Source organism: Podarcis raffonei, chromosome 11, assembly GCF_027172205.1.
Source record: "Podarcis raffonei isolate rPodRaf1 chromosome 11, rPodRaf1.pri, whole genome shotgun sequence".
NCBI classification, from domain to species: Eukaryota; Metazoa; Chordata; class Lepidosauria; order Squamata; family Lacertidae; genus Podarcis; species Podarcis raffonei.
The window spans coordinates 40,813,547-40,885,635 of NC_070612.1; positions in this window are offsets into that span (position 1 = coordinate 40,813,547).

A 72,089-nucleotide genomic window follows, 5' to 3' on the forward strand; every position below is an offset into this window, starting at 1 on the left:
TAAAGTTGTGGCCAAAATTATGCCAAAAACCTTAAACAAAAATTAAGTGTGCGTTGTGAGTTATTTGGGGGGTGGCTTGGGGACCTCGACACGCAAATGGCTTTTAAGCAGTTTACAACTAAAAAATCAATACATAATTAAAATACAGAGTACCTTGGGTTAATTCGTTCTGGAGGTCCATTCTTAACCTGAAACTGTTCTTAACCTGAGGTACTACTTTAGCTAATGGGGCCTCCCGCCGCTGCTGCACGATTTCTGTTCTCATCCTGAAGCAAAGTTCTTAACCCGAGGTACTATTTCTGGGTTAGAGGAGTCTGTAACCTGAAGCGTATGTAACCTGAAGCGTATGTAACCCGAGGTACCATTGTATATTATATGATTATATTGTAATTATCACAATTTTAAATAGTTTAATAATAACAATTTAAACGGTTGAATAACAGTCAAAACTATGAAATCTGAAGTTCAGGACAGGGAAATGCTTGCCACAGCAGATGTCCCTTCAGGAGCCCGCAGAATGCCAACACTGATGGGGCTTTTCAAATTTCAGCAGAAAGAGCATTCCACTACACTGGTGCTTCCAGTGAAAATACTCTTACCTCTATGCCTTACCACAAGCCAATAATTCTTGGGCCATGGCAAACTAACCAGGTTTAATTAACTGAATGCCTTGCCCTTACCAGGCAGTGAAAAGGAAGAGTTTTTTCAGGTAACCTGGCCCAGAGTTATCTCAGGCTTTGCATTGGCTCAGTGACAAATAGATAGCCAGTATAGATCCCTCAGCATTGGTGTGTTATGTGCCTGATAAGGAGCACTATTCCCCTGTGATGATCTGCACCAGGTACAGCCTCTGAACAAGCTGCAAGGGAAGTCCTACACAGATTGCATCCACATGTGAGGTTACTAAAGTATGTGTCACAGTGGGCAAGTTATCCCTGTCCAGGAAAGGGTACAATTGATGCACTAGCCAAAGCTGGTGATAGACACTCTTCACCACAGAGACCATTTGGGCCTCCATGGACAAAAATGGCTAAACGGGCCAAAATGTATAAGACAAGAACTAATGAGTGCTGCAAGTGTAAAGAAAAGGAAGGTATTTTTTACCACATGTGGTGACCTGTAAAGAGGTAAAAGCTTTCTGGGAAATGATATATAATGCGTTAAAGAAAATGTTGAAAAATACTTTTGTTATAAAAAAAAACCAAAGCCTTTTTACTGGGTATAGTGGGTGAAGTGATACCAAGAGAGGATAAAAGACTGTTTATGTATGCAACAACTGTGGCAAGAATTATTTTAGCCCCAAAATGGAAACAGCAAGAAATACCAACAAAAACAGAGTGGCAGATGAAGATTGACTTTGCAGAACTTTTGAGTCATTTTGTAATGTGTGTAATTAGAATTGGAAAACGTACAAAATGCAAGGTTAATTTTGAAAACCATGAAGCAAGAGGGAAGGAAGTTGATAGGCTCTAAAGAGCCAGGGACGTAAAGTGGAGTGTTATGATGTGAACATATATTATAAAATGGAAAATAATTATATATATCCAAGAGCCCTGTTAAATTGTGTGCCTGCTCTTTCAGTGGGAATGTGACCCTATCTATAACAGGCAGAACCCCAAGTTCTGGAACTTGATATCCACTTACCCACAATATATCTGGGCAGGATTCAGCTTCAATCTAGGCCACTTCTGATGTTGACTGTCAGGTTTTAGCTCTTATTTCTCATTACAATGGTTATGTTATGCCCATCTACCCTGTTTTACATTGTGATGACCTACAGCATAAGCAATAAGTTTGAAGTGACTTGAATATCTTTCCTATACTTTCAGCTTGATGAAATTTAGCAATAGTTTTTTTAAGAATATAAAAATGATGTTACCTGGTCTTTCTTCCCCCCAGCATCAGGAGGCTCAAATATTTTGCATCCTCTGCTGTACGATGGCCTAGATAAAGTATACAAATAATAACTCCTCAAAAACTGGCTCTGCCCTCCCATTTCAACTGTGGATGAATTATGGATATCTTGTATGCATAAATAAACCCTTATTCTACAAAGGAGCATTTTGTACATTTAAATTACTTGCAATTCATCATAAACCACCCTTTGGAAACTGAGCTTGCATGGAGTTAAGTAACAGGTCAAGAAGCCTGAACTTAATTGCTGACATGTATTTTAAAGTTACTTAATAAAGACATAAAATCAATGAACATGCACAGCATTATACAGTGGGCCTCAATCACCTATTTTTAATCCATAAATTCTATTCTGTCACTGTCTTCTGGGACCATTCATGCTGTATACATACATTCTTAGACAGACATATTTGGCTCTACTGAAAACCCGCAAATGAGGTATGCTCTAGCTTAACTTACACCCCAGTACTCTGAAGCCATCATATTTGTACATAAGCCAATCTGTATTGTACATAAGCCCCTCTGAAGTCAACAACATAGCTGATCTCAAATTCAGCAAAGTGATCAGGGAAACGACAGTAGGTTTAATTCAGCTTAATTCCAAGAATTGCAGTTTAATCAGATTGCTCATTAGTGCATTTGATTCCTCCATTCAGTTGCCTTCTCATGCTTTTCAATGTGGTACCTTAAATCTGCACAATGCATTTATTTTCAGATCCTTATAAACTAGAAACTGCAGAAATGTCAGCTTTTGGACTCAATAATGAAAAACTCATATTTGCTGTGTGTTAGATACATAGTCATAGAATTGTAGAGTTGTGAGGGACCCTGAAGAGTGTCTAGTTCAACCCCTGCAATGCAGGAAATATGCAGCTGTCCCGTACGGGGATCAAACCTGCAACCTTGGCATTATCAGCACCATACTCTAACCAACAGAGTTATCCGGGCTATTATCAAATTCTATTGCCCATGTTGCAGGGGCTAATGGAAGCTGGAGTCCAACACCTCGAGGGCTATGTGATTCCCACTCCTCAAAGTACTGATAGCTTATACTAGACATTTCACTGAAATGATAAATGACAGAATTTCACATGAATCCATGGAGAGGAGCAAGATCTCTTTCCCCACACCAAGCCTCTGTATGTTCAGTACAATATGTGAACAAAGCTGTATGAACATACGATTGTATGCTCTGTTCAGATCTTTTGCTGAATGCAGAGTTCTGGGAGTCAATGCAATTGTATCCTAGGAGAAAACCTACCCAACTTTTCCTGAGACACTCCACAACTTGGTGCTATGCCGAACGAAGGGAAACCCTTTCTCCTGTTTGCTGTGGAGTTCAGAGATGCATATTTTGGCATAGTGAGAACTGAAAATGAGAGAGCAGAACAAAATAATCTGGAAGCCATTTATTCTAATATAGCACAAGGGAAAAATATATGGATGGGCTCTGGTTGCTTTACTCCTTGTTAGTACTGGTTCTTATCTCTCCTCTACTCTCTAGAGTTTTCATTAAGGTGGTTCTCGCTCTGTCTTCCTTGAAAAGTCTCTGAATCTTGTTTGAAACAACTAAGCTAGAAGGCATTTCTTTTTCCCACTAATGGGAATCATTTGCAGGCCACCGGGATGGGAGCACCCCACACAATTAATCATATTTTGTGTATTCCCATGTTCTTTGGCAAAATCGGTCTTTCCCTGCACACAGGAAATTTGTTTGAGTGTATCTGTCACTGCAGATTTTACTCCCACCTGAAGTCATTAGCCTTGGATTGTGAAATAATGTTTTCTACAGCAAACAACCTTTATGTCACAAGGAGGACTATGTCTCCAGGACGGATCAGGTGGAATTAATGAATCCTGGGGAACCAGCTGTCCACTAAGGATTACATTTTTTTCTATTAAGGAATATAATACAAAATGCACACATTGCCGCATGCTGTTCTTGCATGACTAACAAGAGCATGTCCCATAATCATAAAACCATACTTAGTAGGTTTTTAATTGATTAACGGCTTGATCCCAATACTTGCTGTGACCAGCATATTATTATCCATCATTCCTATAGCTTTTAGAAGCTTCACTCATTTATCCAGGCTCTGTTCTGGAAGTTGGAGAGTCCAGGAACCTAACCTGCCAGTAACAGACAGCTTCTGGATCTCAATTTACAAAGTCTCATAAACCTGGTGTGGTAAACCTAGCAGCCGAGTAGACCATTCTACTGAATTAAAATGGCAGAAGAGGACAACAGGTGTCGATTGTCCCCAGTAACTTCCAACTCTAGCATACAGGATTTGGATCACTGTCATTCTGTTACGCCTGTAAACATGCTCTAGATCAAAAACAGGCTTGTCTGTTTTAGTAAGGAGGGAAGATGGGCATCAGGAAGTAGTACAAAATAATGCATTCCAGTTGGACTGTCACTAAGACCTTGGAAATATGCTTAGGTTGCCTAGATGTTGATGTCAATTGTGCATTTATCCGCACTACAGCTCTGTGAGTTAGATTAGCCTGAAATAAGGTGACCTTTCCAGTTGAGGAGGGATTTGAATCTGGAGTCTCCCTCATCCACACAGTACTCTATGCACAGTATCAGATCTGCATCCCCTCCCCCCAGCATATAATAGCTCAGGCATCCTAAAAGTTGCATCAATTTAACATCATAAGAACAAAATTATCTGAGCATCACCTTAGCATTTAATACTGGCTATTGCCCATGTTGCTAGATTCAAGGAGGGTTAACGGGTACTGCTAGGTTTAGTGCCTGAACCACTATGGAATTGGTCTGATTTGTTGTGCCCTAATTTCTTAAAGAAGAAACAGCTTTCTCTCTTATGTTGCCTCTACTTAACCATTCAGGCTTGTATGTTAGCTGTTAGCCCATCTGAAGTTAGGGATAGTCAGATATCAAACAAAGAACAGCATCCTGCTTAATCTCAATGAAGTCAATGCATAGTCCAAGGATTGTTGGAGTGGCCCACATGAAGTAGTGTTTCTCTTATCCATGTGACTGTGGACTCAAAAGAAAATAATCTGAAGAGGCCTTATGTGAGATTTACATGATACAATCATAGCTAGAGATGTGTGAAACATGCTTAGCTTTCACTCATCAAATTGAAGATTTTGTGGTTTCCCTCAGAATTCCTCAAATGCTTAGCGTGGAGAGGAACTTCCACATTTGCTTTGAATTCCATGTGAATTAGATGTCTGTGGATGTTCAGAACTCCCCAGATGAATTTATGCTAATATTACCGAAACTCTTTTTGGCTTCCCTCAAAATTCTCCAGATGTTTTCGTGAGTGGAATAACAGCTCTGCACCCCTCAAAAAAAAAAATCACTTTAGGAGAAACTTTTCCGGCAAAGCAAGTCACAAGGGCAGGGGCATCACACAGAAGTAACTGTGCAGACTACACCAGAGACTACACACCGTTGTCGTGCTCCCCTAATGCTTACACATTCAACACACATCAGAAGGAGTTCCATGCTTGAAGCAATGGGTGCGTAGTGCTCCTCTAAAGGAGGAGGGATGCTGGCCCAATAGGGCCCATCCTCTTGTGGAGAAGTTCTACATGAGGAGAAACCAGGGCCTTTCTTTCAGCCAGAATTTGCAGGAACTAAGTTCTGGCACCTCTCATGTAGGCACCATTGCCATTATAAGAGAAAAAGGGAGGCCTTCATGGTGAGTTCCAGGACCTCTTTTCCTAGAAAAATAGCACTGGATAAACATTACATTGCTGGCCCAAACTAGTTCACTGCCTGGCAGCAGCTCTCCAAAGTTTCAGAAAAGGAATCTTTCCTAGTCTTGCCTGGTGATGGCAGAGATTGAAGCAGATGTTTTAACATTGAGCTACAACACTTTCCCATCAACATGTACCTAGAACTCACAGATATCAGGGGAAAGTCACTACTGGTACAACAGCAGGGTACATGGCTTGATTGCAGAGCTCCCAAACCTAGTCTTCTTCTTATTATTATTAATTTATTTAGAAATAATCTCAATAAATAATAATAATAATATTTTATTTAGACATCGCCCTCCCTGGCCAGAGCTGGGCTCAGGGTGGCTAGCACCAGTAAAATTACAATAAAAACATAATAGGAAAAAAACAACCCAGTTTAAAATACAGGTTAAAATACAATTTAAAATGCAGCCTCATTTTAAAAGTAGCCCATATATCAAAACCATAAGGGGAGGGAAACATATGGGTCAGACTAAGTTGCATAAACCCTCTTATTCATTTCCATCAAGAAGGAGGTGGTTTGAAAAAAGTAAACTACAATCATGGACAAGGCTTTTCGCTGCTGTGAACCCCAAACCACAGGTTGGATGGTATAATGTAAAGAAGTGAATTTGGCCACACATAGTTAATAAGCCTGTTGTTCACAGACAGTATCAGTTCTAAGAAAGAAACAAATGAGAAGTAGAAGAGAGGGTGCAGCAGAAGTGGAGAAGAAACAACTCCATGGAAAAAGGGGTGGAAGTCGACAAAAATAAAAGTTGATATTTTTTTCTGTGTATGTTAAAAATGTTGAAACTGAATAAAATATAATTAGGGGGGAAAGAATGGCCACTTACCGTACCTCCTCAGTGAGCTGTGGTTGCGGCCCGACGCAGCACCTCCCTCGATGCTTTGACACGCTGCACCATTTTGAGCACAACATGTCCCCCTCAGCCGTCATGGAGGCTCATGTGTTCCCACCAAACCCACTGATTCAAAATAACGTAATTGTGGTGGCCTTAGGGGGTGGTGGTTTGATGAACGGACCTGAGTGGGGCAGGCTTCACTCTCCGCTCAGCCACTATAATTCCCAGCTTACCCTGCCCTAGAAGAAGCAGCAGCATTTTGGTATTTGTATGACTGAAACTTTATCAAAAATTCCTCTTAGTGACGCTCTACAAGGGAACTGTCACTAGCTTAGCATAACCTCTCTCTGGGAGAAGAAACTTGCCTTTTATCTTCTCCTGCCTGTGTATTAGCATTATTGCCCAGGAAAACTGTCCACTCAGCTATCAAAAGATTTCTCCCAAATAACATCAACGTGTATGCTCAATAATCCTTACTCCTGAGCATGTGCAGAGGGCTACTTGCTCTAAATCCATACACTGACTGAGCTGCAACTTGGGGGGAGGGTGTCAACATCTCCCTCACCCCCTTTTTCTTTCTGAATATGGAGATTCAGCGAACAGTAATCTCAACATTGACTGAGGATTAAGTAGATGGTGAGAAAATGGAGAGCCCCTTGTACCCAGCAGTCCTTATAACTGCTAATTTACTGCATGATGCTAATTAAATGAAGCTGGCTTCATAATAGGAGTGTATGGTGTCTTGAGTAGGAAAGCTGTTAACATAATTATATCTGTTACACAGGGGGTGTAGCAGATTGCAATTATTAGAGAGCTGTGTGCATTTTGGCTACTTCACTTATTGTTGTTACATTTGGGGCTTGCTTTTAAAAGCTCGCCATTCCCAGATATCATATAAACTCTGCATTGAAAGCTTTTCATTCTTTTCTTTCTAATTGCCCCATGTAAACCTTTTTTCTTTAAAAAAAGAACAAAAAAAACCCTTTCCCTCTCCTGCTCAGCTTCCAACTGCAAGTCATTTTTAACCATTAAATTGAAAGAGGTGATTGTGGGCAACTTGTCAAGTTGAGCTTACCACAGCTTTTACCTTGGAAACTACGAAATATTTAAGTCACATGTTGGACTCTGCATTAAATGTTTGGGCTGTGGAAACAAAATCAGGTGCTCAAAAATCCACAGTGGGCTGCCACTTGATCACCCGAAGGTTCAGTTAACTTTATTAGCACTCTACTTTTCCCAGAATCGTCATTTTCATAGGCTGTAAAACGTTCCAGAACCTATCCGTCCTTCTGAACACGGGACTTCAAATGCAATTTCAACACAGCAAAGCTCAATGACAAAAACAGGCAGATCTGGGTTTCAAATCTCATCCTACACTTCACAGAAAGAAAATAATAATTATGGGATAATGTTCACGGTGGAAGAGTGTACAAGGCAGTAAACAGCTCATGCAGTGATTACAAACACTGAAGTGGTACTAAAGTGTTTAAGAGGCTTGCTGAGAGTTTTGGCTGTGGATCTCAGATCTTAAAGGTAAAGGTACCCCTGCCCGTACGGGCCAGTCTTGACAGACTCTAGGGTTGTGCGCCCATCTCACTCTAAAGGCCGGGGGCCAGCGCTGTCTGAAGACACTTCCGGGTCACGTGGCCAGCGTGACAAGCTGCATCTGGCAAGCCAGCACAGCACACGGAACGCCGTTTACCTTCCCGCTATAAAGCGGTACCTATTTATCTACTTGCACCCGGGGGTGCTTTTGAACTGCTAGGTTGGCAGGCGCTGGGACCGAGCAGCGGGAGCGCACCCCGCCGCGGGGATTCGAACCGCCGACCTTTCAATCGGCAAGCCCTAGGCGCTGAGGCTTTTACCCACAGCGCCACCCGCGTCCCTCTCAGATCTTAGACACACACAAAAAACCCCTTACAAAACTGTTGAATGGGTAGTATACAAAACATACTTTTTCTTAACCTTTGCAGTGAAGAAGACACACCTTTTCATACAAATTTGCAACTCTTCTCTCCCCATTCCATCCCATTTACTGTCATTTCATCCTGTTTCCTTGGTATTGTAGAGTTTGAAGGGACCTTGAAGGTCAGCTGGTCCAAATTTCTGCAACACAGGCATCTCAACTAAATCATCCATGATCAATGGCCATCCAACCTCTGCTTCCAAGCTTCCAAGGAAGCCCCCTACCATCCGAAGGAGTCTGTTCCACTGTCAAACAGCTCTTATTGTTAGAAAGTTCTTCCTGTTTAGTTGGAGTCTCCTGCTTAGTTAGAGTCTCATTTTTTGTAACTTGAAGCCACTGGTTTGAATCCTACCCTCCAGGAGAAAACAAGCTTGCTACATCTTCCATGGTTTCACCTTTTCTAGGATGATTTTTTTTAAAATAAATGTTTATTAAAGTTTTACAAAACAAAGAATTCATCATTTCACATAGATCGTTCCATTAATTAAAACCCACAGAAAAATCAAAAAACCAAAATATATAACAAAAAAAGAAAAATAGAAAAAAGAAAAATCCACTTTAAACAGTTACTAAATTCCTTATCCCTCTGTCCTGACCTCCTCACATCTCCCTTTTTTGTGTTCCTCTTTATTCCAATCTGATTCAGCAAATTCAAACCCGACTTCAAACCATGCTTACAAATTATGTTTTTCTAATTATTATGTCCCAAATTTTCATTATCTTAGCCATTTCTCATCTTATATACTAAGACATAATTTTATTCTGTTCATAGCCCCTTTCTCCTTTTTGAAAATTTACTTTTCATTCACATTTAACCAAATCCCACATGCCCTGTTACCTTCACCTTTTCTAGGATTTAAAAACCTTTTCTCCTTTACTTTCCTCCCACATTTTCTCTTGTCCAGCTCTTCTTTTATTACTTACTTACGTCAGTATTTAATCTGCCCTGTCCTGAAGGCTGTGGCAGGAAAAGGCTTAAACCAACAAGATCAAAACACCCATTAAATATGAAATATGCTATGTTATTAATTAATTAAATTTTCCTCTGCTGGCTTAACCCATTAAAACTCAGCAGAAAGGAGGCTTTTTATGTCTAGGATCAGGGTCAAAATATATGAGGCAAGCAATTCCACAATTCTTCCTCCTAGGTTGTTTTTTTTAAAAAAAAAATAAATTAATAGCAGCCATGCAGGACTTAAAACTGGAGTCAGATAACTACAGTAGCTGTGTAGTGGCTACTGAATCCCTCCCTTTCCTGCCATTTGTTCACTCAAAATCCTCTACTCCCATACTGACATGCTTCACATCCACAGGTGAAGAAGGATAAAAATGGGAATCACTTATGACGTGGTTATAGCACTGGGGAGAAGCAGATGGATGTGATTTTGAGTGGATAAACAAATGAAAAAGTGAGTGATGAGGGACTCTGTGGCAGCCATCAGGGCTTGGTTGGCTTTACCTATGTTGCTCCATCCTCTTCCCCTAAGAACTTTAATAAGGCAGTTGTTTCCAGTGGAAGAACTGTGAGGGGAGAGTAGCTGGGGCAACTCAACCAGATGAGTGTGATGGTATTATTATTATTATTATGGACTTCCATAAAGGAGCTGCTTATAGACTTGACCTATTGGTATGCTCCATACTTAGGTAAGTGCTTGTGTCTGTTAAATTAACTCTTAATAGCTGATTTTTTTTAATGTAAAAGTGATATTGTATGCCACATTATATAATTGTATTACAGTACTTAGACTCTCATGTTTGTGTGAACAGCTCTGAGCACAGATTTGTTTGTGGGAAATGTGCAATATAAATAAAATTATGGTAGTAACAAGGTCAGTTAATCTGACCATTCAAACACAAACACAAACACACACATCACACTGGCCATTCAACCCAAATTTTAGCCTCGCTCAGCTTCTTCTTTGTTAAAAAACAAAACAAAGTTCCAGGTGAAATAATCACTGAATTGCTTGTCCCACCGATTTTAGCCATCAGAATAATGAATTGGGAAAAGATGCATTTAGGTTTATAAATCAAAATCGGCATCTCTAAGGCATAGAACACAATGTTGGAAGACATTCCTGTCATGAGACAAAGGTCCTTGAGAGCAGAAGACGCAGTAAGGCCTACAAGGCCTACACAATCATTCAAGCCCAAGCCTGTTAACTGTTAACAGCAAACTGTTAAGTCACTGTGTCTCGTGACTCATCTTGGGTGATGACTCATTCTCCCTATATAAAAGTAGCCAGACTCTCTATGTGCCTCACTCAGTGCTTGTGTGTCTCAGCCAGTGTGTGTATCTGTACTGTTGTTGCTATGTAAAGCTAAAGCAGACAGGGTGGCTCCAGGACTCTAGTTAATCAGTAACTAAGACTACACCTCTGTGAAGAGTTAGATAGCTGCTATGAGCACTCTGTGTATGCTCTTTAACTAGGCTGTTTCTGAACAAGTTTATTTTCTTCAGTAAAGTTTTATACTGTTTATGAAGAAGACTCTGCTTTGATTAATTTACCGCTGTGCGACAATGCCAGTACTAAGGCACTGGTGTCATGTGCTTTTTGTAAACCTTGCCCACTAGGAAGCTGCATTCTGCACCAGCTGAGGCTTTCCAATAGTCATCAAGGTTGCTTCACGCAGAGCACATTATAGTCCTGCCATTATCTTGTGTTCACTCCATTAACTTTAGATCTACTGTCTTTATCAAGTGAGGTTTCACTTGATCACATGGATTCTTCTTAGGGGGTTTTCAAACTAAGCCCATCTCTCGCTTCCCTCATGTGCAGAATTATCGCTCATAGAAGTGGAGAAATTACTGTCAGTCCTTGGAAGACGGAGTCAAATGTGAAAGCTGTGGTTTCCCTGCCATCTTTGGCTCCCAATGGAATTGAATTTAAAAGACAGTGATAGACAGCAATGGGTGCGCACTTGGAGGTGGGGGCTTACTAGTCTAATGGCACAGGGAATGGACAAAGCAGGAGGCCATGGGAGGAGAAGCAAGAGTATGTAGTTCTCTAGCAAAGTGGGTGGAATACTGGAGTGGTGGACTAGAAGGATTTATTTAAGGGCTTCAGTTCACTTGCAACCCTGGTTAGGTTAGGATGTCTACTGGGAGCTCTCCCTGGTGCTGAAACAACTGACCTGCCTTGCTCTACCCCAAGGGTTCCTCCTCAGGGTACAGTTCTAGTCTCACACTTTATTTATTATTTTGAATTCTTATGGTCAAGTCTTCAACAATGCAAGCCATGTATTACCATGAAATTGCAAGGTGACATTGTATTTAAAACATTTTTTGATATTTTCAGTAAAAAGTAAGCAGGAAAATCATTTACTCTGTATAAACAATTATTCAGCAGCATCACATTATACTGGCTCTAACATAATGGCACAGTTAATAATAATAATAATAATAATAATAATAATCCAACTTCTGAATATATAGAGGACCACGTTTTCTTCTTTTCCACTTCATGTGGTATGACCATATTTGTTCCTGAATGTGCGCCTTTATGGTTTTAACTATTAGAATTCACCCCATGCTGGTAGCTAATATAATAATGTAATCTAATCCATCAAATATAATTTTTCCTATCCTCAGTCATACTAATGGTGCCTCCCAATTTAGTGTCATCAGCAAAGTTCATTGGCACATACCTACTTCCATCTCCAAGGTTTTTTAATAAAAATATATGGCTAGAAGAGTTCCCAAGGGTGATTCTTTAAGCACTCTCTCCAACTCAAGAGTGTGCCCTTCAGCATAACCCTCTCTCATCTGTCTTTTAACCAGCTTCTTATTCATTCTGCTATACGTTTAGTAACCCCACCCCATCTTTTTTTTATTTTGAGTAGCTATTAAAATTTGTCAGTTTCTTGTCGGAAATCCCATCAGACTAAATTGACTGCACTTTCTGTGCCTAAGCGGGGGGGGGGGGAGAGAGAATTATTTTCTTTTTAAAAGAAAAGATTTCCAATTACCTTGGCATGATCAACCTTTTGTGAAACCATACTTTGTTACATCCTGTGATAAATCATATCGTACCATGTTTTCAGTAATACTTCCATGTAATTTTTGATGCCTCGCATTATATTTCATTGAAGATGCATTAACAAATGTGTGATTTTACCTGAATTAGTTCTATTCCTTTTTCTGGGTCAAGGTGCCACAAGCACTTCATTCCAACCTTGGACCTGAAGATGGCTTGTTGCATCCCATGTTTTAAGCTCTCACAAATAATTCCATGTTCTATCCCCAGGTTGATTTCTGGATTCCTTCATTTGCGCCAAAGAGCTTACAATGGCTTAACTATGGTTTCCTTCCAGAAAATTCAGGAGCAAATGCGCTTAGCTGTATCAGTAGAACCATATCATGTGTCCTCAGATCATTCTGTGGTTCATCCTTTGAACAGCAAAAAGGCACACAGATACTGCTCCCATACAAGCAGCTTTTAAAACTCACCTTGAGTTTCAGAAGCAGTTGAAAGAAATTAAGCTGCTCTTCAAGAAAGTTTCAAAGCTAATTCGATGAATCATGGTGCCCTCTGAAAATACTTTTGCTTGCGCGTGGAGATGTAGATATGAATAATGAAAGTAATCTAGTATCTGAAAACTGTATTAGGAATATGACAGCTTTGGGTGGGTGGGGGGAGCTGTGAAAAGTAAGCCGAAGGCCCCTTCTATAATTGCATACCCATGCAGCTCTACATTTGAGGATCAGGACAGCTGTTCTTTGATCCCATTAGTCCAGACATGCAAAAAACAAAAACAAAAAACCCTTTAGATTTCTAAGCTGAAAATGTACAGGAGACTCTGCTTGCAGGAATTGCAGACCCTCCAAGTGTCCCTATTTTCCTGGGACAGTCCTGGATTTATAGAAGCCGTCCCAGTTTCTGATTTGATCCCACAATGTCCTGTTTTTCCTTAGGACCTCCCTATTTCCACTGAAGAAATGTTGGAGGGTATGGTAGGACATCCCTATTTTCATCGGAGGTTATAGAATTATGCAACCCCCGAGCCATGGAGATAAGTAACTAAACAACCTTTAGAAGACATTTGAGGGCTACCCTATATAGAGAAGGTTTTTAGTGTTTAATATTTTATTATATATTTATGTTGGAAGCCACCAAGCTAGATGGGGGTGGGGAATAACAACAACAACAACAACAACAACAACAACAACAACAACAACAACAACAACAACAACTAGACATCCCTATTTTATTAGAGAAATGTTGGAGGGTATGCAGTTGGTCTAAAAGCCAAAATCATATTGTAACCCGTTGAGCAATTCTGTAACATATACCAGACTTTCTAATATAGATTTGAGAGCTTTCTGTATAATAATAATAATAATAATAATAATAATAATAATAATTATTTATTATTTATTATTTATACCCCGCTCATCTGGCTGGGTTTCCCCAGCCACTCTGGGCGGCTTCCAACAAAATATTAAAATAAAATATTCTATTAAACATTAGAACAGGGGTTGCCAAGCTCTTTGGGCCAGTAGGCTCATTTGGATTTTGGGAAAGTGCCTTAGGTGCCAGTCACAAAATGGCTGCTGTGGGGTGTAGCATAGAACAAATGGCTGTCACATTTAAAAGAGAAAGAGAGACAGAGGACCAAAAATTATGCAAACATGCCCCCCCATCAGTGGAGGGAAACGCATCTACATCAGCCACGAACATGCTCACTCACAGAGAGAAGCTTTTAACATTCCTTCTCTAAAGCAATGGTGAGTGTTCAATCCTGGTATCCAATGAAATGTGGGCACATTTAATGGGATGTGTTCAATGCAGGAAGACCTAAGCGACTGCAAAGAAGGTGTGCAAACAGAAAAGGCATTAAATGATCAAGCACATCAGACAAAGCTTTCCTATCTTCTCGCATCATTTCAAACAGAATGCTTTTCAAAAGAGGCAATTCACATGTGCGCTGTGAGTCATGTACCATCAAGAGATACATGCACGTGTGAATCCGCCTTAAGCCTTTAAGAATACGAGAGTAGTGTTGCTTGACAAAGACTATTTCAGCAATTGTTAACAGTCAAGAAAGGGTGAAATTGAATTAGTAAAACATTACTTCAAATTTCTTGGGGAGGGGTAATAATAAAGTATGCTTCTTTCTGTAACGTAGGGAAAGATGATGTTAACCTATTACACTTTCTGGACAAAATAATTTGTAGTCAGCTCTGCTACTTGTAAGTGCCTAATTTATTTAAATATACTGTATTGCCAGTGTCTCATTCAGCTTAGATGAGCGTAAGCATTTATCCTTAGATTGATTGTGCTTAGTTCAACGTCCAAGGTTGAACTAAAGCTCACCAATGCATCTGAATTCCAATTCTTAAGCCAGTTTTGGACTACTACTGTAATTCCAGTATAATGAAGTGATAAAGAAGATTAATGAGACTTACTTTGCAGCCAAGAAAGACAAAGCAAGGAAGGGAGGTGGGGATGGGGTCATTGATTGACCAAGAACTAAGAAGACTGAAGTGTGAAGGTTGCTGGAAGACACGTTGCAACACAAAGCAGTCTCTCGGATGGTAATGCTTGTTAATAATCATAATGATCTGGTTAACAAATGGAGAATTACCCATGTCTAATTATTGTTGTAGAAGGTGAGTATTAACAAATGGAGAGGTACCCATTTTTAATGACTGTTGTAGAAGTATTGGCACCAGAGACAGAGTGACTACCTAAGTAGGGCTATGAACACATTAGCAGCTTAAAGCACGGCCAGGTTTTTCTTCGTCCCTGCTGTGTTTCAAGTGATCTTTATACACTGCTGATGGACATTATCTGATTTGTTTCCCCATCCGTACAACCACCCTGAACTCTAGTTCAATGAAGCTGTCATCTGCGCATGTGCAACAGCTGTCTTAAGTATGCACACTTTAGCTTAAACACAGCTTACGTTTTCAAAACATATGGAAGCAGGCTGAGGGGGGCTGGGAATGCTCAAATCGGAGTATTTCTCAAGAAACTTCAAGATACATATGGGTTGCAGCTTACGTCATGCTGTACTTGGTGTTACATAGACCAGATGCAAGCACTCTTGGAGAAAACTGATTTTCTAGGTTCATTTCAATTGGGGTATACGTCTGGTTTTGGCACAGAAACTGCTTTGGTCCAGTCCTACTTTGGTCCAGTCCTACTTAGATGGTTGCTCCCAGAGGGTGATGCTTGGGGAGTGTCTTCAGCCCCATGGAACCTTCAATGTGGGGCCCCTCAGAGTTTGATTTTATCCCCCATGCTGTTTAACAGCTACATGAAACCACTGAGTGGGGCCATCCAGTGTTTTTGAATATGTTGTCAACAATATGCTGATGACGCACAGCTCTACGTCTCCTTTACATCTGCAGGTGTGGCAGTGGATGTGTAGGATCATTGTCTTGCCTCGGTAAGGGACTGGATGAGAGCCAACAAACTCGATCCATTTAAGGAGCTTCCACTATCTCCTTCCCTCTCTTCTCTCTCACAGACTTCATTTCTTGTTTCAAACCACATGCATTTTTGCCTCGAGAGCACCTCTGTCTCTGGCCAGCTCACTAGCATCAGAATAGTATTTACTAGCCTGATAAGTAACTCTGGGGATTCTATGTTCTGAATAGGTATTTCAAAGGGACGGGTGGGAGCGCTGGATTAATAACACTACCATGTGAGTAATGAAAGAGACCTTTGAAGCTCACCCAATCGTGCCCCCATATAGAAATCTCAAGTGTTGTCCATGCCTTACTTGAACACAAAGTTCACAACTCCATGAGTGTAGTGTAAGCTCACGTAACTTTTCTGCAGTACAGTGTGTAAACAAGAAGAACAAAAAGAAAGATCCGGCACAAGTGAATATGGAGATCCTATTAATTAATTTACCCAAAGTTGCATTACTGTAGCGACAGCCTATAGACAGCTAAGGAACTCTGTTGCACAATCCCAGTGGAGTGGAATTTTATTCAGAACTCACTGTAGAAGTGGCTGGCGAAACTGTCCCAGATTAGCAAGTTTGTAAAGCCATCAGTCTAAAATGTCTATTTATAGATTAGGGATTGGTGGTGCTGGGGAATTTACAGTTCTTGATATCAGAAGTTTCTGGACCTACACTGTGCCAAATCACCATTTTATTGCTATTTGAATACCTTTGTGGTTTTCTTAAGAAGGATATTATTATTTTTATACCCTAAAATGTAACATATCTCAACGTTGTGTTTTGTTAGCTGCCAAATTTCAGCCTCAAAACAGGGAGGGACCCTGCCATCTGTTTACCTGTTCAGCATTAGATATTCACCCATAAGTCTATAGGTTAATGGAGGATTCGACTTCCCTCCTACTGAGAATTCCACATTTTCGAGCAGGTGATTTAGATTCATTTAAAGTCCACCGACTTGATCCCGTTTCAGCACAGTTTATTAGTTTATGAAGCTGAACAAATAAGCCTTGTAGAACAAAGACAAAGAGCAAGGATTTTCTTGCAAAAGCAGTGGATCAAGAGTTTAGCGATTGCTCCGGCTACTGGCAACAAAATAAGAAACACTTCAGAGGACCTCGCGAATAACAGGTTGACTGAAAATGACTGCTCTGCTCCAAGGCTGTAGCAGATGTTTGGAAAGGGGAAGCATTCCCCCTCTCTGAAAGAGCAGAAAAATATATTTTCATTTAGAAGTTTGTTAATTCTCTCCAGTTTTGAGGACACACCATAAGTGATCATAGAGTTGGAAGGGACCCAAGGGTCATCAAGTCCAACCCCCTGAAATGCAGGAATCTCAGCTAAAGCATCCATGACATATGGCCACCAAAGAAGGAGAGTCCATAACCTCCTGAGGGGGACTGTCCCACTGTCGAACAGCTCCTACTGACAGAAAGTTTTCCCGCGTGTTTAGTCGGAATCTCCTTTCTTGTAACTTGGTTTGGGTCCTACACTCCACAGCAGAAGAAAAACAAGCTTGTTCCCTCTTCCATGTGACAGCCCTTAAGATATTGAGATGCTAAAGGCAGGTCACCAAAATACACATGTATGAATAGATGAATGAAATATATGTACAAAATTGCTATGGACTGAGCAAATTTAGTCCATCAGGTAAACTAAATAGCCCTTGATATGCCTCTGCTTTGTAGTATTTTGACTACTGAAATTCTAGCTTATGCCATGCAATGGGCTCAAAGTGCAATAACTAAAAAAAAATAAAAATCTGCATAAACCCAAGTAAATAAAACATGCCCTACCAAAGTCTCATCACCAATTAAAAGCTCAGTTTGAAATATTGGCCCTTCATCTTCTTGCAAAGCATTCTACTGTTACCAATTAGCAGGTTCAGCTACCACCCAGATTGCTATATTTCTATACAGGATGTCACACACATCTTCGAATGTACCAATACAATGATCTATCCTAGTCTCCAGTTTAATGGCAATGCTGATTCAATTGAGTGTGACTTTGAATTTAGTCATCTTGCTCTACCGCACAGACAGCACACAGACAAGTTTCCCTCAGCTCTGCAGAAATTAACCACACACTTCCCTTCTTTTATAGATCCCAGATATACAATGCTCATTAAAAAGTTTGCCTTACATTTTTGAAGCAGTGCACTTTTCAGAGTTGCCAACTTCTCTACTGCAACCCTGTGCTTTTAACCATAGCTTTGTCCTGAATACATTATCATGTTATGCTGTGATTGCATAAAGCCCTAAATAACTTGGGAGCAGGATATCTAAGAGAACGTCTTATCCGCTAGGTGTTTGCCCTTTCACAGCAATCATCTATGGGGTTCTCCATATGTGCCAGAGCTTTGTTTCATGAAGACATGGACTGGGTCCTTCAGTGCTGTGGATATGTTGACTGAGAGCCAGTGTGGCATTATGGTTAGAGTGTTGGACTAGGACTTGGGAGAGCAGGGTTTGAATCCCCACTCAGCCATGAAGCTCACTGTGTGACCTTGGGCCAGTCACCATCTCTTAGCTTAACTTACCTCACAGGGTTGTTGTGGGATGAAATGGGAAGGAGGAGAACCATGCACACCACTTTGAGATCCTTCAAAGAGAGAGGTAGTATATAAACGTAACAAAGAAGAACGAAAGGCAGCTTCAGAATTCTCCTCGGAGAAATGCTTTTATTTGCTTTATTTTTACTGTTGCCATACACTGCTGTGGTATATGCTAATGTTTAAAGGTAAAGGGACCTCTGACAGTTAAGTCCAGTTGCGAACGACTCTGGGTTTGCAGCACTCATCTCGCTTTACAGGCCAAGGGAGTCGGCATTTGTCCGCAGACAGTTTTTCCGGGTCATGTCACCAGCATGACTAAGCCGCTTCTGGAGCAATGGAACACCAACACCAGAGCAGCGCATGGAAACGTCGTTTGCCTTCCCACCAGAGTGGTACCTATTTATCTACTTGCATTTTTTGGCGTGCTTTCGAACTGCTAGGTTGGCAGGAGCTGGGATAGAGCAACAGGAGCTCACCCCATCACAGGGATTCGAACCGCTGACCTTCTGATCAGCAAGCCCAAGGCTCAGTGGTTTAGGCCACAGCACCACCCACGTCCCTACTAATGTTTAGGGGCCTATAAATATTCCAATAAATAAATGATGTGCAGCTCCTGTCAGGAGCTAAGCCTACACTCGAGAAGGACCCTGGCAGAGACATATGCCTGACTGGCATGTTCTCTCCCTCCTGGTCGATTGTTCGGGAGCTTCAAAAGCTTTCTTCTGCCCGAACATCACAGCGACCGATGCCAACCGACACTGGCACACTTAGGGATCCACAGAGTTTGCACAACTTGCATGACAGGCCTCAGCAACTCAGCATTTTGGCTAATCCACTTTATTTACATATAAACACACACGGAGCACTGCAACATGGCTCCCTCTCTCTCTAGCATCAGAGAGCAAAGAGAAAAAGAACAAAGGACAATAGTCCCACTTCATGGAACACAGTAACACAAAAATCCTGTCTTCATCACTTCCCACTCTGTGGAGTCAAAACATACACCATCATGTGAAAGACAACAATCCCATGACTGCAATCATGGAGCAGGAATTCTAACAGCTCTACATCTGGAAAAACTTAGAATCATAGAATTGTAGAGTTGGAAGGAACCCTGAGAGTCATCTAGTCCAACCCTCTGCAATGCAGGGATCTCAACTGGTTACATGGCAGGTGGCCATCCAACTTCACTTTCTGATTTCTACAGATGGAAATTAAACCTATGAGAGCAAATCATATTTTCACTCCTGCTAAAACAACAGATTTTCTTTTATTTAACATGGTTGTTGTGTATGTTTATAAAACGTATTCCCCTGGGAATGAGTAAACTGCTTGCTAAACCCCAGATATGCTCTGGGCCATTTTTTTTCAAGCGCATCTTTAAACATGCATCCCAGCCTTCGCATACGACATTCTTTCACCTTCCAGAACTGATGTTTGGATAAGCAGATTTGGACGGAGGGTTGCAGCTATTCAATATTTACCCATAAGGGCCCGTTTATGCATGCAGTTCTGGATTTAGTTAGATCTCTGCTCTTTGAAGCAGTGACCTGAACCCATGTATTACTGGGAAACTGCATTTGCTATTTCCATCCTCAGAATTCATGAGAGAATTAAATTAATACAGAATTTGGCCTCCGAATCAGATGCCTGGCATTTTACTTCTAGTAGTGGAAATGCATCTTGCCATCGAAAAACCTAATCAGAACAACTAATCCCCTTCCTAGTTTCATAACAGTTTCATATCACTGAATAGTACTTGTACTTGCGCTTTATTTTGCCACAGTTGCTAAGGGAACAGCGTGTCATTAAACAGAAAACTCTGCCTTAGAAGCAGACTAGAACAGAACACAGAACAACATGCAGCACAGAGTGGTTTATACCTGACCTTTCTAAAAGATTTCTTGGTTTTGAAAAAATTAATAAGGTATGCTCCCTATTCAGGTCTATAATGTCATTCTATTTCCTTTTCACTGTATACTTACTCCCTTGGGATCAGCTAAATAATATTGTACACCAGAAGAAAGAAGTTAATGACCCGAGAAATAACTTATTGAAGTTAGCTTGACACAGCAGTTAACTTCAAGAAACTGGATAAAAGGGGGGTTGGTCATCACTGGAAGATTTTTACAAACCTATCTCAACATGCAAAATACAGGATTCACATACCTGCCAACATTTCTCTGATACAAATAAGGACTTCCTATTCTGTCCTCATCTTCATCATCATTTTATTATTTATACCCCACCCATGTCACTGGGTTGCCCTATCCACTCTGGGCGGCTTCCAACATATATAAAAACATAATAAAACTTGAAACATTTCAAACAGGGCTGCCTTCAAGTGTCCTCTAAAGGTTGTATAGTTATTTATCTCCTTGGCTTGGGTGTCACATAACTCCATACCCTCCGATGAAAATAGGGACATTTTAAGGAAAAGCGGAACATTCTGGGATCAAATCAGAAACTGGGACGGCTGAAAAATAGGGACACTTGGAGGGTCTGGATTCAGGCCTTGTTAATGATATCATCCCATTTTCCTTGTTGCTCTCAAACCTTTGTCAGAAAATAAAATATTATGGAGGTTCATCATGGATCATTTACTCAAAAGAAGTAAACACTCATTGCCTCTCACACACTGTGATATATGTCTGCTTTTCTCAATGTGGGAATGAATATTCTCACCCAAAGATATCACATACATGTTGCCCTACATTCTTGATTCTGTAAATATTTCCTGAGTGGGAATTATAATGGCGTTTTGCACAGCTAATGTCTGCTTCAGTCAGTGTACTTTCCCAGATCTAATGTTTATAATATATACCACATGCCTGCTTCTAACGAGATATACACATTTATGGAAGCTCACACTTTTCTGAGTGCCCCAAAGCTGCCCTTGGTGAAAGCTGGAGAATGAAAGAGAGAATTAGAAGCCACCTGTATGTTGCCTCGATCACTGGGCTATTGAACATCTGCCATAATTATGTTTTGGCAGGCAGGCCTCCAAAGCATCCCTATTCATGGAGGTACTTCAGTACTTAAGCCTCATCAAAGTAAATGCATATCTGGGTTGGAAAGGATTTAAGCACGTGATTAAGTGCTTTCTTGAATCATGACTTATTGTATTTGATCATCCATGGTAAATGGAGGTGAATTAAACTTAGCACTATTTATTCAAGGTGATTTGAGTCATTGCATCTGAAAACACAGACACTGCTGAGTAAAAGACAACTTTGTATCACCTACAGAAGATTGCATTCCCTCCATCTGCCTTTCTTTGTCCCGTTAGGGTTTTTTTCTTTCTTTCATGTCCCCCCCCCTCCCTGCTCCTTCCTTCATTTTCTCTAATGGTCACTGGAAGTCAAGGGATGTTTCTCTACAATTTTCTCCTTCCTTCACTAGTCTATTCCAGATACCTTCAGATATTGCAACTTTTGATTACACTTCCATGACAAGCAATTCTACCTTATGCACGTTTACCTATTGGCCCACTGTATTCAGTGGAGTTTACTTTTTAGCAAGTGTGTGTAGGACTGCAATATGGGAACCGTAGAAGCTGGTCTATGAGGGTAGGGATGGGGATCCCCAGACCTCGAAGTAGCACTTGGAATATTCTTCTCTGGCCCTCAAGAGTTTCCCAAGGCAATGCCCGTCCCTAGGCTACCTGCTTTTTTCCCAGGGCTCATTCTTCACCAGCTCTGCTCTCTACTGTTCTTGAGTGTTCCTGGGTGGTAGGAATGTATCCTTAAACTGAGATTGTTATCTATGCTTGCCTGACTGGACTGTAGCCTATAGTGCAAAGAGTCATATCTGGCTGTTCCACTGAACCATGAAATGATGTGGCTATCAGACTTCAATGAATTTCCTGCAACTGCATTCAGGCAGAAGGGGCAATGCCCTAACATGCTCAGAGTACCCCTGGCCTCCTTCTGCATGCCTGCCAGAGCCTCCTTCCCCCCAGTCTAGGCGTGTGGACTAGTTCCACCTCTCTCTCTCTCTCTCTCTCTCTCTCTCTCTCTCTCTCACACACACACACACACACACACACACACATAAATGCAGGAAGATTTTTATGGGCAATAGGAAGTGTTACCCATAAAGAAGCAGTATTGGAGGAAAAACAGAGGTCATCAACAGATGCTGTCAGAATCCACCTACCTACCAGCGACTCAGTAGAGTTCCAGATACCTGTGGCCCTCCAGATGTTGTTGGACTTTAACTCAGCCCCATCCAACACAGCCAAGGGTGAGGGGGTGGTGGGAGATGCAGTCCAACAATATCTAGAAGGTCAAAGCCCCCCCCCCAGCAATTGTATTTGTTCTGGCCAATGATCTGGTACACCAATGGCTCAGCTGAGTGGATGGGTCTGATTTGCTTTGGCTTCGCTTTCTTTGCCATCACTTTTGGTTCTGGCACAACGTGGGGAGCAAACTCTTTCCCACTTGGTAGAGAATCTCTCCATTTGCAAATACACTCTGGTAAAGAGTGGGGGAAAGTATAGCAGGCTTTGTTTTCTGGTTCATTGAGGGGTGCAGACAGAATAAAGTTGCATTGAGCAGCAACTTCTCACTTAATTCTTTTGTTGGGGTGTAAGGCTAGGGAAACACTTGCTTCTTATAACCATATTACACACACTTCAACATTTCTCTGATGAAAGTAGGGATATCCTATTCCTTGTTGTTGTTGTTGTTGTTGTTGTTGTTGTTGTTGTTGTTGTTGTTGTTATATTTATACCCCAACCATCTGACTGGGTTGCCCAAGCCACTCTGGGTGGCTTCCAACATATATAAAAAACATAAGAAAACATGAAACATTAAAAAACTTCCCTATACAGGCTGCCTTCAGATGTCTTCTAAAGGTTGTATACTTAATTATCTCATTGGTTCAGGGGGCACATAACTCCTTACCCTCCAACATTTCTCTGATGTAGCGGGACATTCTGGGGTTAAATCAGAAACCCTGGATAGCTTCTGTAAATCTGGGACTGTCCCTGGAAAATAGTGACACTTGGAGGGTCTGATTAGAGATCAGTTGCCTGAGATTGCGATTATGGCTTTCCTGAGGACACCTAGCCTAGATGTCATGATGAAGTGAGCCTGGAATAGATGCATATTTCATGCTCTCAGCTACTGCACTGCATCAGTTTTCAGCAGTGGTCTTCCGATCAATTTACAGTTGCCCTTGACACACTGGGTCTTTTTCAAGTCAATAAATTATTCCCTTGAAACCAGTTTGGAGATTTGTCTCTCCCTTTTTGCTTTTCTGCCATTTTTGGTGTTCCCCTCCGCCCCTCCCCACCACCCCTTTCTGATCGATTAATAATATCCTTAGCAAGATGTTGCTGTTCTTCCCATAGGAAGAAAGAAATTGAACACATATCCAATTATCTGTCCCAACAGTGAGACAGAATCTACCCAAAGCATAGGACATGGCAAGTACAGAGTAAAGAAAGCAAAAAGGGGATAAATATTGAATTGCAATAGGCTCTGTATCTTCAAGGCTGTCATAGGTCACTAAGGGATTACACAGATAGCAGTGTCACAAAGGTATAACAGCAATGACAATGCACTAATCTATGCTTTAGGCAGCCCAGTGGCCTTAAACGAAGAGGGACAATCAGCTGAATTAAAATTCAAGTCACCTTTATCACCTATTGGAGATTTTTCACTAGGACCAGGAACCAGAACTGTCATTTTCCTCCCAGAGCTGTTGCTTGCTTTCATTGAAAATATGGTGACAGCCTATAGTTCATTTGCAAGATGTCTATTTGCACAATTTAAACAATTGTGATTTGAAATAAAGCCTACCCAGATCAAGTTAGGCATACAAAATATAAGTGACATAATGAATATCTCGAGGCATAAGATCTCATTGAGTTATTACTTCTTCATCCCTCTACCTCCTCTATCTCCCTGTCTTTTTCTGATATCACAAACAAACCCATTATCTATATTCTTCAGCAAATAAAGGATAAAGTGACTTATCAGAAAGTCTCTCATTGTGATGTTTACTGTTATCAATCAGCAGCTTTCACTCCATTTTATTTGATTTAGATACAAAGTCCTTGTTTTGAAGAGACATTATCATTCTGCTTTAGGCTCAAAATTGTGCTTCTGCCTGTAGATTATTTTTGTTTTTTGCTGAGGCTTGATTAATTCTTATGTTCTAAACTATTGTCTTCATAATTTTCTCTTTTGTGAGCAAAATGGGGGAGCAAACAGAATGAACATGACAAAAGATTTTAAAAGGAAAGCCAGACATATAAAGCATTTTAACAATGGATGAATCATATCTTCCACAATAGAATAATTGACATTTATTACAAAATACTTAGCTTAAAACGGAAGGAGCAAAGCTGATAAATAAGAAGTGCAAAGGTGGCACGTGGTATTAAGGAGAAGATAGAACAAGCTCACTAGAACAAGTTAGCTGAACAATCATATTGTAAATTTATATTTATTTTGGCTTGCACTCCATGCTAAATCTCTGGTTCATAGTAGAGAACAGCAAAACTTAAAAGACTGGAAATGTAAATACCTTCCTACTCCATATGAGCAAGCCACTAAAGCCCTGCCAAATGGAAAGGTTTAGACTTAGACTGCTTCCAAAACATATTCAGATTCAGAAATCAGATGAAGCTCCAGGGAAAGGATGCTCTAATCTTCAGGCATGGGTCATATCCCTCACATGGAAAAGAAAAAAAAAAGTTGTATTGAACCCATGTGGTTAGTTAGAAATAAACACACACATGCTAGACAAAAATATTCTAGAACCGCATCATACCAAATAATTCCTGAATTGCCTCATCTAGAAACCACACTTTGTACTTAGGTGCATGTTCACATTATCACCTGGAACATTATGGGGGTGGGAGTTAGATTCCTGGGCTGGTGTGGCACTGGAGTGTGGCACTAGGTGTTTGGAAAACACCTAGCTGGGAAAGTGGTAGAAGACAGGCAGATGTTGAGCTGGCTTACCTTCCTTGCTTCCTTGGCATCTTTTCTTTGGTTGTCTTCTGTCAGGACTTCCTGCTCTCCTCGTCCAGGTCTCTGCTGCAAAGCAACCGAAAATTTATGATGGAAATACCATTGTACTGCCTTGCCTTTCCAACTGGTTTTAATTCCAGCTGACGTTAATCACATTTGTTTCCTCTTGCACAAAAGGTAGCTGGGTGGCTTGTATTTACCAGCACAGTGGAGAGCTTGCCTCAATCCTGGGGTGGTTTGACGCATCATACAGAAGGCACTGGACAGTTAGATGGCCTGAGGGTTGGAGCTGGTTCATGATGTGAGGAGATGTTTCTAAATAAAGGGGCAGAGCGAAAGAGGCACCCAATAGATACATCACTAGTTTTGGATTTTGGGGTTTTTAACTACCTTGCTTTAGGCAAGATGCTTCCTCTCAGCTCAGCATCTCATGACAAAATGAAACATTGTCTAGTTTGATGTGCTCTTTTTGAAGATTACCAACATAAGAAGGAAAAAGCATTTTTTATTTCAGAGTAGGCTTTGAAACAACAACAACAGACTTCCATATTCACAGTCCTCCCATTCTTCTGACACATACTGAAAATAAGGGAGAAAATTTGACAGCCCCAGGGCTGGCTTATTGATTTTCCCTCCCTTTGGACAAAGACTCCAACATTTTGAATTTGGTGGTCTTCACCTTTGGAATCTTCCACCATCACTGCAGGGTTGCTTTTTCTATCAAGTAATACTTTGGTGCTTAATCTTAAAGAAAAAACAACAACTTTCCAAGGCTGGTTGTTTTTTTTTACTGACCTTTTAGATGCTATTTTAACAAGTAGTTATATGTCTTAATCTTGCTCTGTTTTTAATACTTCGTACTACTGTTTTGCCATTTTATACATATTTGGTGAATCGGTGACTTGATTATTGATTTATGTGGCTGATTTGTGAGATACTCTGGGAACCCTTTGGAGTTGAAGAGTCGGAGAAAAAAATATTAGATAAATAAATAATAAATTCAGAGGCAATCAGGGTTGCGGTTACTCCAAAGTAGGAATTTTGTCACTATAGCTTTGCAACTGAGACACGTTTATTCAACAATTAGCACGGCTCATTTTGCATTTTATGTTACATTGATACTCCATTCCCAAAGCTCCCCCCCCCCCGTTCATCACTTTATGTCTTTATGTCCTCTTTGCTCTTCTAATTTTAAAAATTACTCTTTTGCTGTTGCTGTGCACTGTAACTTCACATGAGAACTGCCATCAATTATTTTACATTGATTATTGTCTAATTTGGCTTATTCTGACATCTCATCTGATGATATATGCCTATAACTTTTAAAAGTCTCCTCCATTAATATATAGTTAATGGAAAAGAGACAAGTGTAGACAGGATGTCTGAAGTTCTTCTTTTATCACGCAAAAGCATTGATTAAGCAAGCTGAATCTGAATGCAGTGAAATGAAGACTAATCTATCATAATAACGGCACAATTTTCATTCTCAGGGCAGAAGGGTATGAGTCAATTACGTGATACCAAAAGGCTTGCATTTCGGGGAGGGGAAGTCATTTTACATTTTAACACAGATATTTATAGCATCTCTGTGAATTTGCCATTGACAGCTTACACAGGCAGCTTATCAATAACTCTATTTAGGGGGTGGGGGATGAAGAGTAGCAATAGTTTTAACCAGATTCCAAAACACAGATTCTGCTATATGGATTTTTCCATTACTAGCAGGACAGCTGCAAAGACGGAGGTATAGTGAGTGACTTTCTTTGTATTTCAGTTTCTGTAATGGTAAGGAACGCAGGTCACAGAATTAATTATTTTTACAATGTACAGGAAAGATATAAACAAAGACTCCAGCAGAGCAAACTTACCCTGATGGTGGTGAGAGATTCCAAGCTGCAAGAACCTCCAAACTGAAAGCCCCCTCAGTCCAATAGTAGCAGGGCAAAATCCCGAAGAGGGCAATGATCTCTTGTTTGCTTTCACTACATTGGCTATTTTTGATTTCTTTTCTTTTCAGATCCTCCCTGGCTGCAATTTATTTATTTATCACAAGTATTTATACTTGGCATTTCAGGATATAAATCATGCCAAGGTGGCTCGCAAGGAGCATTCAGTTACACATAGTAAAAAATAGAACAAACAATACATTATAAACGCACCAAGATCAGTTGACCACAGGGCAGTTGATGGATCACCCTTGGATGAATTGGGAAAGTGGAGCTAGAGCAGGCCTTGAGGTAGTTTTTGCCTCCCTACCTCCCTCTCTCTTCTGGAATCCTTCCCAGAATTTTTAGTATATCAAATCCAGGACTAACGTACTTTCTCCCCATTTCAGAGCTGTGTCAAGAGAACAGAAGGGCTTTGGATCAAGCAGATCCAAAACAACAACAACACCCAGACCCATCCCCAGCTTCCCCTCCTTTACCATTACCACAGAGGGTGCTGTCAGGCTTCAGGGACTCTTCTCTCCCCCCCCCCCGACAGTAGATGAGCAGAACAAAGCAAAAGGAGTCTCTTACCAGTTAGATTTTTAATTATCACAGTGAGAGAACAAAGAATCCATTCCTAGGAATGAAGGTGCTCTCAATTAAGGGTTCCACCCACTTCCACCCTAGTCACCCACTTCACTACCGCATCTTGCCACTTGATCTCGCAACCACTTTGCTTTCTGTGCTGCCACCTTATCTGCTCATCATGACCTTGGGCTGGGCAGATTTACGCTTTCCAGCAAGAGAGAGTCTGTTAACTCTCTCTCCTAGTTCTTCTCCTCCTAGCTGTTCACCACCCAGTACTTCCCAACTTCTGTCTTCTGAACTATGTCCCTCGGCAAACCACTCTTCCAAATCTATACTGTCCCACTGCTCCTGGGAAGATTCAGGATCCTGATCAGGAGTAGGGGGAGGGGGAGGCTACCACCATTCTTCCTCAGTGCAGCCCTCCTCAACATGATTCCTGACAGGTACTAAGGTGGTGGAGGTCTCCTCCCTCTGTGTTCTCAGGAAGGATGTTCTCCAGCATGGTGTAGTGGATAAGAGCGGTGGACTCGTAATCTGGTGAACCGGGTTCACTTCCACGCCCCTCCACATGCAGCTGCTGGGTGACCTTGGGCTAGTCACACTTCTCTGAAGTCTCTCCGCCTCACTCACCTCACAGAGTGTTTGTTGTGGGGGAGGAAGGGAAAGGAGATTGTTAGCCGCTTTGAGACTCCTTAAGGGGAGGGAAAGGCAGGATATCAAGTCCAAACTCCTCCTCCTTATCGTATGACCCTTGGGAGTTGGCACACCCTTCCATGGACCATAGGACGATGTCCAAAACACCTCAAGTCTGTTTTCAGTTCACATTGTAAACATTTTAGGATGCAGACACTATTTAATGTTTTGTAGTATCAACATTATCATCAACTTTCCCCATATAGATGTCACTTGCTACTCTCTTATCTTACAGTTATAAATTCGATGGCAATTAGCATTTTCACTCCTATTTCTTTTCATGTATGGGATAGGGAAGAGATGTCACACGCCATCATACAGTTGAAAACTCCCTCCAGCAATCCCTCAGGGCGACTCATTGTGTGCATTCATGTATAGCCTCTGGTAATAAGGCTTTACGAATTTTGAATATTTGCCTTGACTTTTCTATCTTAGCCTGCAAAATTCAAGGGACATATCTACCATACAGAATTAAGGCTACATTCTTACCCAGAGTAACCCAGAAGTACTGAATTCCACAAGGTTCACTTCTGAGGGTACATGTACAGCATTGCATTATAAGCTGGTTTAATATTCACTGAACCTTCCCAGGAAAGTATAAACTGAGAGGGGCTGAATATTCAAACAGAAAATTGTTCACACTTCACCACATTTTTGGCAAAGAGAAGGACACCTTCAGATCAAGTCTAATATGTTTAAGCATCACAAAGCATTATAAAACCTTCAAGAAAGATAGGTTTTTGAAGATTCTTAGAAAGGACCATTTATTTTAACTGCCATAGAGCTTAATAAACAACAAAAATGTATTTGTTATTTGGAGGGAAAATACACTTTAACCTTTATCTAATTTGTGAATATGGAGTGTTTCTTACAGTAACAGATGGTGATGACTTTAAGCAAAACAAGTTCAAAATTCATCACCGTGCCAGGAGACCCAACTATTAACAAAAATGCACTTCCATCATGTGTTTCAGTTGCCATTGAGTCTTACTGTTAGAAGGGAAGCCATAGTAATATCTAGAAACGGGAAAATCTTTTAGTTTCCTCTTTATTGAATATGGCGCAGAGAAGAACAAATTTGTACATTCCTTGCATCTGCATCTCAGCAACGCCCCAGTGGTAGAGTTGTTGTTTTTTAAGTTGGCTTCATTTACTATAATAGTGAACATGAGGAGAAATTAATCCACAATTCAATGTTTAGTTGATTAGTCAAACCAGTTAATCGTTCAACCGTATCACACCAAAACCTACTTCAAATTTTTGTTAGAGCAGTTGAAGCTGTTTGTTTTTATCCCTCCTTGGCAATACAGAATATGGTCCAGCAGTGCTATTTCAGACTCTCTTCCTCAGTTCAATGAGCCATATTTCTTTTAACAGCTTGGAGCTGCTTATTCCAGTCTGAGATTCAAACCCATAATCTTTGGGAATGTGGTCAAATAATAGAGAAACCATTTTTGACTGCAGTCTTGGCCTTGTCATCCTGACTCCTCCTGTCAGTAATCTTAATTTCCACAAGAGATTCATTCCACACGCTTCAGGTTCACAGCAGGGGACCACTTGTAGCAGAAAAGGCTGAAGGATCAGGTCTGTGGTCTATGATCACATTCAGCATTTTTCATGTACTGTGGTTCTTTTGAAATAAATGCTATCCATGACTGAGAGCACTGAATCACCCACTAATCACTAGTTGCCATTTTCGTTGCACAACCAGACCATCTTGGCTATTGACATTTTGTTTTGATTTAAAGGGTATGGCAGAGAGTCATACCAAAAGGGTCATTGCCAAATCCATCTTAAACCTCAGCTCCTGGCAGCTGGCTTGACACCGACTGCTGTCCTCCATGCCCTGAATCACCACTTGTCTTTATATTTCCAGTCTATATTGATGGCTTCAGTTTTAATGATCCAAGTGACTCACTCAGCATTTGAGCTTTTTGGAAGGAGAAGGTAAGAATTTGGTTTTCTCTTGTGTACACAAGGCATCATTTTCTGTTCTTTAGATGGGCTTCTTTTCATTTTAACAGGGATTACACATCCACATTAAGGGAAGGAGATAGACCTCAAAAACACCACCAAATGATCTAACTGTCTCTTTCTCTCTCCCTCCCCCCTTCATACTCATAGAAAATAAATTGTGTTCTTTCTTTCTTTCTTTCTTTCTTTCTTTCTTTCTTTCTTTCCTTCCTTCCCTCTGCTGCAAACTACTTCATGCTGCCTGTACAAGACACAGAGAATTAAAGGATATATAGAAAAACAGGATGTGAAGAAAGAAAAAAAAAACCCTCTGCCGTAATAAAAATGTGTGATTAATCATTGCATGTGCTGTCAGCGAAAAGTTTGCTTCTGATAATTATAGAAAAATATAACCTTCCTCTGGACAGAAAGAGAAAGAAAGAAAATGAGAATAAAAATAAATGGAGAAGCAGGGGAGCCACAAGATTATAGTCGCCGAGCCTTTAGCAAGTTATCAAAGTGTCCTCTTAGGATGCTTCCTCCAATCCTTCCTAATCAGTTTGTTCTTATTTATTTATTTCCTTCCTCTTGGAATGATTTTCTCTATCAAGGGCAACAGGCACAGCAGAGAAAAACATCTGTAAATAATAAATGGCCTTCTGTCCAAAATAAATAAATATAAACTTTGCCTGACAAAAAGTACACTTGCTCAGAACAGTAGAAAAGAAGAAGTTACCAAACATATACTTTGATTTCTTTGTTGTTGTTGGTTTGTCTGATGTTCAGTAATACAGAAAAGTCGAGTGCTTGGTTCTGAGTTTGGGGTTAGCAAGAGAAATATAAAAACCAGGATACTACAGTAATGATGAAATCTTAAAAGTGGGAAGAAGGAGAGACCACCTCATTCAAAGTCTTGTATGGCTCTTGCCAACAGGGCAGGAATGAGGGCAGATCAGTGCCTTTTCACTCCTTCATCCTGTTCTGATTTTTTACAAATATGTACTATTTTTTATTTTTGAAAACAAACTCTTTCCCTCTCATTGAGAACAAAGCTAGCCCATCATATTTCTAACTATGTATGTTCTCAACGTATCGACAATAAGTAAGATGGTTTATCAAGGCACTGGAAGGAAGCTGGAAAGTCAAGAGACTTGCAATTGGACACTAAGTAAATTTCAGTTAAGTGTGCTTCACCACCACAAGTTCTATATCCATAAATCCAGAATTTATTAGCTCTAATGTCCAATCTGATCTGCAGTTCTGCTGTTAAGCCTCTACACAAGTACAGTTGTAAAGTGGACAGAAACTCTTAATAGCTTTAGAGATACCAAACAATTCTCTGAAATGCATATTTATTATGCCCCGAATAAGAGACAATAATTATGCAGCAAACTGCAGCACGAGAAAATTCAGAGACTCTAAAGCTTGTTGGAATTACTCCCTACTAATGGAACTGCTCTCAGGTTTGGATCAGCCCCCAGTGGAAAGAAATGCTCAAGGTTTTCTTGATGTTATAATGATTGTCCAATGCCACACTTTCAGAAATTGATTTGACGATCATAATAATAATCTAGGCAAATTAAGTATTATAAATAGAAGAAAGCTCAAGGATAAATATTACTTCAGCCTCCCTGCCGTGTAACATTACGCAGACTGCCAAAGCTTCCATACCACAGAAAAACTGCCAATATTTTCTTGTCTATGCTCAATTATGTTGGCTTTTAAAATGAAGGAGGATAAAAGCACATTGCTGCCCATTAGATATGTCACATAAGGTTTGTTAACATGTTACTTTGAATACTGGATGACTGTATACATATACAAGTGTTTGAGTGAAAGAGAATATGTGCCAGCCAAGAGTGCCAATTTGAATAAAATATTGGGGGGCAGGTTACCCCTGTCCCACATAACTGATAACAAGACACTGTGCATAGTCATAATTTGAATGGCAATGCCCATCATTTGGGGGTGGGGTGGCCCCCTCAAGTATTCTACTGGGGGGGACTTGGTCTCTAGAGTTGGGTCCAATAATGCCAGCCTTCCCAAACCTGGTGCCCTCCTGATCTTTTGGGCCAGAACTCCCATCAGCCCCATGGGGAAGGCTGCTATGCACATTCATTTCCAAAGTAATCATATGGCACCACTACCTGAGTGGGAGAAATGGGTGTGCCCAGACAGCTGTGTTTTGGGGGGAAAGCACTGTAGAAACAGTTCATCCCTTCCCTCCAATATAGCAACAAAAAGGCTTATGAAAATGATATGTACTGAGTTGAATAGGATCCAAAAGGCAGCAGTCTGATTGGTCCTAGAGCAATAGGATTCAGAATGCAGCAGTCTGATTGGTCCTAGAACAATAGGGTTCAGAATGCAGTCTGATTGGTCCTAGAACAATGCAGCAGTATAATTGGTCCGCAGGAGCCACCCAATCCAGCTCCAGGTGGAAGTGAATCCGCAACCTGATTGGCCTACAGGAAAATCCCAGAATTAGCCAATCATGTGCGGCCCATTGTGTATAATGTATATAAAGTAAATATTTTGGGGAAACGTCCATTCCTCACTACTATGAGCTGAATAAAGAGCATGAAATCCACACTCAACTCCGAGTATATTTCAGAAAAACACTCCCTCCTTTAGCTCAACACTAGTCCATACAATTCCAGCAGCACAAGGGATGTTGCTCGACGCAGTTTTCCAAGAAGGCATGAGAAAGCTCCCTGAAACATGCTGGACATGGTTCTTTCTGCCAGAAGATTGTTCTTGCCCAAAGTTTTAATTGCCACTGAACATTAATATATGTTGCTATCTCTCGATGTTGTAACATATATTTAAGCTTTCAAGGCAAAAGAATTCGACAGAAGAAATATGGTTGCCTTCTTTTATTCACTACATGCTTAAATATCACCTAAATAATTGTCTCAGATGTCCAGATTGTGCTTCTTCCAGTCATTTGATGTCTTGGAGTTTTGAATTTAAATATGGAGCTGTAATCTAGGGTGTCCTTTATGAACTCAGCTTTAATGCAATTCATCTCCCATATAGTGACTCCACGTGCAAAGAGGTGAATTGTCTGTATGTCTTTGGCAAGGAGCATAATAGAAATCCAATTTCCTTCTTCCTGCTGTGTTAAAATGATGTGCTCAGAATTACTGTGGTTTGGGGGAGAGCTAATAGGAAACTGGTGAGCTTGGCAGGTCTTATGCTTGATTGTGACATCGGATGTGTAACAAAGACTTAGAATTCTTCGCAGTAACTAATGAATACAAGTTGATGGATGCGCAGCATGAAGTTTCTGCAGAGCACGGCTTACACCATGGGAAGATAAGGAAAACTTTCTCTGGCATTGCTGAGTCACTCCAAGCAGCTACAGAGGCCAAGCCCCAAGAGTCGCCAGCACAATTCTAGCAGTGACTATACTTCCTGCCCTCGAATATCAGGCTACAAGTTCAGGTTCACGTCAACAAAATCAAACCTACCAGGTTCGCATAGGTCGTATGCTCTTCGTTATTTGTCTCTGTTGCTCCTCATGGTTGTTGTTTTTTAAGGCCTTTAAAACAATTCCACGCAAGACAATAGAATCATTCATAATACCAGTATACCATATTTTTCTGTGTATAAGAAGACCCCTATTTTTTGAGCCCAAAATTAAGAAATAATTAATTGCAACATTCCATGTATAAGCCGACCCCCAATTTTAAACTTTAAAAAACTGGGGAAAATATATACGTAGTCTTATACACAGAAAAATACAGTACTTATTGGTTAGCAGAGTGGTTTTTGCCTCGTTGTAAAGTGCCCTAAGCATGTAAGGATATAGCAACTAACAAATGTGGTTAAATAAATAAGAGACTTCATTTTCATTTCTTTACCCTAATAACTGTTTAATGGGTAAGGCCCACAATGCAATGCTGTCATTATTCAAACTGAATAAATAGCCTTAAGAAAGCTGATGAGGAGAATTATCACTGTGAATTCTAGACATGGGCATCTGGTGATTATTATTATTTTGCCATTTATTTGTACAGTGTTTAAAATAAATTATGTGCTACAAGGATAATTAAAAAAAAAATCAAGTCTCAACCCAGAAGTTTGAGACTTGATTTGAGACTCCGGGAGCATGGTGTGGCCAAAATCTCATGGAGGGAGGACCATAGGCTTTCCATACATACCGGTAACGGTAATGATTCAAGTATTTCATTGATCTAAAAGCAACTCCTCAATGTCTAGATCTAAAAGAGCAAATCGAAGGCTCATTATCTGGGGACTCAGATGAGGTCTCAGGCACTGATATGTCTAAAGTCAATGCTCACCTGCAAAAAGGTGTGACAGTGGCAGCGGTTATGGGGGCCAATAGATAATTGGATGCCTACATTGACAGAATTCACCAAGCCTTAAAGGCATCTGGACCACCACATTGGCACCATTTGAACAGAACTTTAAAGACCTCATCAATCGGCTAAAAGACATTTCTCAGACTGCAAACCAAGTGCTGAATCTTGCCACTACTAATCATGAGTAGCTCGGTCTACCTTAAAATGCTTACTGTGGGCTGTTTCTTAATGTTTGGTTCAATTTCTACATACAAATTCATCACAGAGAACTTCTCGAGAAAACGATAAGAAGAATTGTCACAACAATGATGCCATGTATCTTTGGAACAGTTGGCCTTATTACGCTCTGACAAACCTTCTAACAACTACTTATCCATTTTTGTTAAGATGTTATCTCTTAATATCTAGCCATTTGATTTTTGTGTTTCCCTGAAAGGTTTCTTGAGAACATTAAATCAATAAATGTCAACATCTCACACAAAATGAAGATGATTTATGTTGCTACTCAGTCTAAAAAGATAATTGCATGAAAATCTGATGGGCACAAAACCATGTCTCAAGGTAACTAGATCAGTCAGTAATAGCACTGCATTCAGTTCAAAGGGTAAACAAAAAGCCAAAGGCACATATTTTATAGCCGGTCCTTGGTAAGAAATTGCTTTTTATATATGATTCATTTTTGCCGTTAATATGATCCTAAAGCTACTCGTAGTAATTTTTCATAAAGAAGAACTGCTCTCTGCAGCATCACTGGATTGGAAAGGTACATTTAATTTCGTAAATAGCTTTCTATATCTTTTCTTTACAAAAAATGAACTTTTACAACTCCAGATCATTTCAATAAATTGCGTCTACGAAGCAAGAGCTATCAACAGTTTAGAAGTAATTGCCAGAACTCTTTGAACTGGTACCCAGATGTTTAGCTATCTATACTGTTCATTAACGTCGTATCATAAGAACCATTTAAGAAGCAAAGGAAATGGCTTAACTAATGTCTATTAGAATATGGCACAAACAGGAAGCATTAGTCTGGAGGAAGCCGTGACAGATTTAAATGGTCTTGGAATTACAGATAAAATAGGAGAAAGTGCTCATTAAAGGCATGGGCACCATCATGGAAGTCGTCTTTCAAAGCCAAATGGTCGTTTTGCATTTTACACAGAGTATTTTATGCAGCATGGGCGTAGCCAGGAATTTTGTTGGGGGAGGCAGAACCTCAGTAAGTTATGCATTTTTATTGTTTTTTATTGATTTAGGGGGGCAGCTGCCCCTCCCTGACTCCATTGGCTATGCCGATGATATGCAGGCTCACTGCAGAGCATATATACTCAACAAGTTGTAGCAATCATGACTCCCTCCAGGATTTGTGGAGAGTCACGGTGCTTATTTTGCATTCTTTCCCTTCATAGCTCAGCATGTAATGTGTGGATTAGCCCTAAATGATTTGAGGCCAAACATGATTTCATTCATATTTTTTAGCCCTGGTGTGTATGATGATGATGATGATGAAGGAGCAAGCCAGACAGGCACCATTTGGGGGCTTCATTTATTTATTTCATATATTTATACACCAGTTAATGCCAGAAAGGTCTCTAAGTGGCCCACAAAAATATAACAAAGGATTTGTGCTGTTTTCTGTTTTATTAAATTTGTAGGGAGCCAATTTTAACGCATTTTTAATTAAAATTCTTAAAAAGGAAGACAAAGAAAGGATGAAACTTAAAAAAGGACAAAACTAGATGATGGGGTGCATATGAATGGGGGGAACTGAGTTGCTCTGGGGATGGGAAAATTAGTTGACCTGTCTTCTGTGAAATCTAGATTCTAGTAAATATTTCAAAAATTTACATATATGCATATAAATTGGCAAGGATGCTTGGGTCTATTGGGCTGGACTCTTATTTTTTAAGTACCCAGCCACACCTTGAAAGGTGTATCTAGGGGTTGGCCAGGTTGATTCCAGCCTAAGGCACAGGACCAGGGGAGCTCACAAATCATGCCTCTCCACTCTGGCTAGGAGCCCACTCGGGGGCTGGCATGCACACCATGCCATTCCACTGCTGCTCTCAGATTAAGAACACAGGTGAGGTTCTCTGGGTGCCTCAGCAGAGGAATATGGTCACTGGCATGGGCCGTCACACCAGCTCAGTGGGACCCCCTCCCGAGTCCACCAGTGACACTATTAGAAGTGTGAGTGAAGTGCCCACAGTGCAAGGGATGGGGCAAGGCACAGATACAGCTCCTTGCCAAGGGCGCAAGAGAGGCTACGTATGCCTCCACCCCTGACTTGAGATAAAACAAAGGATGACGTGAACCATGCTTTGAAGAAGTCGTGGTGGCTTTGACTCTCCTAGTAAAGATTTGGATAGCTGCTCTACTTCGGGAGAAGAAAGAATTTCCCCCTAGGTCAGATGGCTGGCATTTTTCATGCTGCCCCCAGAGAACATGGCAAGACTCCCTGGACATAGCTTATTCCTTTCCCCCAGGCAGCTCTGGCAATGGGCACCAGGCTGATTCCTGTTCCCTGCTTTTGGCTTGCTGTCTCTTTTGGATTACAGCAACTGTCCTTTTCAGGGAGTCTGGCACAGAGAATCCTGCCTCAATGATCCTTAACACCCCTACAGACCTACAATTCTTTAATTCTCCTTTTGTTTATAAGGCTCTATGCCACTGAAGAACTGCGCAGTAGATCAGCGTGGGTTTTTCTGCCTGTTTACATTTTTAACTGATTCTGTCCTTTTTGTAAGTGGCCCTGGAAATATGATTGAAGGGTAGTATTAAATACTTACTCACAATTGTGAATTCAGGGATGATTCCTACAATTCTTTTCGGATTCTGATGCAAATGTATCTGCTATCTCAGCACAAGTATCTCACACCAGTTGCGTGTATGTGTATTTGAATCACCAAAATACAAGGGGGAGGACAAGACTTTGCCAACTGCCCCTTTTTTTGCTGAAAGAAATGCTTATTTAACTAGGTAGGTGCGGTGGCAGATGTCAACATTTTGACTTGGTAGGGCTGCAATTTTTAACCTTCTTAAAACTTGTACATGGAATTCAGATGGTAAAACAATAAAATGCAATATAAGAAATAAAAGAAGCAATAGGAATACAATTAAAAAAATCATACTACATCGAGCATAGCACATTACAATTGCTACAAGAAGCAGAAAAATAATTAAGTGGTCCACTAAGTATCCTCAGCAATTTTCAAGAGGTCAGGACGAGAGCAGGGAGTTTGGGAACCACTGACCTAAAGCAATGTTCTTGATGTGAGAAAACATCAGTTTACCCCATTCTAGGGGATCATTTTCCTCTTCCTCAGCATGACATCTTCTTCCCAGAGACCTTCATTCTCCATGATAGGAGAGGAATGTTCACCCTGAGAAAGGGAAACCACTATCACAACCTCCTTGAAGGCCTCACCCACCGAGCTCTCTCATTCCCTCAGGTTCTCTAGGTCAACTAAGGTAAAGGTACCTCTGCCCGTACGGGCCAGTCTTGACAGACTCTAGGGTTGTGCGCCCATCTCACTCAAGAGGCCGGGGGCCAGCGCTGTCCGGAGACACTTCCAGGTCACGTGGCCAGCGTGACATCGCTGCTCTGGCGAGCCAGAGCCGCACACGGAAATGCTGTTTACCTTCCCGCTAGTAAGCGGTCCCTATTTATCTACTTGCACCCGGGAGTGCTTTCAAACTGCTAGGTTGGCAGGCATTTGTCCTAAATCAGTGGTGTCCAAACTTTTTTCAAAGAGGGCCAGATTTGATGAAGTGAAGGGGCGTGGGGGCTGACCAAAGGGCTGACCAAAGTTGTTGAACTTTTTTAGGATTGAAATTAATTGCACCAAGCCCACACCCATGACTTCTGTCCAGCAGGCAGATAATCATTGCACTCTGAGTAATATGGTGGAAAATCCCATGCAGCTACTACCTTCTTACCTTCAGAGTTGTTAGTGTTACTTGCTGTGCTTATTCAAGTTGCTATTATTATTTATTGAGCTTGTTTGTGTGCATTCAAAAGCCCTGCTGTTCTATATGTGATAGTATTGATGGATGCTTTAAACGCTGATGGATTTGAAGAAAACATAATGGGCTAATGTGCCTGGAATTTCATCACCCATTCTGCAATTAATAACTTATAATGCCAATGCATTACGATAGTTATTAATAGGTCACATTTTTCATATAGAGCAACTAGAATTAACCACCCTTCATTCGGACATGAAGGGAACATATGTTACGCTATTTCTTGTACTTCTATTATAAGTTTCATACATATGTCTTAATGGAAAGCACAGGCTCATCTGGTATCTCTGGAAGAGTTATCTAAATGATTGCAATCAAATGGAAATTAAAAGCATCAGTAATGTGCTGCCTCTTACAGAATTCTTCTGCAGCAAAGTGGAAATTATTCTCATCTTGTTAGACTTTCCTAGCAAAGTGGCCTAGAAGGATAGAACTTGCTAACCAGAGCTATTATCCTAAAAGCACATGTGAGTTTCTAAACGCTGCTGGCTCCAATAGAAGATATATACTTAAAATCTAGGGGCTCATATACTTTTTGTATCAGAAGCAAAATGGGGGTTATACCTCTATTACAATATACAAATTAATCAGACATAGTAGTGTTGAAAGTTATTAAATCTAATATCAGGAGAGCACACCTATTAGGTAAAGAGGTAACTACATTCAGCACCATAACTACCCCCAGCAAAACAGACTTTCCTAACATTGTTAGAACCCTCACATAAATATAGGATATGACATGTATCCACAAAGGAACCCCTGAACAGAGATGGGGAAGAAATTTGTTTGCTTGGAAATTTAAAGTGAAAGATGAACTCATCAGTCCCAGACTGATTTCAGAATATAGCTATTAATTTTGCAATTCAATTTTGATTCAAAAAAAGTAGACAAAAATGTGCTTCTTACAACAAATATATAAGAATATATATTTTAGGGGAAGTAGATGTGTAAGATGCATATAATTTAAATGTAGAGGGTTTTTCAGTTGTTGTTTTAAAGCCTGCAAGAAACAGTTTTGCAGGCACTCGGTCCTAGGTCTGCTCCATCCTAACACAGAATGAAAATTGGCTGATCCATCCACTGTGATTCCAGAAGCATGGTACCCATCTAGGTGTTGCCAAATGTGCATACAACTCGAAATACCGTATTTTCTCGAATGTAAATTTTGGCCAAATTACGTCACAAAAATTAGGATGTGCATTAGATTTGATGGTGCATTTACATTCGCCAGCAAATACTTTTTTGGTTTCAAGGTTTTCAAAACTGAGGTGTGCATTAGATTCTATGGTGCATTAAGATAAAGGTAAAGGTACCCCTGCCGGTACGGGCCAGTCTTGACAGACTCTAGGGTTGTGCGCTCATCTTACTCTATAGGCCAGGAGCCAGCGCTGTCCGCAGACACTTCCGGGTCACGTGGCCAGCGTGACGAAGCTACCCTGGCGAGGCAGAGCCACACACGGAAACGCCGTTTACCTTCCCGCCAGTAAGCGGTCCCTATTTATCTACTTGCACCCGGGGGTGCTTTCGAACTGCTAGGTTGGCAGGCGCTGGGACCGAGCAACGGGAGCGCACCCCGCCGCGGGGATTCGAACCACTGACCATGCGATCGGCAAGTCCTAGGAGCTGAGGTTTTACCCACAGCGCCACCCGCGTCCCGTACATTAGATCTGTGTAAATACAGTATCTTGTTTGTATTTTTAAGTTGCTTAATTGTGTGTTGCTGTCATCTAAATTGTCCTGGGAACAGGATTGAAGGGTAGTAATAAATATGATAGAGATTTTTAGCTGGATTAATTAATCAACATTCCACTGGCCTCCTTTGCAGGTGCTACAGAACACAGCCTTCCCCAACATGGTGCCCTTCATATGTTGTTGGACTACAACATCCCAGGCAGCATGGCCAGTGGTCTGGAATGATGGCAACTTGCTTATTGGACCAGTCAGTGCTCTTTAGTGGGTAAAGTGATAAGGCAGTTAGGCATGGGATGAATACCAAGGCTATCAATGAGGTTGACAGCCTGCAAACACCTATTCCTGCTTGGAGATTTCAATTCCAGATTTGGGGATGATCATCACACATGGGACAATTGCATATACCACTTTGGTACTGGCAGCATGAATGAAAACTGCATATGCTACTTGAGCTGTGCTCGCATCACAGCCTCTGCATCAGAAACACGTTTTTCCCTACCAAGGCAAAACAGTGAGTGTCCTGGAGATATCTAAGGTCAGGTCACTGACACCATCTGGAGCTGATTGTCACTAGGTTTATGTCACACATAGCTGCCACAGTGCCAACTGCGGCACAGATCACTCCCTGTGGACGAGCAACATCCTTCTCCGTCCAAAGAGGAATCATAGCACTAAGCAGAAAGTGCAGCCACAAATCAGCAGTGCCAGAACAGCCATACCTGAAGTTGATGAATACTTCTCCAATTCTGCCGAACAAGCTTTGGGTCTATTGCCATAATGGCAATAGAAGTCTCTTTAATGTTTATTTTAGGGTTGCCATTTGTCCGGAATTTCCTAGACGTGTCCAGGATTTAACTAGCAAAAATAGCGTCTGGGGGAATTTTGGAAAATCAGCAAAATGTCCTGGATATTGAGGTTGATTGCCTCAAATCTCGAATAAAATTTCTCGTTATTACATATTTTACATGGGTGTTTATTTGTATATATTTTAAAATTTTATATATGGATGTTTTATGATGGCCTCAATAACTCTTGGGTTTCCAAAGAAAGCTCAACAACTTTTGTGTCCTGAATTCTGCTTCTAGAAATATGGCAACACTAGTTGATTTACATCCTGCAACTTCACCATAAATTTGTGTTCCCAGCTAACAGGATAGTAAGAAATAGAAAAGTTAATAACAGGAGAATTTTGGAGAGCAGGTTAAATCCAGTACTTAGTTGGCACCAAGTCATAAGTAATGAATAGAATGCCCTGAAAGCATTGTCCTATCAATTTCTATAAACCCACTTTTGTATCGCAAATACGATGCAGGCATATACATGTCTACTCAGAAGTATGTCTCGTTTTCTTCAATGGTGCATACTCCCAGGTAAGTATGCAATACGATTGCAATGTGAGAATACACCATATAAAGGAACAGATGCAGCTCTTATTCACAGTCGGAATAAAAGGACTGCTCAAGCCATATTTGAAGTTCAAAGCCTTCCATGTGTTTGCCTACATCTTTCCCAGAGATGGTTGCTATGCTGCTGACAAAAGACTGAAAGTCTTGCAGAATACATACTCATTCAGCTGCACAAAAGATCCGTGGGGGAAAAACAAGATATAAACTTGTAAGTACTTGAGCTCACAATAGGCCTCTAAATGCTTCAAAGCTGGCTGCAGCATTGGATTTTGAAACACAGCACAGAGTAAACGTGAAAATTAACTTTAATGGTCATAACAACATTGATTTTCCTATTGTTGTTGATTTCAGGGGATAGAAATGATTTTCTGCCTAAGAAAGTTCTTTAAAAAGTAAGCATAAGGAGTCCATTTTACAATGTTGGTTATTGTTGTGTTTTTGTTGCTTTTTTAAAAAAAGCAAATTATCTGTTCAGGCTGTTGCTGTGTTCAAAAACAAACAATGACTCTTTTGTATAATGAAATATATTGGCGGGAGAGTGGACACGATATCATTACACTATATTACATGTCATTAAGAGGCAAGTGGGATTTAAGCGACTTGTGCTTGCTTATCCAAAATAGTTTCAGACAACTGCACAATGAGGTTTGAGGCTTGTACGTAAAGCAAATATTTGATCCAAAATTGAATGAGAGCCCTGGGCTTGTGGAGAGCTCTTAAAAAGAAAAAAAGAGAAAAACCCAGCCCCGCCAAGCTGAAAGAAAAACAGTTTTGAGCTGCCAAACACTGATTCCTTTCCATCCCACTGTCTGGCAATTCCAGAATTGTGTCTAGAAGCTTTCTGATGTCACCTCATCTTTTCATAGACTATATGGACATATAGTCTGACAGTTTGACAGTTTCAGATTTTCCACTCCACTCTACTCTTTAGTGCCACTAATAGGGTGCAAATATTGGTAAGTACTTGGCACATACCTAGAAAAGTGGCAATTGACTTTGCAAGATTCTTCATGAAGATGCTGAATTATACCTAGGAAAGCCCCCATGAAGTATATTTCTGTGTTCTCCTCATCACAACACACACACACCTTCAGATCTCTTATTCTGAGTGCTAGAAGAAAATATATGTAATTTTTGAAACAAAAACAAATGCCATATCCAAAATAAAAATACAGTAATCTCGCAACTTAAACACATTTATTGACTTGTGCCCATTCAGCTGTATGTGGGTAGCAATGAAAAAAATAAAATTAAAAAGAGGTGGAAAGGGGGCAGGCTTCCAGGAAATATGACTTTGGCAATTCTACCCACCAGTGAACCCAACATGTTTTGACTAAATACAATTTTAGCTTTAGGCATGATCCGTGGAATGTAATCCCTGCATAAGTTGTGGGCTTTCTGTAGTACAAACCTAGCACCTGCCTCTTCTGTTGGAAGCATCAAATCACTTATTATTTTCCATCTTCAAGGGGTTACCAAAGAAAAAGTATAAAATGCCTTGCAGGCAAGTCTACAGTGAAGGAAAAGAGGAACAACAAGGAACAAATTACCAAGTGAAGAGAGTTGTGAATTCCCAGGTCTTACATATTGGGGGTGGGGTTCATGATATACTTTATTATTTGTGTAGCTTATAAAGCTAAACCAGTTCCTGACAAATCAGTTTCATGTTGCTCTCAAATTATTTGGAATGCTAGAGTCAGCTACTCAACTCACACCAAGTACCAGAGCTTCCATCTGCAATCAAGGCAGCATTTGTTTGTTTTTTCCAAATATTTGGATATGATGGTTAATACATGCAAATGCCAACAGAACAGCTTATTAATTAACTAAATAAATATGACACAGATGTGAATGATTCAATTACCTTTAAACCTGGCATCACCATAAAGCTCTGTTAAAGTTGAACACATCATTAACCCAAATGGCCTAAGAAAATGTTCCATTTAGAAAGTCTTCCACCGAAGAAACCCCAAATCACTTTATCCTAAAGCTAAAACTTGAACTACAGCTTTTTAGTGAGTGCAGTTTTAGAAAAACACAAGTCTCCCATTCAGGCACTGACCAGCCTTAGGACTGACCATCTTCAACAAGGTGGCTACATTCTGTTCCTTCAAACCCTACTCTATGCACATACAGCAAGCTTTATACCTTCAGTCATAGCAGGTAGACAGCAATGGACCTGAATTATTGGGTACATGACAGAGAAAGCAGGGCCAGCATGTGCAACCCCCATGGTCACCCATACACAATTGCAGCCATGTTGACCACCCAAACTAGGGCAAATCTTGAAATGGCACCCAAAACCTGAGCACCCCATCCCTTCCCATAAAGCTTTGAAAAATATGGATGAACACAGCCTTCTAGAAGTGATGACAATCCAGTAAAATTTAGTGCTAGTGTGCTTCTCCACAGTCTTCTCTAGTAGTGTCCAACATTTCACTGAAAATGCCTTTAATCTGGAACCTTTCTGTGACTGCTCTTTTCACACAGAATGATCCTGGCAGCCACTAATCTGCCTGAGAGTGTGAACAGCTTTTCACAGACTGAAAACAACGTCCTGGAATTTCTCCGCAGTGACTTTCTGCCAAGAATATTACTCTTTTTGCAGCTAGCTTTTCCACCTCCTCCCCTCCCAGCTCAAGTAAGACCCCGGATCAGCCAGAACCATACAATGTAAGACTGTTTTGCCACTAACAATGTTGGCAGTTCCATCTTAGGAAGTGAAACTGTGAAGTCTTCCGTTTTACCAGGGTCGGAGTTCAACTTTGTTTGAACAGCACAGACTTTGGGGCCTTGGGAAATGTTGCCGTATACTGGCCTCTCGAGGAATCTCTAACTTGAGATTAAGTGAAAATTTACATTGGAAGGCCTCGCATCACACATGCTCGTCGTATCTGGACAAGTCAAATAACTTGAAGCATGTTAATCAGGATGTTAAAACGAGTTTTAGCACAAAGCCCTCTGGCAAGAACACTGAACAAATAATACTTTAGAGAGAAGAAGCCACTTCTCCACCTTTCAGTCTCGTATCAAATGTTGAACTGTTGCCGGGAACAATCACGGGAGATCATAGCTAAGCAATCAAAGCCAGGCTAAAGCACAGGGCACTGTGGTCCTGCCCAAAGACCTGATAGGGCAGAATCTAAGCTGCTTTTTTGAACAAGCTCTCCTGCTTGTGAAGCAAAGCACAGTGACACTGACCTTCATAGGAGAGATTTGAGATGGGAACGGCAGCACTTACTTATCGAAGGGGACTATCTCACCTGACCATGATAGTTTTCCGAAAAGTATTTTACTACTATTATGGGGTGTTTTTGTTTGTTTGTTTTTGTTGGGGGGTTAGGCTGAATGCTTGGGCCCCCTTCTGATTCTTGGAATAGCCAGGCTAGCTTCCTGGAGAGGTGACAGCCTGGGTGCTGAGCCAATAAGAGGGACAAAGGAAGGGGCACTGTACAAGATGGCAAATAGGTGTGTCTTCCTCCCTCAGCTTTCAGGTACTTGGTTAGACAGAGCCAGAGCTGAGGGCACAGAGTGAAGTGCCACAGAGTGAAGAATTAAAGTTTTTAACTTTAATTTTAATTTATTTGAATTAATTTAGGGATGCATTTTAATTGATTGATTGTATTAGTAATATGATGTTAGCTGCTTTGAGCCTGGCTCTGGCCAGGGAGGGTGGGGTACGAATAAAATTTTATTTTTTATTTATTATTATTATTATTATTATTATTATTATTATTATTATTATTATGTGATGTGAGTGAGAAGGAAAGCAGCAAGCAGAGAACCAAGAGAGAGAGAACAATGTTTGATTTCTGTTTGAATCCAAGGCTGCGGCTGTGGGGGAAAGCAAGGCTCTCTTGGGGTGTTAATGCTGTGAACCCCTCCATCATAGCCTCAGGTTGTATATATGTGTGAATAAACTATATATCTCAAATATGACACTGTACCTCATTTCAAAAGGAAACACAAACCCTGGGTAATTGCCTGGAACCCCTGGAATTTTTCACTGATCAGAGATTGGGGTTGCAAGCAACAACACATTAGTTCATCAGAATTTAAATAATCAGGTACATAGCCACATCCATCTAAGGGTCAGTTTATACACAGTTTCATTGCTTGGTAGCTGCAGCATCAACTGATGAGCAGCAATTGTTAAAAAAGGTCATCACAAAAAGCTTCCCTATCCATCAGTGCCATTCTGAATACAGTACATTTCAGTGGAGACAGTTCACACTTTCAGCCAAGATCATCAAGTGATAACATATGTGATGGCAATGTCAGCTGAAAATCTCAGCTGCCAAAATGATCATCACTTTTACCGGTAGTATTGAGAGCAGACAGTATATTATTATTATTATTATTATTATTATTATTATTATTATTCACAAAAGGTCCCATGACAAATAGAAATATATAGCAATGACTAATAATTTATCAAGATCAGGGTAACAACAGTTCTCTATGGACAAACAATCACAGTATATCAGTCATATGATAACATTAATTTGGAAAATCTACTCCTGAACTTCTTCACAACATTTGTATGCCGATATGATATAACTTGGTCCATTTTAATTTTTAATCAGAATAGAAAGGATTGTGTGGAACTGGCACCCTGAGGAGCATTTGAATACTATCTGATCAATGAGCATATGTAATATGCAATTCTATGCATACTCAGGGAAAAGTAATTTCTGCAAGCATTTGCAGAGGAGTGGCCATGTTTGTCTGAGTCCCATGAGACATTAAAGACCAACAGCAAAGAAAACAAAATAAAAAACATTTTTAGTATTCTCTGTAGTTCCATGGAAAGCTAAATAAAAATCTCTTAGAATCTACATGTCCCTTTCATGCATTCATCATTCTGTCACAAATGCACAAAATTACATTGTGATGAATTTAGAAACCAGCAACTGTGACCCCATTTTGTTTTCAGGGAATTCTTTTAAAATTTATCACTAGGAAGAAAATGTCTAGCCTTGAACACCATGAAAAGGTGTTGTCAGATGTTGTTCTCTACCCAGAAAAATACACAAAGGCTAGTTGTTCTCTGCCTGATTCTAACTACTTGTCCTTGCCATCAAGTATTTCACTCTATTCAATTTTCGCCACCCTGCTTCTCTCAGCCGTGTTGTAGGATGTGAATAAACATATAGAATGCCTCAAATACCTCATTCATCTCCTCTCTCAGATATCCTTCTGCTTCTCTGAGGAGGCTGTCTTATGCCTTTCCATAAATTTGCTCACCATTTTATCCTGTTGATTTCACATATGTGTCAGGTTATGCCGACAGATTGCCACATTTTCCTTTCCCTTTGTTTCTTCTCAGTTTTCTTCCTGTCACTTACCCTGCCTTGTCATGTAATTTCATCCCTAGAAAGTACACCTGCACTTAGTTTGTAGAATCAGGACTTATTCACAGAAGCATTCAGTGTACAGTGGTGCTGCTGTTCAGCACACAAAGAGTTGAGTGGATACGCACTCTGGTATGTAAAGTAAAGGGACCCCTGACCATTAGGTCCAGTCGTGGCCGACTCTGGGGTTGCGGTGCTCATCTCACTCTATTGGCCGAGGGAGCCGGCGTACAGCTTCTGGGTCATGTGGCCAGCATGAATAAGCCGCTTCTGGCGAACCAGAGCAGCGCACGGAAACGCTGTTTACCTTCCTGCCAGAGCGGTACCTATTTGTCTTGCGCTTTGATGTGCTTTCGAACTGCTAGGTTGGCAGGAGCAGGGACTGAGCAACAGGAGCTCACCCCGTTGCAGGGATTCGAACAGCCAACCTTCTGATCGGCAAGTCCTAGGCTCTGTGGTTTAACCCACAGCGCCACCCGCGTCCCTACTCTGGTATGTACAATAACCAAAATTCTGCCATATTGCAGTCTGGTGGAAATGTAGATGACCAATGAAATGCCAGCCATACGTCATCTATAGGTGAGCTGATTTGGCCATGAGACATGACAGCAGACACCCAATCAACAGTGCAGTCTATGATATACATCCAGGGTCATGTGTTATCTGCCCTTGCTATCTTTGCTACAGTGGAACCCGTGAAATTCCAGCATAATAAATTATGGCACAACACAAGGGATTCCCATCATCATCACTGCCACAGCCATCCATCAATAATACAGACATAAAAATGACAAAGACTGGTCATATCAAGACCTGTCATTTCAAGACTAACATATCTACAAAGCAAAGCCCATATTATTAAACACAATGCCTGCCACAAATTCACCAAGAGCAGAAGTTGTAATGTGACTCAATTTGGAAACAAGCCTGCTTAGAGCTATTGTCTATTACGTATCTCATTTATGTGGAAAGCAATTGCAATTGGTCATGGGTATTGAACACGACTCAACATATCATACAGTTGAAGCATACAGATTAAGATATGATAGCCGTCTTCAAATATCTAAAGGGTTGTCACATGGAGGATAATAATTTAATAATAATTTTATTATTTACATGCTATTGCCCCAGCCACTCTGGGCAGCTCCCAACAAAATATTAAAAACACAATAAAACAACAACCTTTAAAAATGTCCCCGAACAGGGCTGCCTTCAGATGTCTTCTGAAAGTCAAATAGTTGTTTATCTGTTTGACATCTGATGGGAGGACATTCCACATGGTGGGTCTCCATTACCAAGAAGGCAAGCTTGTTTTCTCCTGCTCTGGAGGCTAGGACCCAAACCAATGACTTCAAGATCCAAGAAAGGAGATTCTGGCTAAACATCAGGAAGAATTTTCTGACAGCAAGAGCTGTTTGACAGTGGAACAGAGTCTCTGGGAAGGTGGTTGTGGTGTTTGTACGGAGCCCCCGGTCGTTTCATGGACTATTGACCCATATACCACTAATCCATTGCCACCAACCAGATTTTCCCCGTAAAAATCTTAGTCTCAGTCGGGTTCTCAAGTTAACAACGGAGATTGTAGTTTATTGCAAACACAAATAAACTTTAAATGCATTTGAAACGCTGTTACCCTTCTACCCTCCTAGTCTTATTTTATCCTGTCTCTAACTCTTCTACTTCCCCTCACACGAGAACCAACTGCACTAACTGTCTCTCTATTGCCATCTGTCTTCCAACTGTTTTCCCAACTGCTTTCTATTGGTCTACCTATTAACCCTTTCTCTCCCCCTTTACAGACATTTCCAAAAGAACGGGCAAACACCACATCGGTGAACTCTTTTTCATTGAAAGTTTTTAAGCTGAGGTTGGATGGCCACCTGTCAGAGATCATTTAGTTGAGATTCATGCATTACCGGGTGTCAAACTGGATGACCCTTGGGGTCCCAGCTCTACAGTTCTATGATTCTGTGATCTTGTCTAGTCTTCCTGCAAGTGTAAAAGAGACCACAACTAATGAGCAGTATGTGACATATGAGTTCTACTGTTGCTCCAAAGAAGAACTTACATATTTGAATCCTCATTAGGAAAATCCATATTCAGTATTTATACATCGTGAAGAAAACAGCATATGACAGCACTCATTTGTCTAAGCCACTACTTTTCTGAACTTTGGGGTTGCTGTCTTTACACCAGCCATTTAAATAAGTGCAGTTGTACCATGGTGTATTTTAGAGCACGCATCAATATTTTAAATATGGATAGATCGATACTGCTGTGGAAAGTGATGGAAAGCAAAGGAGTGTGTGTAACAAAGAGCAAAAAAGAAATGCTCAAAACAAAACAAAAAATCAAGAATTGATTATTTAAATTGCTTGTCAGCCTTCCAAACTATTTGGCAGATATCATGTTATCAATACAACACTTTCTGTGCAAGCTGCAGTAGAATATCTCATTGCTGGAACAAAGATAGGAGACAAATATGGCATTCAGCCTAGCCACAACATTATTGAGGATTGGTGAAATGGAATCTCTAAGGAAATGGAAAAAAACTAAACCATATGTCAACATAAGACTAGTATAGAACCTACCTTCCTGCTCTGGGAAAGGATGGTAGCCCCAAGATCCACACTTCATTCTCAGACAATTGCAGACACACTCAGACATGACAGTGGAGGTAGATTCACAGCTCCATATCTTTTAAGGCATCACCTAAAACCAGTGATGAGGAGACCTGCCTCTACCAAGCAGTCTTGCCTGAGGGAAGAAAAATGGAAGAGAATCCCTGAAGTAACCCACCAAGGAACTCAACCTCCATCCTAAGTAGTTTAGCTTCCTGGTCCAGATGAATATCCTTTTGGACCCACATTGCAAATCAAGTCAAAGCCAGACATCTGAACTAAATCACTCTAAGGCTCAATATCAAAAATTCAGGATGGAAGCCCTAATGTCTGTGTAAACATAACAGCAACTCCTTCCAAAGTACACCCGGTCTACATCTGTTGTACCCTCATGTTTCCACTGAGGACAACAACCAAATATTTGTGTTGTTCTTGCATGCATACATACTCAAAAGAAGAGCTCGCCAATAATGGTGTTGTCCCCGAACCAGCCCCAAAGAGCAAAAGGTGTGGTTCTTTTAAGGCAACAAAACCCCACTATCAATAAAACAAGCAAAGCACAGAACAACCAAGAGACTCAATGGCAATCCAATTGTAAATAGTAGATTTCTACCTTCTTATCCCTTGGGTGTGTGGGTGTGCTTTCTTTGTTTTTTAGAAGAATCCTTTCCAACAGCAGTTGCAGAAGAAGAAGCAGCTATCCTAAAAGAAAGGGGACCGAACAAACCATCACATGAATGCATGCACAATTGCACACATATTGCTATGCCGATAGCAGTCAAAGTGAAATTGGAGCAGCCTCCATACTGTGCCGGACATGGAAGGGAATTTCAACACTTTCTTTGCCTGCAGCCACCTTGATAAAAATCTCCTCCTCAAAGCTACTTTTCTTGTTTTTTCTTTTTTGCGTTTTAGAACAAGCTCCCATTGGTGTCAATGGAGCTTCCCTTGATATAGTCAAAGAGCATATTCAGAGGAATTTTTTTTCAGGACTTTGGCAGGGAGAGGAGGAGTTAAATTCTCCCTCCCAGCTTGGCATGGTCCAAAGGCTGCCCAGATTTCCCTCTGGCTGCTATTTCCCTACCCAATAGCCACATTACATGACATTCAAAATGGCAGGCTGATGCCTCTTTTACACACACACACACACACACACACACACACACAAACACGGTTTTCATCCCTCCAACTGCACCTCATTGCAGTATGCACTGGGGAAAGAAGCAGTGCACTTGAGTTTTTTGGTCAGGAGACAAAATGAATATATCTATTCATATATAGCAATTCACTATCCGATTAGAAAGCTTCATTGAGAAAATTAATAAAACAGTGACTTTTCTAGGAACAAGTCCTTAGAGATTGTATACCACTTATAGCTGGGGGGTTTTTATTAAAAAAAATTAAGCGGTTTATAAATTCTGCTAAATAAAAAAGAATGGAAGAATGTTTTCAGATTGCACAGAAGCCTCCCTACGATGTAGATGTCCAGAGCAAAGAAAAATTGTAAAGAAAATATTGATTTTTTTATATTGTAAGGCAGTTTACCATGCACTGGCTGTTATCTTTCAGAGAAAATGAAGCATAAGAGAAGTTCATGCAGATATTGTTAATTGGGTTTAGCAAGAGAACTTGACTGCAAGGTTCAAGTCACATACCGCAATAAATGAAAAACCTGTCAAAGAGCTTTGTGGCATTTTATAGATTAGCTACTGGATTGCAGCATATGCTTGTGTGGATAAAGTGGAACCACTTCATAATATGCAGGAAGCTGACCGAGAAGGTGAAGGAAATAGAGAGAGCCAAGTCAAACCACAATATCCCACTTCAGAGGCTGCACCAGCCTCTCCTCTTCAGTGCTTTGCAATTTGGGTGGGAGCTCTGTACATATGCAGGGGCCTGGGGAGGGCAAATTTAAAAGCCCAGGCAAAACACAGGATTGCTTTCTGTTCATCTTGTGCTGCCTTGTTGCAACAAAATGTAGGGAAAGAGGAAACTATTTCCACAACATGGTCCAGTGTAAGAAAACAGAGAAATATCTCCACAACATTGTCTCCACCTCTTCTAGTGCCATAGGAGCCAACTCCTAAAGGCCAAGGTCCCTTCAGCTCCCCAATAAAATATTTGAGGGGAGCGAGTCCCTCCAAAGCTGATGGGCATTGCCAATGGTGTGTGTGTGCCGTGTCCTATGCTCAGTTATACAGATTGGGGCTTATCTGGGGGAGACCCCAATATTTTATTCAAGTTGGCTTCAGTGCTGTACTGCAGCTCACTTCTTCTCTGGTTGCAAAACAGGTCTGAGCAACTTGTGGCCTCCAGTTGTTGTTGAATTCTCAGCTCTTCTCAGCTTCAGCTAGTGTGCTCAATTTGTCGCTGCCACAAAGCTCACCAAGAACTTTTGTCTCGCTCTGGCTGTGTCCACACAGAGGCATCCATGCGCACATGGATCACTGTTTCTGCATGCACATTTGAACAACTTAGTCCACACACAAGCACTTTCAGTGTTAATGCCTCTGAAATCTATCTCAACCAGGCAGGCAGTGTCTTCCTTTTCTCTCTCACTATTCTCCCCACTGCAGTAAGTGCTAGGGCAATTGTTATTTTCAATACAGCCATTTTGTGCAAGATCATGTATGCACAATGAAGGTAGAGAGTGTAGTAATAAATGGCAGCCAGGGAAACACCACACATGTAAAAAAAAAAAAAGGCACAATGTGCTTCATTGTGTCCACAACTAAGTGATATTATTTTATATTGGATTTTCTCCCCATATCTAATTACCTGTGGGGAGAAAGTGTGGGCTGCTACTTGGATGAGGTTGATATCATGTGGACACTGCAATGAGAGACAGAGAGAATCCAATTAAACTCCAGTGTGGATGAGCCCTTGCTCTCCCCGGTCTATTTCCACTCCCTGATTCAAAATGCAGCTTCTATTGTCTCTTTTCACATAGCAATTAAAGATTACATAATTCTAAACTGGGAGGAGGAAGAGTATGCCTTTCTATCCCATTCAGAAGTCTCTGAGCACTACCAGACAGTAATCTCCCTAACAAAGTGTCTGGTAGCAAGATGTTTGCAGATGGATGGCTCTGGATTTCTTTAAGTGGGTCATCAAACTAGAACTGCTCCACTGCTGGTGCAAACTGCTTGTCTAGTAGCTGGACTGGTACCATTGCAATTTGTGCTAGATTCTTCTAGAAAGTCATGGTTTTGAACGCTTGAGTCACTGTAGTTGTCACCATTGATGAAAAACGCTAACCAAAGAAGTGGAAATTGCCCAAACAGCTGCCACATGTTCTGTGACCAATTAGCAGAGGTTCCTGCAAAAGCATCTCTCTTCTGGTTTTCTCACATTCTCAGAAACCCCAAACTACCTTGTCACAGAATGGGTGCATGGCCAAGACATGTGGAAACATGGAATACATGACGCCTTCATTGCATTGAAGGTATGGATGAATATGGTACAGAAGACTGGTGCTGAAGTACACACATCTGCTAGAATTGTGCAGGCATAGAGCAGGCACAGGGAACTGGTTACCCTCTAGATGTTGCTGGAGTACAGTTTCCATCATTCCAAACCATTGGCCTTGGTGGCTGGGGCTGATGGGAGCTGGAGCCCCACAGAATCTAGGGGGCAAGAAGGTCCTCATCCCAGATGCTTGTGTGAGAACATGCAGTTGGTTGCAGATGATTATTACTACTGCTCGTAGTTTTCTTATACCTCATCCTTCCTCTCATATGATCCCATATCCAGAAGTGATAACTGGATAACTGGAATAAGTGAGAGGCCCCCAATCCTAGATCAGCCTACTTGAAAGTATCTTCTGCTAACACATTTGTTTATTTATAAATCAATACTTTAACCCAATATTTGAGTCCAAGACCTAAAGACAGCCAACCACAATAGCATTCACAAAATAGAAAGAAGAAAACCAAATAAATACAATCTTAAAACAAAAACCATCACTGGCGCAAAAATACAAAGCCAATTTTCCACCAGCCCAAATGCCTCTTGAAAAATCCCACTCTTTGCTGTTCATCGAAAGGCAAACAACAAAGAAGCTAGGCAGGGAAGTAGATTCTATAGTCTAAGCTCCACAGATAAAATATTCAAAGAGTGTAGAATCTGCATTCCTGTGCACACAAATAGTTGTGTGAAAGACTCATACAATTATTCACATGCAACATTCAGTAAGTGTACATTATTTCATACAAACGCTTGTAACTGCATAGAGATAGCTTCTAGCTGTATTCAGGAAAACATGTGAACAAGTCTATCGTTGTACAAGTTAGAAGAGCGAAATACAGAGCAAGAATTGATGAAAAGTGTCATTTAAGAGAAGGAGAGGGGAGGGAGAGAGAGAGAGAGAGAGAAAGAGTTTTCTTCCTGTTCTTTTCATAGTTCTATTTTATAATCACAAGAGGGGAAAATGCAGAATGTGTGTCATGCTGGGATATCTCAATTTCTCTGCTGGCTGCAGCAGTATCCCAGCATGATACACACTACAGCTCATTTGTTAATTTTATAAGTACCCTTTACTTGCACTTACAAGCCATTTTCAATTTTTGTGGATATGGATATTAAGAACTGGCGTGAGGATACTCGGTGGAAGGAGCCAGTTTAATGCACTGCAATTAGTTCTTTTATAAGATATTGGCAAGACCAATATCATGCATTAAATCTCTTCACCCTATTCCAAACACCACACTCATGGAAACTTATTTCTTAATTTTTTTATTTGAAACACATTTCATTGACCAACATTGAAAGTGTGAATTGTTATTTCAACAGAAGGTTTCAAAATGTAAATATCTTGATCTTACACATTGAGTCTCACTTAATTTGGTAGAGATAATTCATTTTAGCACTAAGCAGAGCCCAAATACAGAGAGTTATTCCTCATCCCTCTACCAGACACACCCTTCCCTATAATTTGATGAATGCTAAGATGCCTGTCAGGAGGGACGTGGGTGGCACTGTGGTCTAAACCACAGAGCCTAGGGTTTGCCAATCAGAAGTTCGGCAGTTCGAATCCCCACGACCGGATGAGCTCCCATTGCTCTGTCTCTGCTCCTGCCAACCTAGCAGTTCGAAAACATGTCAAAGTGCAAGTAGATAAATAGGTACCACTCCAGCGGGAAGGTAAACAGCATTTCCGTGCGCAGCTCTGGTTCGCCAGAAGCAGCTTAGTCATGCTGGCCACATGACCCAAAAGCTGTACGCCAGCTCCCTCAGCCAGTAAAGCGAGATGAGTGCTGCAACCCCAGAGTCGTCCACAACTGGACCTACAGATCAAGGGTCCCTTTACCTTTAAGATGCCTGTCTATGTCCAAATGCTATATCAACCTCACAATGAATCATTTTCTTTTCTCCCAGGGCTGGAGAACCTGTGGCCCTCCAGATGTTGTTGGACTCCCACAAGCCCTAGACAACATGACCAAAAGTAAGGGATGAGGGGTATCTCAGCCCAACAACAACAACAATTTATTTATACCCCGCCCATCTGGCTGGGTTTCCCCAGCCACTCTGAGTGGCTTCCAACAGAATAATAAAAACAAGATAAAATCCTAAACAGGCCACAGGTTTCTGAACCCTTGCTTTTTCCCTCTTCACCCACTATTAGTCGCATGTTACAGTACACAGGATAAAGAAGTGGGGCTGCGCTCACAGTGGTTGTTGAAGCTATTACTATTGCACACATGAAAGCCTTTGGGTGGATAAAAAAACTGACTATTGTATTGAAATAGAAAATATCCAGTCTAAAAATGTGGTTCAAAAGCTTTATTTACAGAATTTAACTCCAAAACCACTTAAAAGAATAAAAGTTACATTCAGAAAGCTGCATAATATCTTATACTTGTCCCTGCATACAACATAATATCTTAGATTACAAATATCTTGCATCCTGAGCTAAAAACCTAAGCTCTGTCTCTTCTCCAAACAGTATGATACAAGGATATTATAAATTTATTTTCTATTAGCATGAGACTGAGAACAGAGATTAACATGCCCATTCTCTTCTGTAGCTTGAATATCAAGAGCTCACACCCAAGATGGATGCCTACAGATCAGCATATGCATAGATCTGTAATACAATCCCTTTCATATGGCCAGCAGAGATACAGGCAACCCCCAATTTGCACAGTGGTTGCATTCTGGGTCATGGTGTGCTTGTGTGAAATCACATGCAATTGAAACACCCCGCGTCACCCCCTACTCCCTGCTCCGCCCCCGCTATGCCCTTTGACATCTTTTATTACGTTTCCAGGTCAGTTCCAGGTTCAGCTCTGTGAGTGTGTGTGTGATCGTGCACATATCGGTCACACTTAAAACGGGGGTTGCCTATACAATCCCATGATACATTCCCACAAATGATTAACTTGTCAGGCTGTTCTTCAGCTTCAATGGAAATTTCCAGCCATGCTTAACAGTACAATACAGGCACATTATACATTTATTTTCCATTTCAAAGAACATGAAACCATTATACTTCAATTGGGTGCTCCATCTAGCCCTTTCCTTGATATCTGCTCATAAAGTTTGAACAATCCATAGGGAGAGAGATATTTGAACATTCCAGGGGTTCTGTAGAATCTGGAATCCTGAATTAACAGAGTTTCGGATTCCTTGGAAGCCTCTGAGCAAACAAGTATACAGTCGTACCTCCTTTTGCATCCGGGATCCATTCCGGAGCCCTGGACTCTCAACAAAGCACTGTTTTGCGCATGCACGAAGCGCGACTCAGCAAACGGCAAACCCAGAAGTCACCCGTTCCGGTACTTCTGGATTTGCAGCGGACATTTGATGAAATGGACCTTAAACGGGGCAGACTCAAAATGAGGTACCACTGTACACTATTTTCATATTGTACATGAAGCTTTTGGAGGAAAGCCTAGACAACATGACGTTAGGAACTGGGATACTCAGCATGGACTGTCTCCTTGCTCCTGTGTACAGAAACACAAGAACTCATATCCTTCCCTGGATAGCATAGTCAGTAGACCATGGGTCTCTTAATCTCAGGGTTGTGGGTTTGAGCCCCACGTTGGGCAAAATATTCCTGCATTGCAGGAGGTCAGGCAAGATGAGTCTACAGTTCTATGATTCTATGTTCCTACAGCTTGAAGGCCTCATTTCAACGTAACACAAGATATTTCAGTGTAACACCACAGATGGAAGGGGGAAATCTGGTGTACCAGATGGGAACAAACCTCCCAGATCCTTCCTCACACACAATTTAGATAGTACAGAAAGTACTCTTCATGCGTTGGCAAATTGTGTTCAGATAAACTCTACAATTGCAAAGCATCATTGTGTCTTTGCCATGTTTTCTCACTCAGCTGACATACTGGAGATGTGTATTTTCCCCTCAGTAGAGAAATCCTCTTTTCCCTCCATGTAATTGTGCTGTTGATGATATTATTTAGCAAAACATCTTCCAGGGAAACTTGTCTAAGCACTGCAGCGTGGCAGGTGGCAAACAGTTTGCTATCTGAGGAATGTTCGAATGCCAGCATTTCAGGGACAGAGCAGCTTGGGAAGTATTAGTGCCGATGAATGAAACTGAAATGCAGCTTAACTAATACCTGCTATTGCTTCAAACTCTCCAGAGAGAGTCAGTGTTTAGGGTTATTTTCTTTTTAAAAATGTAAAAGTGTTATTAGCCAGATTTCATCACTCTGTAAATTACAGAAGCAGCCGCCTCCTTAGAGAACACAGAGCTCCTTAGCTCTCTCAGGCAGTAAATAACAGTTTGCATTGTGTTATCTGGAGAAATAAAATATTGTGCTTTCAGATTTCTGCATTCAGCTGCAGCTTTGCACCGGGCTTAATGTCTCTTTATTTTCCATGTAAATGGATTTTCAAAATTGTTTCTGTGGAAAAAGTGAACGCATATCTTTCTATTTTTCCACTTAATGTTATTGAGCTGGCATTTGAGTGAATTATGAAAAATCAAGAACCTGAGACCCATAGCCCTGCAAGAAGTCCATTGTACAGTCAGAAGCAATTTCTGCAGAACAATGAGAGAAAATCCAATAGATCAGGAAATGGGCATGGGGGGAAAAGCAGCGGTACTTTGTTTTATTAATAATTTAGATCTCATTTTCATCTTAATTCCTCATATTTTGTTGGGCTTTGTCCTCTAACCGAAGCAGCCCGTGCTTGAGAAATTCCTAGTTGCAAAAGCATTTGCCCAACCGTTATATCATACTTACATACAATATAATTTCCCACAGACTCTGAGGCAGATCTGAGCTCCAGCAGACTGGCCCTTCTCACATTATCATGTATAAAGATCATAACTAGCCTAGTGCTTACTGGTAAAAGAACAAGGATACTTGATTCTTCGGTAGAATATATCACAAAGACATGGGGACAGTTCTCTTATATTGTGAAATAAGCACAGCTTTCATTCTCTGTGTAAAAAATATGAATTAATATAAGGAATTTAAGAGTGCAGATAGCTAACCAAGAAGAATAAATAACTGAAGCCACTATTAATGTGAACATCACAACCAGCTGGTACTATTTCCCCTCACGTCTACCTTTAAGCAACATTTAAAATAAACAAATAAAAAGCCCTGAACATTCCTAGATTTCATTGAAGGTATGGTTATAAACTTAGCTTGATGGTAGAATATGTATTTTGCATGCAGAACATCTTGGATTTAGTCTTGGGCATCTCCAGTTTTAAAAAAGCAGGTAGAAGATGGTGTGAAACACTTCTAGAAGCTACTGCCAGTCAGAGTAGGCAATGCTGGATCCGATGGACCAATAGTATGGCTTCCTATGTATTTATGACAGGAAGAAAGGCTTTGCTCTCTTATTGCTAATCTTTCATCCGCAAAGCCCCAAACAATGTTGTATGGGCATCATCAAGGGAAGTGCTAATATTCCTGTGGTGCAGAATCAACCCAGAACTTGATTCAAAAACCTTGTGGTCTAGAGCTGGAGTCTAACCTAGTGAGGCATGATGTGTATACTTAAGCTTCAGCGCTCAAGCAGACAGAATAAAGGTGTGCAACGCAGATCCTTGTGGCTAGCAGACTGTATGGAGCCTCTTGATTGGCCTAGCCTAGTCTAAATAGTAGGAGCTTAGAGTTTTATCTTTGTCTGGTCAACAGAGCAACATGTTTTTCTCCTTTTACTACAGGCTCCAACTTCCAAGTCAGGTTACTGCCCTCAGGGACCATGAGCAGTGCGCACAGATCTATATGGGAGTAGAAGTGACTACATACCGTATTTTTTGCTCTATAAGACGCACCAGACCACAAGACACACCTAGTTTTTGAAGGAGGAAAACAAGAAAAAAAAATTCTGAATCTTAGAAGCCAGAACAGCAAGAGGGATCACTGCGCAGTGAAAGCAGCAATCCCTCTTGCTGTTCTGCCTTCTGGGATAGCTGCGCAGCCTGCATTTGCTCCATAAGACGCACACACATTTCCCCTTACTTTTTAGGAGGGAAAAGGTGAGTCTTATAGAGCAAAAAATACGGTAATCGCATGAGCACTGTTCCAGAGTATTTTTCATTATATCTATTTGAAAAAAGATTGGTTAATGAAGAAATTACATATCTATCTACTTACAAGTGTTGAACTAACTGGCTGATGAAGAATTCAACGAAACAGTAGTTGTCATCCGGAAACACTGTTCAGAGTTGGATATCAGAATTGGACATTTGCTGATTATACAAAGCTTCACAGCTTGCTCTCCGCTGGGTAAAGTCTGGCACTGTGATTCATTTAAGGACTTTCAGAGACTTTCAGAGACTTCAGTTTGTTAGTTTTGATGTTTTGAATTATTCCATAAATTTTTTCACATTGTTATTGTTTCTGGCCATCATGATGCTTTTGATATTGCTGCCAGTCCCAACTCTAGCAGGAGCTAGAGTGAATATTTCCATGGAATCTTCTTTCTCCTGGATACGTAAAATTAAACGCTCCCTGGAAATAGTTTCTTTTGGTCTTCAGGAATTATACGCTCTTCCACTGATCTGCTGTCCTCCATCTTTCAGTGAGAGCAAGTTCTTCAGATCTGTTGCATTTGTTTTGTCCTACATGAAAACTGAAGAAGGTCACATCATCATCATCATCATTATGGGGGCTCATTAATGAACAGAAACTTCTGAAGGACATATAAATGATTAATTGAAAAAATAAGAGTTTCTTAAAATTGCTTTGAAAGAAGAGAGTTACCAAGGTTCAGACTTGCTCCAAGCAATGTATGTGTGATCGAAGGGCACCTATTTAGTGGTAAAGAAAGTATGCTCTGCTCATGCTTATAGGCTCTCTGCTCTTCACTATTAGATCAGATATTCCAGGTACAGACTTTTGACTGGAACAAAAACTCTCTAGTGGCAGATCTCTTTTTGTTGTTGTTTAGTTGTTTAGTCGTGTCCAACTCTTCGTGACCCCCTGGACCAGAGCACGCCAGGCCCTCCTGTCTTCCACTGCCTCCCGCAGTTTGGTCAGACTCATGTTTGTAGCTTCGAGAACCCTGTCCAACCATCTTGTCCTCTGTCGTCCCCTTCTCCTTGAGCCCTCAATCTTTCCCAACATCAGGGTCTTTTCCAGGGAGTCTTCTCTTCTCATGAGGTGGCCAAAGTATTGGAGCCTCAGCTTCACGATCCGTCCTTCCAGTGATCTCTAATAATTTCAATTGATAAATGGTTAATAAGGAACAAATGAGAGAATATTGTTAATGTTCAGCGACTCATATTTGTTCTCAGTGGGACATTCTCTTTCATCTTCAAAAGAGCTAAAACACTCCCAGTAGCTATCCATAGAATAGTAATAGAGCAAGACTCTTTGGCAACAGAGTACTGCACATCTTCAGTTGCCAGCAACTAATTCCAGAATTATTTATTTTTGTTCTTTCCTGCTCATTCCTCATTCAACAAAAAATGAACATAAATCTGCTGGAGACATATGCATGTATGTGTCTGTGTGTGTAGGGGGGGTCTTCACACCATAACAAAGTGAAATTTCTAAAGGAAACAAATTCAAGAAGTGAAATTGTGCACAGAAGCCCAAACATAAGGCACCTACCAAATTACATTAAGAAACCATTAGAGTAAGGCTTATAACAGCCTAAAACAGGAGGTAAAGGAAAATCGGGAGGGGGGGATAAACTGCTGCTTGTTTTTCCTTTGTTACTACCCTCCAGCTCTTTGGAGAATTTAAGAAGCAGTAGAGGAAGTAAAATATTTTAAAGGGGTGAAACCATGAAGCCATTTGGAGCACAGAAGCAAGGTATGGAAGACATGAAAAGATTCCCAAGTCTACTAATAGCAGAGGGTGCAAGAAGGTAGGCCTTCTGAGTGGGGGGGGGGAGAGAGAGAGAGAGAGAGAGAGAGAGAGAGAGGAGAAATATTATAAATTGCTCTTCCTTGACCACAGTTTTGAAAGCAGCATTTTCCAAATGTTACCTGCAGGCCCACAGCTGAGATTATAAAAATGCTAAACTGAGGCAGCTCTCAGGTTAAAAGGAGGGGGCAGGGAGGACCATAGAACAACGGCAAAACCATAGCTGTCAACTTTCAGATTTGAAAATAAGGGATCAGCAGCCTCAAAAATAAAGGATCAGCAGCATAGCTGTCGACTTTAGAATTTGAATATAAGGGATCAGCAGCCTCACCTGTCCCGAAGACAGTGTATGGGATATCTAACAATCCGGGATAGCAGCGGGAAGCAACGGGAAACAGCGCTGAAATAAGGGAAATTCCTGCAAAAAAAGGGAAGGTTGACAGCTATGGGCAAAACACATGTTTTCAACTAAACACCACCTCGTATCTGAATCCCAAGACAAAAGTCTTCATATCCAAGGAGAGAAGGTAAAAATTAATATGGTGTTATGAGTCTGAGGGTGCTAGACATCTCTAAAATCCTGGATCCAGCAAAAGGTTAGACTTTAAGCCTGCTTCCTGAACCTCCAGATCCAACAAGGTTTAAAATATAAATCAGGCCAGCTTCTTCAGGAGATCACCTGAGAGATGGGCCATTAAAGGAAAACAAAGGGAAGGTAATGGGCTATTAACAAAGCAAAGACTCTGTGCCAGACAGCGGTGAGGTGCCTCCCTGAGCTCTGAGACAGCAGAGACAAAGCAATGTGGAGCTTTTTTAGGATTGTAGTTGGGGATAATGTGAGCTGAAGGGAAACGGTTTCAGGCTGTAAAAGTCAGCAAACTGGCGGGGGAGGGGGTAGAGACAGCATGTTTGTTTTCTGTTTTGAATCCGAGGCTGCAGCTTTGGGAGAAGCAAAAACCTATTGGGGTGTCAATTCTGTAAGCTCCTCCATCGTAGGTGCAAGTTGTAGATATATGTAAACAAACCATATATCATGAAGACTCCACAGTCTCTGCTGTGCCTCATTCCAAAAGAAACATGAAGCCTGGACCCCTGGAATCTCTCACCGCTCAGAGATTGTGCTGGTGTGTAACAATATATAGCTGACTGGATCGCAGACCTCTGAGTAGAAGGGGAATAATTGCAGCCGCTGGACTGTGCTTGTCTCTCTTCTCATCCAAAGGGATCCAATATATTAAGGAAGTGGTGGTATTTTTATTGTCTTCTCCTCACTGGATCACAGAAGTCGTTTTGGCTTCTGTGCTCCTCTCAGGGATTTGCGCGGAAAGGAACAGTCATCCTATTCCCTGCCAAAACTCAGTGAAGTAGAACCCAAGAGTTCCACCCATACTTATAAAACTGCTAGACTTTCACATGTTTAAATCAAGGGTGCAGCCTTCCCCCCCCCCCCGCCCCAGTTTGTTACATTTATATTTATTTAGTCAGGTATAAGGTCTCCTATATGCCAAACGTCTTCCAAGGAATTTAGAACAATATATGTAAGGTTTCCAAGTAGATTCTGACCTAAATGTACTTGGCATCAGAAAACTATACCAGTCACTTTCCAGGTGGGCTTTAATAGTGTTCATGCCATCCAAAATAAAAACACAACACAGATTTCCACAAAACAGTGTGGACCAGGAGCTTTTCCACCGTCAGCTAACACATGGAAGTCTGTTTGACTATGTGGCATATCATAAATAACAAAACAGAACACTAAAGGTGTGCTCAAAAAGAATGGTACTTGTGTTAAGCAGGCCTACAGAAAACACATATAGAGGGGCAGGGGGAGCATTGGAACAATAACCACAAATGGAAATAGAGCTATACAATAGGAAGTGGAGGCCCAAGGCGTTTTGGCATCTGAGATGAAACAACACACTGTTGACTCCGAGATGGAGTGGGTTAAACTCTGTAAGGGCTTTGGCTGGAGGGAGAAGCCAGAGCAAAACAACACCGGGGGGGGGACACACCTCCCCCTCTTGTTTGGCGGCAAAGCTGGTTGGCAGAATGCCTCCCCTCTCGCTGCCTGGCAGGAATGGAGGCTTTCCGCAGAGTGTTACCATTGGTCCCTCTCTGCCCCTAAAGGCCAGAGAGACTAGTAGCAAAGCTGGGCAATAGAACGGGTGTGCTGCCCTTTGAGGGCTACTGCTATAGGTGGCTGTTTCATCTCACCTCGTGACTGGGCTGGATCTGAAAAGAGGAAAGAAACCCATTGTGTGCATTTATAATGCAATATAAGCATGCTGAGATCCCTCCTTAACTTCTCTTCATTCAAACTTTTCAGTTTTACAGAAGTATACGAGCAAAACAGTTAGAAGATTGCACCAGTTAATGCCTTCTGTCGGTCTTTGCTAGACAGACTTAATGCCTTCTAAAATTCATTATAAATTTATACGGTGGTGTCTAGTTTATATTATGAATATTCACAGAGATGCTGCCTTCATAGAGGATGATACAATGAATTAATTAACAGAGTGTTTCTTCAAAACAACAAGAAGCATGGAAAAGCATTTAATATGTTCTGGAAAATATAAGGCAAGGCCAACTTTACCACTAACGTGGTTGCCTAGGGCAGCATTTTCCAGGACTCAGAACATTTGCTACAGCAGTCGGCAGGAGGGACTCAGCCTTCCTAACATAATATTGGTGCATCTGGTTTCGGTTCTAAGGAAAGCCAAAGAGCAAAGAAATTACTGCAGAGCTGACTATATCTGGAGACAAGCGCAATGGCTGGACCAGTGCCAGAACCAGCAGTTCCTTGCAGGCAGGGTAAAGGTGCTCGGTAGACAGAGAAGTTGGGGGCTGGAGAAGAAGTAAGGAAAAAAGGTCTTCTTCCTCCAAAGGGGAAAGGACAAGAAGAAATGCTGACGGAAATAAGAACATAGAATAGGTTAATACTTTAAAAATAAACCGGAAATAGAAAGGAAGGGGTAAAAGAAGGAAACAAAAAACGTTCAGTCAGTAGAGCGCGAGACACTTAATCTCAGGTTCGTAGGTTCAAGCCCCACATTGGGCAAAATATTTATGCATTGCAGTAGATGACCCTCATGGTTCCTTCTACAGTTCTATGATTCTATGGTCATTTCTCCATTGTAAACGCTATCATTACCCATTAGCCAATGAGGAACATTAACAATCAATTCCTCTCAACCAGTCCCCTCTCCATACTGTGGGGCCCCTCTAGCCTGGTGTTTCATTGCAAGTTATGCTGCAACATATTCTTGACCCAATGATAGTACATTGGTGGTTGCTTTATTCTGCTTTGCCTTTCTCTGCGACGATCTCTACCACGGTAATGCAGTCAGGAGGGGTTGTAGCACACCAAAAGCAGGACAAAAATAAACCAGAACACTTGTGGCATACAAAGTAATGGGGTTTACCAGGAGGTTAAGGGATATGCGCTGATAGAAATTTAAGCAGTATGAACACCCCACCTATTCAGGCATACACAGCATTGAAAGAAGGATTTTGTGTGACCACCCTGATAGCATCATGAACACAAATCATCATGAATGTGCAATTGAAAAGATGTCTGGAGGGTTTCTTGGTAATTCCACCACTCCTTTCCTGCTCCTTTGTCTTCCCCTATATGCCATTGTAACCTTTCCCCCCCCTCCCAATGTCTAATAAGAAATGCATACCCCCCCTTTTATATTTTTATAGTGAAGCCTGTGGAAATCCACCATACCCCCCCAATGTTTCACCACTCCCTGTATCCTTAGGCCACCATTTTCTAGTAAACACATGGAACCTCTGTCCTTTCAGATCTTGAATTGGTGAGATACGCTGAGATACGCTGCTGACTTTATAAGACAGGGATAATAAGATTTCTGTGCCAGCTGTGAGGTGCTTTTTTAACATTTTAATATGCCAGCTGTGAGGTGCCTTTCCATGCTTTAATAAAGATGCCTTTAACACCTTTGGAAGGAGGATTCTTAATTTCTGTAATAAGCACTGAACTCACTCTTGAATTCATAATGAGATGATTTAATGTCAGATAAGTCAATCTTACATAAGCAGCAAGCAAGGGATCTCAAGACAGTGTGGTGATGAGGCATAGAGTAATTCAAAAATGCTCAGGAATGAGGATAAATCCTTGGTGAAAGAGGAGTAGTGTTTGGCTTTAAGGAGGGGGAACCTAAGCCTTGGGGCCAAATGCATCCCTCCAGAACTTTCCCTGGGACCACCCTTCAACTGCTTTACTCCTCTACAAGACTTTTTGCTTCTCTAGAATGCCTCTTCCTTCACTGAATGGAGGCCTCTCTGAATGTGTAGAGACCTCCAGCTTCTGCAAGGCTGGAATGCAATCTCTCTTATAAGAGTTACCTCTCTTGCCCTGTCCATTTTTGTCCCACTCTGGCATGTAACTCCTGGAAGGCAATAGGGAAATTTGGCCACAGGGTAGATCCCCGCCCTTGACTCATTGAGAGTCAAGTAAGAAGAGAAGGCGGTGCCTTTTCAATAATCCAGTACTTAACTCCATGCAATTTGAATTCTGTAAGACAATTCAACGATGTGTGCGTACAGTACCACATTTAACAATGGTAGTTCGTTTGCATTACTTGAGGGGGAAAACAAAACTGCTTGGGGGAAAATCATTTGTTGGCTTCTTGGATTTGTTAGCTTGTTTGCTTTGTTACAGTCTTCACAGCCATCAATGAAAGCTGTAATTAAAAGTACCTAAATATCACAGATCCTATCTCAAACTTGGCTTTTTTTCCTCCTTATCAGGTAGATCTCCTAGCAGAAGGTTTATGAGCTGAAAAATGAGATGCCTTTTGCAGACAACATAAAAGCTACACCAGCTCATAAATCCCACGAAGGTAAGCACCACAGGAACAGTAAGCTATACGCCGCCAGTGGGCATCCATCACTGAGCACCTGCCGAGCACAGAAATAATAAGACAATGGCTCAACAAAGTCACCCATTAAAATGGCACAGTCAAGCCATCAGTGTTGCTAAGACGCCCCTGTGGGAAATTGGTTCCACATCCCTGTGTAAAGTTTCATTTAACAGGCACAGAACAATGCTGTTGTGTCTCAGCTGCAATTCTATTATTCAGGTACAACCACACTTACTGGTAAATATGGCCATGTTTCCAATGGAGTTATGTTCCCCATTATGGAACAAAGCAATCTTTGAACCGGCCACAAATACTGAAAGTCAAATGAAGACTAGCCTTGTATTTTCCCCCCACTTCAGCTTGTTTCTTGGCAGATGTGTATGTGGGGGGGAGCAAGGGAAACCTTCTAAGATATTATTTCTGTATACTATATATCATCTATGGTTTTTTTGTTGTGATCTATAGAACAAATGCACTCTTTTTCATCTAGTCCAAGGGTGTGTACACATTGAATGAATGAATTTATTAATTTCGGTGACAGACCAGTTCCAGCTCACATACAATATCAGGGAAGTCATAAAACACGACAGGGATAAATTTGAATTTGCAATTGGGTATAACACAGACAATACAGATACAGCAGCAGTTAAAATATATAAATTAAATCTTAATCACTAAAATATAATCTAAAATTGTCATTTAAGGCCTTAGTGATTATGGTAGCACAGCTTGTTCCCTAAGTTTTATGGCAGTTGCACAGAATTTGGCCACAGAGCCTAGGGCTTGCCGATCAGAAGGTTGGCAGTTTGAATCCCCACAACAGGGTGAGCTCCCGTTGCTTGGTCCCAGCTCCTGCCAACTTAGTTCAAACACATGTCAAAGTGCAAGTAGATAAATAGGTGCCGCTCCAGCGGGAAGGTAAACGGCGTTTCCGTGCGCTGCTCTGGTTCGCCAAAAGCGGCTCAGACATGCTGGCCACATGACCCAGAAGCTGTCTGCAAACAAACGCCCGCTCCCTTGGCCAGTAAAGCAAGATGAGCACCGCCACCCCAGAATCGTCCGTGACTGGACCTAACGGTCAGGGGTCCCTTTACCTTTAGCATGATCTCTGGATTCTTGTTCTTTACCAGGGATTTTAGACATTGAAAATCATTTGGAGACTCATTTGGAGATTTTTGTATAGCAGGGATGATAAATGCCGAGCATATATCCCCATAGAAACGACGGCGTAACAATGTACACATTGCTATTTCCTCTGGCTCCAGCGCACTCCCAATGCTGGTGTTTGAAGCTGACTATGTACACATGATGTTAGCCACAATTCATGGGTATCCCACTATTTCTTGAAAAATACCACTGTTTGGTGTGGTTCCCCCTCAAACCATCTTCCATCCAATTTGAAAACATAAGCTAGATTCACTTCACAGTTAAGCTGAGGTGTGTACATTTGGCACACCTGTTACACATGCTCAGATGAAAGTTTCACTGTTAGGAGTTCAATGTGGTGAAACAAATGAGGCAATGAGCATTAGGTGAAGATATCCCTGCCCTCTCTCTGGTATGTACAACCATCTTAAAAAGTGACTTAAAACAGTGGGGGGAAATGACTTTGCTGCATTTAAAGCTGCTAATATGTATATAGATACATTTCTGAATGCTGCATTAGTACTGCTGCTGTATTTACTTTTGAGAATCAACTGCTATTGGGGCTTCCTTATTTATTTATTTTTGCAAAGGAGAATATTGAAGACTGTTTTATGTTGAGGGCACACCCTTAGTATGTTCTACTTGATGATGGCAAACTTGTACTTAGTGGTTATGAGATCTAGTTGAAAAAGAACCTTACTTGCTTTTTTTCCTCCTCCAGTTGGGCGTATTCTTGATGAATACATAAAGGGCATGAAAAGTTCACAGAAGAAGGATCCAATACCCAAATGGCACTACAAAGCATTTTAGGATTTTCTATTTCCAAGGCAAAGTTAATCCTTTAAGCCAACTGACAGCAATCTGTTACCTCAAACTGAAACCACCAATGTGCTTGATTTACTGCAGAAATCATGGTGCCTGTCAAAGACATTGAAGGAAAACAATATTCTTTCCAGCCAGCAAGAAAATGAAAAAGAAGAAATGCTACACCAGAAAATGAAGAAATGATAACCAGTTATAATGGGGGAAGAAGATAGAAATCTTCCTTGGGTAGCTTCTGGAATAAAATTTCCATGGCTATTTTTCATGCAGTGAGGAACTATTCTGGCGTCAGCAGGTTGAAATCATGAGTCATATTATGGATATCTTAGGGCAATGATAAATCCACGATAGAATAAAGGTCTTCTGCTTTATTCATTTTGCTAACTGATATCATTTAGGGCCTGGCTATGAAGTCTGTCATAAGCATTTGGATTTTTCTCTCTCTCCATTGTTGTCAATAAGAACATAACGCTATAATGTTTATCAGAAGCTAAACTTTATGGGTTGGATCAGTGGAGCTTCCCAATCCAACACTTTGTTTTGGAATCATATTATTATTGCCATAGCTGTTGTCTATTAACATTTGCTTCTAAGACTCCTTTTTCCTTTAATTATTCTACAACCCCCAAGCCACATCTTTTCTTTCCATTTCATTTTAATAGTCATCACTGTTGAGTTGCTAATTCCTTTCATCTCTCCCCTCCATTTGAAAGATACATATCTTTTCATGCTGTTTTGCCAACAGCAGCCACACATCAGTCACATAGGCTACCGCATCGTATTTTCCCAAAATTATTTCTACAGTTATACTGTAATTCCTCTTACCTCCACTTCCTTCTCCTCTTCCACTGCTGCTTCAGCTACCAGCATTACTACTACTGTTACTTCTAAACATTTATACAGTGGTACCTCAGGTTAAGAACTTATCGTAATTCATTCTGGAGGTCTGTTTTTAAGCTGAAACTGTTCTTAACCTGAAGCACCACTTTAGCTAATGGGGCCTCCCGCTGCGCTGCGCTACCACCGCCCAATTTCTGTTCTCATCCTGAAGCAAAGTTCTTAACCCGAGGTACTATTTCTGGGTTAGTGGAGTCTGTAACCTGAAGCGTCTGTAACCCAAGGTACCACTGTATATGACAGCAAATCCTTTCAGGGCCTTTTTAGTGGCAGCACCTTAAGTGTTGCCAACACTCCAAAGGGAGATAATTCTGGTCCCTTTACTGAGGCCATTAGGCAGACACTTAATGGAGGCTAGAGCTATTAGTGGCTACTATTCACAATGGCTATATTGGAGGCAGTATGCATCTGCATACCAGTTGCTAGAAATCACAAGTGGAAAGAAGGTTACTTTGCTCATTTCCAACTTGTAAGCTTCCCACAGGCATCTGGTTGCCCACTGTAAGAACAGGGTGCTCACTGCAGGTTTTGAAGCAGAGGTTGGATGCTTTAGTTGAGATTTCTACACTGCAGGGAGTTGGACCAGATGACCCCTGTGGCTCCCTTCCAATCCTATGATTCTATTGTTACATGATTTGAGGAATCTTGGTATGATTCAGCAGAGTCTTCTAATGTCCTTGTGTTAAAGTGGTTTGTTTGCTTTTATTCCAATAGGTTCTCAGCATATTTTAATGTTGCCCATGTTGTCCATTGCAGATCTGGCTTTTTAAACGCTCCCTATTTTTTATCATTGTAAACTGCTTTGGGAACTTGTAAGCTGGCCATTTATGCAATTGGGATTGCATACCTGCTCTGTTATAGTGTCGTCACCAATATGCTCTTAGTTGTAATAACAAACCATTTTTGTTACTGTTCCTGTGTTACAATGTGCAATGGAATATAAGGATACAGTTGGAAAGAATGGATCCCAGTGGCCGAGGAGAAATTTTCAGATTTTCTCACTGACTCCAGTATGTTCTCTGCCTTTTCCACTTCCTACTGAGAGCAATACAGAGTTGTCCTTTCCATTGCAAATTATAGCAAACTATGCTCCGACTTGAATTCATGATTTTTGCTTCCCAAACTAGTCTCTCATCTTGAGTCAGCTAAGTCTTCTGTAAATTATCTGTGCCATTAACTTTGCCCATAATGGCACCCATTTAGATACCTGATTTGCTGGTGCAGTCAGGCAATTTGGTCTGTAAATGGCTGCAAGTTTTCTGGTCCAATTAATTAGGACAAATACACATCAGTTCTCAAAAAATAGAGACTACCAAGTAAACACAATAGATTAAAGGTTTTATGGGCTAAATTAATTGTGCTTGCAATTAAATCCAGAAAACACGTGGAGCCTCCAATAAAAGACCAGCGCATCTATACTAGGGGTGGACAAATCACTTTGAATAATAAAGGAAAATCATGCTGAGAACTTAAACTGGACCCAAACATTGTAAGTCTAGCAGATAGCAGATTTGGGGCTAGTACTTCAGTAGGATATTGTGCTTCTATTATGCATTAATTCATATCTTGGTGGAATAAATATGGAAAAACTATGTAAAAATTAATAATGTTTCCATTGTTCTTTTAAGTGCCAAAAAAATAAAATCAATGTGGGAGAGTGACAAGAAATTTTCCACACCGGGTACCACCTGACCTTCCTACACCTCTGGCCCCAGGTCTTCCTTTGGGATCTACCCAAAAACTTCATTCTGGCCTTAATCTGCTGTAGTTTCAGCATGCCTTTAGTTCAGCGCCAACACATCCAACTTTTACCATTCTCTTCCCTTCTCATGATTAACTTTCTCTTGCCCAAAAAGCTGTCACCCTTGACTTTAAAATCTATACTGTCTCTCTTTCTTTCTCTCCCTGAGAGATCTCATATTATCAATCTACTGAGCCAATTTACAGGGAGGATCCCTCAATGATTTATAATTTTAGAAAACAAGATCTTTCATTTGCACTTTCCAATTTCCTTTTACCCATCCATCAGTCTAACCCCTAATTCATCATACCTCCATTGTAGGGGGGTAGGAAACACCTACATTAAAAGTGAAGCTATGCCCTCACATAACCTCAATCTCTGTAGTATCTCTGTAGCATCCAATAACTTTTGGATGGCTAACCTATGGTCCTTCAGATGTTGTTGGACTCCAACTTCCATCAGCTTCAGCCAGCATAGACAATGGCCAAAAATTATCAGTTGTATCCAGCTAAGTTTTAATCATAGTTGAACCATTGAAATTAATGGAACTACATGAGTCATATCTATTAATTTCAATGAGTCTCACCTGAATAGGACTAGCATTGAATACAACTCTATTCAAACTGGAGTTCAACAACAGCTGGCAGGTGACAGATTAGTCACTTCTGCTGCAGAGTTATCACAACAGTGCTGTATCCCACAAATAGAATTAGCCTTATAGAATTTGAAGGACCCGTGAGGGTTATCTAGTCCAACTCCCTGCAATGTGGGGTTCAATTAAGAGTCTTATGCTCTACCAGCTGAGCTACGGGGAACCTGTGGCCCTTCAGATAATTTGGAACTATAACTACCATCATCCTTGATCATTGGCCTTGTTGACTGGGGGTGATAAAACTGAAGTCCAACAACATCTGGAGGGCCACAGGTTCCCCATCCCTGCTCCATCCCAAAGTCCTTTGCCATTCCCTTTCTACTGAACATACAGAACAGGGATATATTAGCTGATGTAGCCTCAAGTTAAATAGTAATGAGTAACATTTAAAATATACCTTGTGATGGAACTTTTTCACTGAACAGTATCCATGTGAAATGAATCAGTAGCTAAAAAGCAGGGAGAGTTAAGAGTTTGTGATAGAAAGAATACAAATTGTATTGTCATGGATATTGTGGTGTATGTCACCTTTTCCATTCATGGTCTCTGAAGCAAAGATGAAGTTGAATTTACTCAGAACCATATATTTGAGACCCAAGATCAATTTTCATTTGCATAAAGAGTCCAGGTA